Genomic DNA, 72,089 nt, shown 5'->3' on the forward strand with positions numbered 1-72,089 from the left:
TGGTCTACCCTAAGCTCTTCTAACCCCTTGAATGTGTAACAAATAACTTCTTCCAATTGGCACATTTAGCGGTCTTCTATGCATGTGTCCAAACCAATTTAGTCTATTCTCTCTCATTTATCACCTATTAGAGTTATTCCTAAGTTCCCACTGATGATTTCATTCCTAATCATCTTTTTTTAATTTTTCCATTCATCCATCTTAGCATTCACATTTTTGCCACACTAATTTTTTTGGACAAAACACTTTGCTCCATACAACATAACTGGCATTACTATTTTATAGAATTTTACTTTTAATCTAAGTGATATTTGCCTATCACATAAAAGTCCAAATTCACCTCTCCACTTTGCCCATCCTACTCTAATTCTTTGAGTGACATCCTATTTAATCTCTCCCTTATTATAAATTATTGAACCAAAGTATCGGAAATAGTTACATCAAGTTATCTTAGTCTCCAATCCCAAATTTATCTTGATTTACACTCCTATTATTACTAAATTTAGATGTCATATACTCTATTTTAGTCATACTTATTTTAAAACCCCTTGTTTCTAAGGCATTTGTCCATAAGCTTAATTTTTCATTTAATCCTCTATTAATCTCACCAAAATTCATTAAGCTTGGTTTGGAAACAAAACAAATATGTACACAATACAAGGTTTTGCACACTACATATTTGTATTTGTACTCCTTTCAAACTGAACCTTAGTAACAAAAATTATATTGGTTTCCTAGGGATTAAAGTATGCATGCATATTATAGTTCTATTTTTTTAATGTCTTCCAAGTTTTTCCAGGTAGTTCACATTTCACATAAACCATTAAATTATCTACTTCTCAAGCGTATACACCTTATTCATAATCATTTAAGACTTATATTTAGCGCTATAGATGTAATATTTGGAATTTATTTTGAGTTTTTCAAGTGCATCCATGTATATCTTAAATTTTCCATAATATCCATGCATGTCCTGATTTGTCTCCGATTGCATTTCTGATACCTTGAACTTTTGTTAAAACAAAACAATTTGTCGTAGCACCTACATACATGTTGAAAACAAATGCTAATGTAATTCCTTTGTCCAAATCTGTGCCTCTTCTGTATTTTCTGTTCTTTTATTCCCCTCCATTCTAAATTAGCTCAGAAACTAGTAATTACCATTAGAAATCAAACTATGAAGTTTGGAGGTTACTTGGTTCTCAGACCAAAACCGAGAGGAAATAGAGGATCATAAGACTGATCTCCCTTATTCAGCGGCAACTGATCCACCATTCTGGGCCATGACATGGGGAGAAGACCCTCAAAATCATAATCGCCAAAGATAACATCGGCCACTCCTCTTCCTTCACTACCTGGTAACCAGGCAGCAACCAAAGCCTCCATTCTCTCCAACAGCCATGGCTCAAGAACTAGGGGCCTTCCAGATATCAGAATCACTAATGTGGGAACTCTATCAGCAACTAAGTTTACCATGTCAATACCATTAAAGGGGATGGTGAGCTCTGAATTGTCACCCATGCTCTCCACATATGTTGCTTCTCCTACAATAACAATGGCAAAGGAGAAACCTTGACCCACAAATGTGGCTGGTGATGGACATTCCTCATAGATCACTTCTGTTTCATCTCCTACTGCTTCTTTAATGCCATCCAAGATGGTTGTTCCTATGACAGGATTTAATGTGTCATGATAAAATCCATTCAATAAAGGATTAAGGGTTACCCAAATAACATAGGCATTTCAAATTTGCAATTAAAATTTGTTTGAAAATATTCTGTTCCAATTTCTGGAATCTTCAACAATGATGTTAAGACCCGGATACTAGCAAAAATAAGTATTAAAACATACTATGAGAAACATCAATAAAAAACATTCTAGAAACTCCAGAATTGGCTCCTAAATTACTAGGATAAACTAAAGTTCCAATAGTATCCAAGTCTATGGTTAAAAACAGCTACGATTTATATAAAGGGACTAACCAAGATCTGACTCTCAAAGCTTTAGATCAATTTCAAATGGATTCCCACATCCATCTGATCATTAACTAAACCATGGTTTACGGAAATCTTTTTCAGATAGAAATATACCATTGAACTGAGGAACAAATAATATCCCCCTCATGCAAGTCAGCTTAGACTACCACATGAAACCTCTACCAATAGTGATTTTATTTACTTTTAATAAATAACTAACAGAACATTGATAAAGCTCATAGAACATACCAGTTGTAATTCTGCCACTACTCCCTTGCCAGGTGATTGTCCATCCCCCACACTGTAATCCAAGATCATCAGCATGTCTTCCTGCAACAAGAACCCTTTGTGCTTTTCTATCAAAAGGAAGAAGTGGCTTTGCTGGATCCTTTCCATTCTTTAACAGAACAAGTGACTTGCGTACTGCTTCCTGTGCTAATTTTCTATGCATCTGAAGATGGATAAGAAATGGAACTAGATATTAGTTCGTAAAACTACAAGTTAGACTACTAAAAATCACAAGTGATCGGGCAGAATGAAAAGCAGCAACTTCCTAAAAATGTCATATAAAGATATTATTGCAAAAAAACCAAATATTTCCATGCATATCTTGATTATTTGGGCAAAACTAGAATCAACTATATACAAGCTTGAAGCTTCTTTTAGCAATAATAACGCAAATAAAGTAGGCATTTCCAAAAATGCCAATGGAAACTACATTTCTTGGGAAATGTGATACTAACAGACGCATTATAAGAACTTGAAAATCATCCAGAAGTCGGCACACTCAAGTCAGCTACAGAAAAGGTTCCAATGCACGAAGAGTTGGATATGGTCCTGGCTATCCAGGATATCTCAAAGGATGGACTGTATACGGACCTAACCTTGAGCATTTTTTGTATGCAAGTGGCTGCTCTCAGACCATCCACATTCTTATGCTTGTCAGACTGAGACTTTCCCATCACACTAAGCAATGGTTCCTCATAAGGCTTTATTTGTTTGCAGTGCATATTCAAACCAGATGCAAAATTTGCACCTACTTTTAGATTTGCATGCATCTGTCTGTAACTGACTTTATACCCCTAGCTAATGCAAAATTTGTAGTCATTAATAATAAAAGTTTTCCATCCCAAAAACTGATACAACATTTACTCCCTCCCAAGCAAATAAATCAAAGTAAAACCTGAAACAAAAATAAACCTGAATTTGCACTCAGCCCATTTGTGCCCCCATACATTTGTACCAGTGTAAATTGAAATTTGCATAGCAAAGAAGAGGAACAAAGTACGGAAAGAAAAGGTACATGAAAAAAAATCAAAATCAAGTTTTCCTGACTGGGGGAAAGGATCAGATGGTTAGGTGGTTATCTAAGGATACCAGATACAGAAAACATGGTCGGCAATTTTGTGAAAACACAAGGTTCAAGATCCATGTAGTAAAATCTGGAAAGCATACCTTGCAACCTGAATTTGCACTCAGCCCATTTGTGCCCCGATACATTTGTACCAGTGCAAATTGAAATTTGCATAGAAAACAAGAGGAACAAAGTAAGGAAAGAAAAGGTACATAAAAAATAAAAAAAAATCATAAATCCAGTTTTCCTGATTGGGGGAAAGGATCAGATGGTTAGGTGGTTATCTAAGGATACCAGATACAGAAACATGGTTGGAAATTTTGTGAAAACACAAGGTTCAAGATCCAGGTAGTAAAATCTGGATAGCATACCTTGCAACCCACCGTATCTAGCAAAGATCTATCAGTAAATGGATGTTCAAATAGTCCAGCAACAAATTTTACTCTTAGGATTCGCTCCACTGCATCATCAATCCTACTCATAGGTATCTCCCCTGATTCCACGAGGTATACCAGAGCATCCATGAATTCATTGTATCTGAAAGGCACCATCACCTGAAAGTTTCTCAGCCATGAAAATGAGAATAATTGCTTCTAGGAATCTTTATTTATTATTTTTTTTTTAGATTCAGCGTTTGGATTTCAGTCACCACCATGTCCACTCCTGCATTTATTGAAGCTGAAATGCAGTAATGATAGTTTGATCCGTGAGGTTGAGAGAGTCGGTCAATTCCTTCCCAGTCAGATATCACAAAACCCTGCAGCAGATATTATGGTCCTTAAAGTTTCTTGTAGATTGACTGAAAAGTGGTAAAGTACTAGCACTACCAGAAGCAAAGTAGTAAAGCTTGGAGAATCTAAGAAAGAAAATGATACAAGAAGCTTGATGGTTTGTCGTAGGATTTTAGAAACTAAACAGTTCCTTGTCATTCTTGATAGATAAAACTAATAGTGAGGGCTAGCAAGTTGGAAAATTACCAATGTAGAACATATTGTTTACCTAATTCAACTGATTTACTTCTTGGGGTCAAGCCAGGTCATTTTCAGAGCATAAGGAAAAAAATCAAACTTTGGTTGAAGGAAGCAGTCAAGTTATTCTTCTTTTACCTTGAAACCAAGCTTCTCCTTCAAAATACATGTTAAGAGAAAATAGTCACCATGCAATTTTCTCCCATTCCAACTAGAATAGGATGCCATGATGGTAGAAACTCCCCGAGACAGGCACTCTAGGTAAGGTTCCATATGGTTCCTCTCCAGTTCATCAAATGACAAAATGGTATTCCCCTCATTTATCCCTCTGTCAGTACCACCATCTCCAATAAAATGCTTGGCACATGCTATAACATTTTTTCTGCAATAAAAAAATGGTCCAGACGAATTATTTCACTTGGATAAATACTTGACAATGACAAACATAGATATGGAGTACTGAGCACACAGCATTAAGCTTAACAAAACTGAAAGAGTAGCATTTTATACAGTATATCATTACTTCATATAATCAGTAAACCCCATCTAACCCTTAGGGTTTGGTGCACGAGGCATATTAAATATTCTAGTCATTTTGTACACTCTCTAGGGCCATATCTTCTGTAATAGAATAAGTTCCCCAATCCTTTTTAGATTCTTCAAGTTGCAGCACATGAATAATACTATATTACCCAGATATGGCAAGAATGGTTCTGGAAAAAAGTGTCAGGTCACAAAATTTACACTATAATTGAAGTGTTAGGGTTGTTTATCCTTAATTGGGTTTTGTGACAGGTTTAGGTTGAGGCCAATCCATGGAAAACCCAACCAGTTAGCACTGCAGCATTGAAACATTTGCACATCTAGCCTTGGATGAGTATAGGTGTATATAGATGTACTATTCCTAGGGCAGGTTGAGTCAGGTTACATATCCCATTTTATTTAGTTGGGTTGGATTCAAGGCCACGTTTGGATTGATCGAAGCCTCTGCCGAGCATTGGTTTTTTTTTATCAATATCAATGAATTTTATTAAGGATTGAGAAATTACATAGAAAATGAGCTAAAGAATCTTAACTCCCTAATGTACACCCAAACCATAAGAAACTTACAAAACAGCCCAAAAGATGGAGTTTATGTTCACCCCCTTGCCTAGCTAAACCATCTGCCAATGAATTTGCACTTCTCTTTTCCCATGTACAACGAACTTCAATGTCCTTAGTCATCCACTTGAATTTCCACTTTTCGTTGCTGTAATTCCAGAGCTTAGTTGTCCTCTTTAAGCCAATTCACCACAATTTCAGAATCACCTTCTATGATCAATTTTTTAATATGCATGTCCTTGACCCTTTGTACCCATTCAAGAGCTCCTAGTATCTCAGCCCTCAAAGAATCTCCCACCCCAATTGGACCAGAATACATAGCTAACAGATTCCCTTTTTCATCTCTTATCACACCCCCTATTCCAGAGGGCCCTAGATTACCCATATTGCTGCCATCAAAATTCAGTTTGGTAAAGCCGTGAGGTGGAGGTGTCCAGCAAGAACTTGAAGCCTTCTTAATTGAAGCTGGATCTGCAATCTCCTTCCAATTTCTTAGCATCTCATCAACCGAGAAATCTGTAAAAAATTCCAAGCTTCTCTTGCCGAGCATTGGTGATCTAAGTCTTTATCTTCTTTTCCCTTTTTTTTTTTCTTTTTACTCCACTTCTATATCGCATGATTTTTTCTTTAATGAAAAATACAAACAAGAAAGATATCTAGTTATGGCTTCTTGTTTTTTACCTTCCAGCAACATAAGGGTAGCCCTTTGGGTGTCCTTCAGGAGGAAGCCCCGGCAAGCCGACAACTACCAAAGTCATCTTCCTAACAACTTCAGTGTCTTCACTGAAACTCTCATAGCATCTTCCCCATCTTGGGTCTTTGCAGACCTGTCTCAACCAATGAAATCTGATGTTGGACAAAAACAAATTAACAAAAGTAACAATATGATTAAAAATAAACTTAAATGCTTGTACCAAATAACAATTATTTTTATTTTTATTTAATATGATGAATATATAACATTATAAATGTTCTCAAATTCTTTTGACAAAGTTCTATACATTTTCATTTTTGGTGTTCTATCTTTTTTTAAATATTTATATTCAATTATGACATCATGGGTTTCTTAGAAAAGTTGGATCATTGGCCCACCATCTAGATAAGAAAATAGCTTTGCTTTTGGATTAGTTTTAAATTAGGGAAAATTATAGTCAGAACCGGATATACATTTAAAAATAAGCTACAAGTTAGTCCAAAAATCAACAAAACTCTAACAAACCGGCTCTACATTTTAAACTATAATCGGAGGCTTATGTGGCTATTGCCAACATGGGACTCTTAATCCATGTTGGACACAACAAAAAGCTTATTGCCCTTTAATGCTGGGTGATTGGGAAAATAAGAAAGTGGTTTTTAGTTTCTCCTGCTCTCTCTCTCTCTCTCTCTCTCTCCCTCTCCCACTCTCTCACTCTCACAGTCGTCTCTCTCTACTCAATGATTGTGTGATTTGAAAATAAATAAAAAATGGTTTTCGGTTTCTATATTTACATTATCTCTATCAATTTCTCTCATTCTCTCTACCTATCATTCTCCCTCAATCTCTCTCAATCTATCGTTCTCCCTTAGTTTCTCTCACACTCCTCTTGCTCTTTTTTTTATTTTCTTACACGCTTATATAGTATTAATCAAACCATATAAAAGAACATGAGACTAACTTGGTATAATTCAAAAATCATTACACCAATTTGATAAAAGTTCACAAGAAACTCTTGGCTATGAAATTTACACCAACTTGATAGAAAATTATAACTTGATTGTACAAGTGGTTGGTCCCTTTAGTTCTTTTATACGGTCTGATTAATATTATAAAAGTTTGTAAGAAAAAAAAAAGAATGAGAGAGGTAGTGGCAGAAAGACTGAGAGAGAACGATAGAGATTGAGGGAGAAGGAGATATTAAACGAGAGGGAGAGTGAGAAAGAAGAATGAGAGAGATTGAGAGAGAGAGAGATTGGGAGAGAAACTGAGGTTTTGATTTGGCTAATACTAAAGCTAAGAGAATGGGAGATCAAGAGATGACTACGAGAGTGAGAAGAGGGAGGGAGATCAAGAGACAGAGGGAGCAGGAGAGAAACTAAAAACATATTTTCGATATAGGCTTTTATTTTGTGTCCAACATGGATTAAGAGTCCCATGTTGTCAACAGCTACAAAAGCCTCTTATGACATGGCGAGGGTTTTTATAATTTGAAATGTAGAGCCGGTTGTCAAAGTTTTGTTGGTTTCTGGATCAACCTACAACCTAATTTTAATTGTATAATCGGCTTTGACTATAACTTTCCCTTTAAATTATATATTTCATTTACATTATATAAATAATTTTTACGATCACACAGTCACACTTAATTTTTGTTTGTCTATGATATCATTTAACCCAAACCACTAACCCACCACCCAAAAAGAAAAATAGTTTGATTTGTAGGTTAACATTAAATTTTGTATTATATTTCAATCGTTTAAATTTTTTTCTTATGTATAATGCTTATTTTTGTTCAATATAATGAATGCATAATATTAGAGATGTACCAAATATTTTATTTTTTATAAAAATATAGCATTAGATATGTGCCCAAAATTTTCTCTATCTTTTTTTTGTTATTTTTGTGATTCTTTGTACTTTCTATTTTTAAAAATTTTATTATTTGGCTATGACATCATTTCATTTGTAGGTAGATTTTAAAATGGCATTCCATTTTCATCATTAATAAAAATACTTCTTACATTTCATACTTATTTATTTTAACAATTTTATTATTTAATTATGGAATTATTTATTAATCCATTTAACCCCAAATGATCGAATTGCTTGCCCACCATCGGGAAGGAAGGAAATGGTTTTCTTTTCAAATTGCGTTTCAAACTATTTATTTTTATACTATTAAAATTAATATTGTCGATTTAACTACAAGAATTTAATGATTTGAAAAATATATCTTAAATATAAGATTTAGTGAGAGAGAATAGGAAAATGTTTTTATTTCCAATTGGTTTTAAGTTTTACATTCAATTTCCATCATTAATAAAAACATTTCTTATTTATCATGCTTATTATTGTTTAATATGTTTGTTAATAATGTTCCCAATTTTTTTAATTTCTAATTTTTTTACGTTTTATCTTATTTTTTAACTTTATTATTTAATCGTGGTAACATGGATTAACCCATTTGACCCAAAATGGTCTAATTTCTTACCACCACCTAGACGAAAACTCTATCTTTTCTAGGTAGATTTTAAAAGTATAAGGTTTCATGTTATTGGAATTATTAATTTATTAAGTATGGATTTAATTAATAGAACTTAATGATGAGAAGAATAAAAAATAACTTAAATATAAGATTCATTGAACATGAATGCAGGTTAATAAATTTAATATTTGATTTATTGAGAGGGAATTGAATGCATTGAATGACATAAAATTACCTCTTTTCAACTCATTTAATATCAATAAACGATTACCCTATTTTCCCTTACTTTTTATCAATAAATTTAAATATAAAAGGGTAAATTTTGTCCTAAAAATTGCAGAAATGTTCTTGAGACCATTCATGCTTTATATATATATAGTAGGTCTTTTTACATTGGGATTTGTGGTAATATTAATAGAGAACTCATTTACTTGCAGAGTGTTGTGGAACATGTTTCAATTCTGCCTTGAGGATTATAAGACAATACTGATACTGCAATAGTCAGATCACAGGGCAGTTTTCCAGTTAATCTGAAGTTCAACATTCACCTACACTCCAGAACAATCTCTCCTCATTCCCACCTCCCACCCACCCCCCCAAATATAGACAACACGTGTGTGTGTGTGTGGTGTTCAAAACTTCTTCCATCAGGAGTTCACACCTTAATCCTATAACTTTAGATTTGATGAGATTAGTTATGGGAACAGAAAACATTCCAAATGATCTAATGTCTAAAAGGTGTCCAAAAATGGTAGAAATAATTCCACTAAGAGATGTTACCTTCTTTTTTTGGAAACTATAAAGTATGGAAATGCTTTTACCTATCAAAGAGAATAAAAAAAATAGGGGAAATCATTTTTGTGGAGATTTAGAATGGCAGCAGTCCTGGAGAATGCGGTGTGAAAGAAATGCTAGAATTTTGGAAATAAGAGGCAAGAGGTTTTCAACCATCATTAGAAGTATACCAGTAAGTGTGGCACATTGGGTCACTACAAAAGATGAATTCAGTGGTATCTCAATAATCTCCATTTTAAGGGCATGGAAGCAGGAAGTTTATTAAATTCAACCAACATTGCACATTTTACATAAGCAAGTGTCAGCTAGATAATTGAATGTCTCATTCAATAGGATGCCACTCTTGCTGATGCACTGGCAATAAATAGGAGCAGGCAGGGAAGAACTAGAATGAAGATTGCCTAGCCTGGGGCTAATCTAAGTCTAGCATAGCATTGTATCTTTTTTATCAGTAACAAAAACACATTTTATTAATTAAAGAGAAGAAGAAGAGTACAACACATGGGCAGCCTCGGCTACCCCCCTACAACTGAACCAAGGAACAAAACAAACAACTTTGCCTTCTTAACATTACAACTGGGCCCAAAAACACTGTTCTCTGTTACTCCTTAATAAAATCTCTTTTAATCAGGAGATTTCAAATTTTTAATTCAATGCAACTAGGGCAATGAGGAATAATTCTTTTTCACAAGATTATTTCAGAATTTCTGATTCTTTTCAAGGGAAATGAAGTAAAATTCTGCTAAGTATTAGCATTATTTTCAAGGGTTTTCTCTTGTGAAAATCACTATTTACCAGGATTTAGAAAATTCAGCAGCAGAACATTAACCTCCCTTGTATCCATCTCAAAATAGTTGTGCAAGAAGTACAAATATGATTTAGTTTAGCAATAGTGACAACCACTAAAATACTTTTCCTAGCCCCATTGTCACCCCTATAACCATAGCATTTGACAGAGGTAAGCAGACAGGGAAGAAGATAGATTTGGAGAAGATAATACAGAAATTCAAGTTGGTAAGAAATTGGATTTGCTTTTCTTAGGTGGTGAAAATTTTGCTAGAAAAATTTTTAGGGAGATAGAAAGAAGGGGAGTTATTGCTGATAAAATGTATTAAGTTCTCAATGATGTGGTAGTGGGTACATTTGGTTTTGGGGTTTTAAGGTGTACGTGAAGTGGTTTTTGTTTGTAGAGTTGGGTGTAATGTATTGTCCATGAGGGGTTGGGGTATGGATGTCAGTAAGTTAGTTAAGCAATAAGCCTTCTTTGACCCAACTGGCCAACCCTACTGGGTTAGGGTTGGGTCGGCCTTAATTGAGTTCGGTGTCCTATTTTATATGGTCAAGTTGGGTTTGGGTTGGGGCCATTGGGCAAAACTGATATCTAATCTGACCCATTGATATCTCTATTAGGGGGCACAGTTTTTGATGGGTTAATCAAGGAGGCGCATTGAGGTGTTGTAATTAACTCTGCTAGTATCTACCAAAAACAAACAATTAACTATGCTAGTGTAAGTTTGTCTTACAATGCCAGTCCCAAGCTCAACTAGAGGAACGTTGTGTCAGGTTGGCAGCCAGCATAAAACTTTTCCCAAATTCTTATGGTGGCTACAAATTATGGCATACAAAAGAAGTCAATTATAGAAATGACGTAACAATAATATAAGGATCTAAAAAGTGAAAAGTGTAAATGTTAAAAAAATGGAGAAGAATAATTTTAATTAAACTTTTTTCAGGTAATTAGATGAGGAATTAACATAATTAGCACTTATGCACCTCCAGTAGATTTAGAAGACAGTTTTGGAAAATTTTATAAGAATAATCCAAGTGATTCCAAATATAGAAAAAAAACTTTATAGGAAAAGATCAAAATGGGTATGTTGGGAAAATAAGTGCAAGATATGATATGGTAAATGGAGGATTTGAGATTGGAGAAACAAGAGATACAATTTTAGAATTTGCAACAGCTTATGATATAGCAATAATAAACACATGTTGAAAAGAATGATGAACATTTAGTAACATTTAAAAGTGGATAAAGAACAAGTCAAGTAGATTTTTTTCCCTTCCTAGGAGAACAAAACGAATGATGTGTAAGGATTGCAAAGTTATTCTAAAGGAAAGCTTAATCACACAACATAGACTACTGGTGGTAAAGGTGTGCATTAAGAAATTAAAAAGAAATAGGTAAAAAGTAGGTTTCTAAGAATTAAGTGGACAAACCTAAAAAGAGAGAAACTTGCACAATTTAGAGGCAGACTAATAGAAGAATGCAAAAGGAATTTAGATGGAAAGACTGATGATATGTTGCTTAAAATTGCCTAATTGTAAAACAAAAGGGAAATAACAAGGTGCTAAAGAAATTTGGTGGTGGAATGAAGAAATTCAAAATGTAATTAGAGTAAAACAAGCATGTTATAGAGATAAGAAAAAAAAGATACAAACATCGAAAACTTGGAAAAATATAAAAAAACATAAGTGAAGAAAATTTAAGGCATATAATTTTATCATAAATTAGATGCTAAAGAGGTATAAAATGAAATTTATATATTAGCAAAGATGAGTGAAAGAAAAGGTAAAGATTTAAACTAGTTAGGTGCATCAAGGAGGAAGGTTAAAGAGTCTTGGTAAAAATTATTAATTGAACATGTAAAAGGCACTAATGGAGGAGAGATTAGCAACACTAATAGTGTTAAAAATAATATGTACCTTTGTGAAATTAGAATTACTTTAGCGAAGGAAAAACTAAATAAGATGAAAAAGGTACAAGAGAGGTAGGCTTGTCATGGCTAACTAAATTATTTAATAAGATTATGAGAAAAAATAAAGATGTCTAATGTATGGAGAAACAGCACTATGGTGCATATAATCTATACTACTTTAAAAAACACAAATGGCCTCAAGAATATTTCTGGAATTTTCTAAGGACAAAATTTACCCCTCTATATTTAATTGATAAAAAAATGAGGGCAAATAGGGTAATCGGTTCTTGATATTAAATGAGTTGAAAAGAGGTAATTTAAAGATATTCAATGCATTCAATTCTCTCTCATTAAATTCAACATTTAAGTTATTAACTTGCATTCATATTCATTCAATCATATATTCAAGTCATTTTTGTTTTTCTCATCATTAAGTTCTATTAATTAAATTCATACTTAATAAATTAATAATTCCAATAACATAAAAGCTTATACTTTTAAAATCCACCTAGCAAAAATAGTGTTTTCATCTAAGTGGTGGTAAGAAATTAAATCATTTTGGGTCAAATGGGTTAATCCATGTTGCCATGATTAAATAATAAAATAAAAAAAATAGATAAAATGAAAAAAAATCGAAAATGGGAACATTTTTAACATACATATAAAACAATAATAAGTATGATAAATAAGAAATGTTTTTAATAAAGATGGAAATGGAATATAAAATTTAAAACCAATTGGAAATAAAAGTATTTTCCTATTCTCTCTCATTAAATCCTATATTTAAGATATATTTTTCTCATCATTAAATTCTTGTAATGTAAATCCTATATATAAGATATATTTTTCTCATCATTAAATTCTTCTAATTAAATCCACAATATTAATCTTAATAGTATAAAATAAATATTTTGAAAATTAATTTGAAAACAAAACCATTTTCTTCCCTCCTGATGGTGGGCAAGCAATTCAACCATTTGGTGTCAAATGGATTAATAAATAATACTATAATTAAATAATAAAAAAATTAAAATAATTAACTATGAAATGTAAGAAGTACTTTTATTAATGATGAAAATGCAATGCCAAATTCAAAACCTACGTAAAAATGAAATGATGTCATAGTCAAATAATAAAATTTTTAATAATAGAAAATACAAAGAATCACAAAAAATAAAAAAATATATAGAGAGAGAGAAAATTTTGGGCACATATCTAATGTTATATACTTCCAAAAATAAAATATTGTGTACTCTACTATTGTGCATTCATTATATTGAACAAAAATAAGTTTTATGCATAAGAAACAATTTTATCAATGATGGAACTATAATACAAAATTTAGTATCAACCTAGAAATCAAACAATTTTTATTTTTAAATGGTGGGTTAGTGGTTTGAGTCAAATGATACCACGGACAAACAAAAATTAAGTGAGATAAATAAAAAATATTTTATATAATGTAAATGAAATATATAATTTAAAGGGAAAATTATACTCAAAGTCGATTGTACATTTAAAGTTAGGTTGCAGGTTGGTCTAGAAACCAACAAAACTCTGATAACTGGCTCTACATTTCAAATTATAAAAACTCTCGCCATGTCATCGGAGGCTTATGTGGCTATTGCCAACATGGGACTCTTAGTCCATGTTGGACACAACAAAAAACCTATACCAAAAATAGGTTTTCAATTTCTCTTTCACTCCCTTTGTCTCTCGATCTCCCTCCCTTCTCTCTCACTCTCACAATCATTTCCCAATCTCCTGCTCCCACTCTCTTAGCTTCAGTCTATAGCCAAATCAAAACCTCTCCCCCTCTCTCTATTGTTCTCCCTCAATCTTTCTCATTCTTCTCCCTCACTCTCCCTCTTGGTCAATATCTCCTTCTCCCTCAATTCCTATCGTTCTCCAGTTTGTGTAAATTTCATAGCCAAGATTTTCTTATGAATCTTTATCAAATTGGTGTAATAAATTTTGAACCATACCAAGTCGGTCTCATGTTCTTTTATACGATCTAATTAATACCATATAAAAAAATGAGAGAGAGAGAGAGGGAGCATGAAAGAAACTGAGGGAGAATGATAGAAACTAAGGAAGAAGGAGAGATCGATCAAGAAAGAGAATAAGAGAGATTGAGGGAGAAAGATAGGTAGAGAGAGAGAATGAAAGAAATTGATATAGAGAACGTAAATACAGAAACCAAAAACCATTTTTATTTATTTTCAAATCACAGTCATTGAGTAGATAAAGATGACTATGAGTGAGAGAGTGAGGGAGATTGAGAGAGATATTAAAAACCTTTTTTTTATTTTCCAATCACCCAACATTAAAGGCAATTTCAATATAAGCTTTTTGGTGTGTCCAACATTGATTAAGAGTCCCATGTTGGCAATAGTCACATAAGCCTCCAATGACATGGCGAGGGTTTTTATAATTTGAAATGTATAGTCGGTTGTTAAAGTTTTGTTAGTTTATGGACCAACTTGTAGCCTAATTTTAAATGTACAACTAGTTCCGACTATAATTTCCATAATTTAAAACTAATCCAAAAGTAAGCTATTTTCTTATTTAGATGGCGGGTCAATGATCCAACTTTTCAAAGAAACCCATGATATCATAATTGAATAATAAATATTTAAGTTTATTTCTAATCATATTGTTACTTTTGTTAATTTTCAATTTCGATCTTAACTATGATATATCTAAAATTCAAGTAATTAATATGAAAAAAAAAATCACATGCAACGCATGTGCTTAATTACTAGTCAAAATAAAAGGCAATATACATCGTTGTAATAATCATCAAAGGATTAAACTCATGAGCCACATTATGAAGTTTTGGGAAAGTATAATTGAGCAAAGGTTGCAATATGAAACAAGTATATTAGATAACCAATTTGGGATTATGCCAAGGAGATCAACCATGGAAGTAATCTTTATTTTGAGATGATAGATAGAAAAGTTTAGGAGAAGAAGAGAGATTTTTACATGGTGTTTCTTGATAGAGAGCATATAATAGTGACCTTAGAGAGATAATATGGTGGGTTTTGGAAAAGAAAGGAGTTTAAAATAGGTAGGCAGACTTAATCAAAGATATGTATGAGAGGGCAACAACCAATGTTAGAACACCTATGGGAGAAACATCAAATTTTAAAGTTACGATGGGTCTTCACCAAGGCTTGGCACTTAGTTCTTATTTATTTGAACTAATCATAGGTGAATTGACTAAACATATTCAAGAGGAAGCCCCATGGTGCTTGTCGTAGGATTGGAGAGCAAGGGATGACTCAATGTGGCATTGTTTGGGAGGAGAGAAACTCACAGATCTTCTCAAAAAAGCAGAGAAGCTTGAGCTTGGAAGTTATATTGGAGGCCATCCATATTAGGGTGATACATTGGTTGAAAACTTTGGCATTGTTTGCAGAATGCTCAGTCAATGATATGCTAAGAAACTGGAAGGAGATTGCAGAATTAGCTTCAGGTAAGAAGGCATCAAACCCTTGTTGGATTCCTCCACCTCATGGCTTCATTAAACTGAATTTTGATGGCAGCAGTATGGGTAATCCAGGACCATCTGGAATAGGGAGAGCAATAAGAGATGAACAAGGGAATCTGTTAGCTATGTATTCTAGACCAATAGGAGAGGGAGATTCCTTGAGGGTTGAGATACTTACAGCTCTTGAAGGGGTACAAAGAGCCAAGGATATGCATTTTAATAAGATGATCGTAGAAGGAGACTCTGAAGTTGTGGTAAACTGGTTAAAAGAGGATAATTCTAGGATATGGAATTACAGCAATGAAAAGAGAAAATGTAAGTGGCTGACTAAGGATATTGAAATTCAGTATAAATGGGTAAAGAGAAGTGCAAACTCACTGGCAGATGGTCTAGCTAGGCAAGGGGTGAACAGAAACTCTATATTTTGGGTTGTATTGTAATTGTATTTTGGTGTTCAATAGTTGTACTCGGGAGATAAGATTGTTTAGCCCCCTTGCTTTGTAAATTTTCATAATCTTAATTCAATACAATTCACAGTTATTGATCAAAAAAAAAAAAAGAGATGACTCAATGTGACTTTTTTCATTACCTTGTTTGATAATTCATAACAAGGGAGAGATTTAAGAGGATGTCGCTTATAAAATTAAAGCAGGATGGGCAAAATGAAAGGGTGAATCTAGAACCTTATGCAATAGGAAATGCCACTTGGGTTAAAAGGAAATTCCTATATAACAGTTGCAAGACCAACAATACAGCATGGAGCAAAGTGTTGGGCAATCATGAAACAACACGTCTAAAAGATGAGTGGCAAAAACACATATACTGAAATGGGTGAATGGAAAAACTAGAAAGAATAGGAACAAAAATGAAGTCATTTGAAGAAACCTAGGAGTAGTTCCAATAGGAAAAAAAGTGACAAAAAGTAGACTAAGATGGCTTGGTGACGTACATAGGAGACCATCTACAACATCTGTAAGAAAGAATTTGCTGCAAGATGAACCTGTTTCTACATTTCTTGTTCCTTCTAGTTCTATTACTGGTTTTGATTGGGATTTAGGATTTAAAAGGGGTATAAGGGATTCAGAATTTAATAATGTCCTGAATTTTCTACATTTACTTGAGAGGTTTTCTTGGATCCGTCCAAATCTGATTGCTATTTTTGGACTCAACCCCCCCACTGGAAACTTTTCTTGTGCTTCTTTTCAAGGTCTTAACCCAACCATCCGAAAGTGTGGAGCTAGTTTTCCCTGTTAAGGAGGTTGGAATAGGCCTATACTTCCCAGAATAGGAGGTTTTTGTTAGGAAGTGCTCCTGCTGCTTATCCCCAAACCAGTGTCTTCTCTGTAAATCCAATGGAGAGTCTTACTATCACTTATTAATCTCTTTCTCCTTTGTATCTTCCATTTGGGATTGGTTTTTTTCTTTATTTGGGTGTAGATGTGTTGAAGTCATTTTTTTTATTCAAATAATTTGTAATAAGTGGGCTAGCTAATCTACTAGTCAAATCATTAAAATTATAAAAAAGTATCCCGTATGGGAGTTTCCCCTCCTAAGTGGGGAGTTCTCTCTCTTTAAGTGGGAGGGACAGGTGTTCTTCACCTAGGAGGGGGTGGTTACATAACCACCCCAGTCCCTATTTAAGCTCCTTAAGGGGAAGCTAGAAACACATACACAGAGGGACTCTTCGGAGAAAATTTTCACAAGAGATTCTTAAGAAAAGCAAAGATAAGGAGAGAAGAAAAGAGAAGTGCTCAAGGGAAGGCAAGGAAGGAAAAATCTCACTAATACAGGTAGAGAAAAGGAAAGCCCTCTCTGTGAATACTCCATATTTATGTCTTCTGCTATGTATCCTTCTTTCTCTCCCTTTTGTTATTACTTTTGAGGAAGGAAAAAGAGGGAAATAAACCATCTACAACCAGGTGCCTTTTACTTGGTTGATTATGGTCTCTCTTTCAAGACAAAGTTAGGGATTAAACCATCTACAGTCTAATTCTCGAAGACTGATTATGGTTCCCTTCAAATGAAAATGGAGAGTAAGGGGGAATGAACCATCTACAACCAGGTGTCTTTACTTGGTTGATTATGGTCCCTCTTTCAAGACAAAGTTAGGGAGTGAACCATCTACAATCTAAATCTCAAAGGCTGATTATGGTTCCCTTCAAATGAAAATGAAGAGCGGAGGGATGAAAATCGTCTACAATCAAATGTTCAATTTGATTGACTACGGTTCCATTTTTGTATGAAAAATTCCAAGGAGTAAGGCTGTCTACAATCAGAATTTCATCTGATTGACTACAACTTATTATGAAGAAAGGAGTGAGAAGGAAATTTTCTTTGTATTAAAGAAAAGAGAAATGTATTGTTGTATAGTTTCTCAATTGTATTTTCTTTTTCTTTCCTCTCATTCTTGTACACCTGATGTAAAAAAAAAAAAAAAAGCAAATGAAAAGTTCTTTTTAAGTATCCTATTGTTCTATTCATCCATTTCTCCATGTCAGAATCAAAAGGTGTTCTCTACTTTCTTGTGGGGATGTAATTAAGGGGAGCAATCCGTATGATTCCCTGAATGGGCCTTACCCAAAATAATAAAAACTCAATCACTTGATTGGTGAATTATGTCGCATGAGAGTTTATTAAAATTTTCACACCAACAAGGTGCAATTCTCCGCTAAATGTGCAAAGCTTGTTTGCCTCCACTTTTTTCAAATCGCCAAAGAAGGGGGGAAGATTGTTATGGAGATGTGGAAGAGTTGCATTAGTTTGGACCATTTGGGAGGAAAGGAATGCAAGGATTTTTTTCAAAAAAAAAAAAAGGAAAGAAGCAAAGAGGCTATTGTTGAAACCATCACTGTTAGGGTAGTGCAATGGGCAAAATCCTCGGAATTATTTGACGATTTTTCAGCATGTGGCATTATGAGAAAGCGGAGGGAGGTGGCATGTTCAGATAGAAATAAGCTTGTTATTAACCTTGGTTGGTCCCCACCAACCTGTGGATTCACTAAGCTGAACTTTGATGGGAATAGTGCAAGCAACCCAAGTCCCTTAGATATTAGTGGTGTTTTCAAGAATGAGGTGGACAACATCATTGGTCTATTCTCAAGGCCAATATGTGTTGGCAATTCTTTGAGGGCTGAGATGTTGGCTTTGATGGAAGGACTGCAAAGAGCAAAGGAGAAGAACATCAATAATTTGATTATAAAAGGAGATTCAAAACTGGTGGTGAATTGGCTACAAAAGGAAGAAGCCAAATTTTGGAGCTATAGCAATGAAAGGAAGAAATTTAAATGGTCGACACGAGGCATGGATGTGAGATTTAATTGGGTCAAAAGAATAGCTAATGGTTTTGCTGATGTCTTGGCAAAACAAGAGGTGGGGAGAAATCGGTTATTTTGGGCTCAATTGTAACTTTTCATTGAATTTGGGGAGAGTTAACAGATTTTATCTCTCCCTCTTTGTATTCTATTTTTCAGATTAACGAAATTTGAAGTTATTGGTAGAAAAAATATATATATGAAGGGGCAAGAAGGGCTAAGGGCAACCAATAAGGACATCACTTGAAGTAGTAAGAAATGATTTTAAATGCTCATAATTTAATAATGAATATGAGACTAAACAGAACAGAATAGTGAAACAGGACTCATGTAGACAAAACAAATAGTCCAAGTTTTTAGGATGAGTGTGGCCCAAACATCCATGCCATAAATGCCACACATTATTACAAGTAGAAGAAAAACTAGAAGTAGTAGACAACACACAAGAGTTTGATGAAGCTCTCACTTATTTTCAAATTCCAGGGCAAACAACCTTCCAAGCCTATTATGCCTCTTCCCTTTCAGCTCCCTAGTGTGCTAGTCTTGGATAAAACAGCTATCACAAGTAAATAGAGCATTACTGCCATTATCAACAAGTTGTCTAACAGAAATAAGACTAGTAGTCAACTTAGTCACAAAAAATGTTTTAGGGAGATGTAAGGGTGTAGATTCAAAAGTGGATAGAAATAAATCATCACAATCACATATAGGAAGAGAATCACCATTAGCAGTAATAATGTGGTTAATAGAGGTGTAGGGGTTAGAAGACTGACCAAAGGAAGCTCTAGTCATGTGGTTTGAGGCCCTAGAGTCAATAATCCACATGTGTAAAGGAGAAGAACACAAGCAGACTTACCAACCAGTCAGTCGATCCAGTTCAATAGCAGAAAAAGCAAAGGAAATAGCCAAGAACATAAGCTCACAAATCTTATCTTTAGTCAAATTTCCTTGTGAACCAATTTCGTGAGTTGATGAAGAGAAAGCAGTATCGGTTGGAGTTGGTTAAGCTGAGCCTTATGTTGTCCTTTATTGAGAGGCCTAGTTAGGCATTCCATTATAATGTGTCCCAGTTGTTTATAGTAGGTGCAGAAATTTTTCTTCTTGCAATGGGATGCCATATGCCCAAATTCCTTGTATTTATAGCTTTGCATCTTTGAAAAGTCCTTCTTCCCCTTCTGTTTGGTAGCCAAGAAAACAACATTTATTCCATGTTCTTTCTTCTAATCAAGAGCAGACTGAGTGAGGAGTCGGGTTTCCTCTCTTAATAACTCTCCAAGTATTATGTCAAGATCAGGTAAAGGCTTTCTACTAGGTGTGTTTGATCACACTGTTTCATAATCAGATCTGATGTGCATCAAAAAATGCATAATCTTTCTCTTACGAAGGCATTTCTTCGTAGTTTTCACACAACAATCTATAGAAATATCTACAAAATGAACCAATTCATATTTAGTCCAGAGATTTGCAAAGCCAGCATAATACTCTTGAATCCATTTCTCTCCTTGAGCATAGGAAAATATATCAACTTCAATCTAATATTGCCTAGACATGTTTAATTGTTGATAGACCTTTTCAAGGTATTCAAACATGTCATGGATTTGAGACCCCTCATTGGAATATTAACACCCATTGTGAAAAAACCAAAATCTAAGACACAACCTGTGCATTCTCAGTTTTCCATTGTTTCAGTCCTTTGACATCATAGCATTGGGTATGGAATGTAGAGCATCAATAATTCAATATAGCCTCACATACCCTTCCCTTCAACAAAATATTGGAAGTGAAACTTTCAAAGAGCATAGTTACTTCCATCAAACCTGACTGAGATGATTTCGTTATTTTCAAGACCCATATCGAATAAAATACAGAAAAAATAGTTGAAACAAGCAATATAAACTAAGAACTAATCCAAGAGAATCAAAAAAGAAGAGAAGAAATCTCTTACAGTCGAGTAAAGATGTCCAAAGCACAGCAAGATTGGGATCTGAAATCACAGTCCAAAAAAAAGACTAGTTGTTGTTGCCTAGAAGAGATCTATAGATCTCTTTCAATCCTTATCCAAACTTGATGCAACTTTCAGAATATGTAGAACAGGGCCAGGTGACACTTCTTTTCAAGTTTTATCACAAACGAAGGCCTTTCAAGAGAGATCCAATGAGATTTCTCTTGTTGGTTACACAAAACAGAGAAGACTGGTTCTTGGATTGATCAAAACAGTCCAGAACTAACTGCAGATGTTAAGAAACCTCAAACAGTCTGAAATAAAGTGGAGATGGATCAGAGAGCAACCTGCTCTTATACCATGCTAGTTTGTGAGAGAGAGAGAGAAGGCAGAGAGACAATCAAGAGACTTCAGATCTGTTAGGGTTGATCAATATGATCAAACCAACCCAAAAAATAGAATTTATATTATAAGTGAATGGATAGGATTGTCCTTACAAAAGAAATAAAGGTATAAAGCAGTACAAGACAGAACACCATTACACACGCCTACTAGTTTACAATAAAGAGAGTAAAATTATAGAACCACCCTCCATCTTGTAGAGAAGATAAAAGGTAGTTTTGTAATTCTATTGTATTTATGTTCTTCTTTCTTGTACTGTAATAGGTGTGTACATTAGTGTACAGCTATTTTATTTCTTTGTAAGGACAATCTTGTCCATTCAGTTAAGTTTAATATAAATACCTCTTTTTGGGTTGGTTCGATCATATTGATCAATCCTAACAGATATGAACTTGTGTCTCTTCTTGCTCTTTCAACTTCTCACGAACTGACACGGTATTAGAGCGGGCTGCTCTCTAATCCATTTATCTTCTTTCTTGATCAGTTTGAGAGCTGTCATTATTGCCAATTGGTTTTGGACTGTTTTGATCTTTCCAGGGACCATTTCTCTGTGTTTTGTGCATCTAGTAAGAGAGATTTCATTAGATCTCTTTCATATGGCATCAATTTGCAATAAAATTTGAAAGAAAGTGTCGTCTAGCCCTCATCACATTCTGAAATTTTTATTGAGATCCGAGAATATTTGAGAGAGATTATATATCTCTTCTGGGTGATAGCAACCAGACTTTCCTTTTTTTATGAATGAATGGTATTTTATTGAATAGAAATAGAAATAGTACAAGCATGAAGCACCCTAAGAGGAGGCACGAAGTGTTTCCTCCCCTTAAAGGTGGTTCCAAACCCAACTCTTTTCAGATTGCAGTTACAAATTAGCCAAAAACAGAGAATCCTTTGAATCCCCTTGTTTAGCTAAAGAATCTGCCAAAGCATTTGCCAATCTACTAACCCACTAAAAGCTATCTGGCATGGTTCTCATAAGCCATTTGACTTTTTTGATAATGTCCCTATATCCCCAAATAACAATTTCTGGGTCCGACATCCATCCCACTATCACCTTAGAGTCTCCTTCAACTATCAAATTAGTCACTCCAAGTTGGTTGGAAATTTGTAGTCCTTGTACCACAGCTAATATTTCAGCCCTTGTAGAGTCTCCATAACCCACTGGACCAAAGAATAAGGACAGAATGTTGCCATCCTTATTCCTCAAAATCCCTCCTATACCCGAAGGTCCTAGATTGCCTTGACTGCTCCCATCAAAATTCAACTTTACAACTCCTTCCAAAGGGGGTAACCAACTTGCTTGTATTCTATTTTTCTTGGATGATGTAGAGGCCATTGCTGCCCAACTCCATCGAAGGTCATCACTAGAGTAATCCGCAAAGAGATCAGTAGTTTTTAGCCAAAGGATTGCCCTTGTCAGTATACAATCCTTTATTTCAGCAATGCTTCTCTCCTCTTAGAAAATTCTGGCATTTCTTTCCCTCCCAAATGGTCCATAAAAGGGCTGCCCTGATACATTTCCACATTACTTTCCCTCTCTTTGTTGGCCAACTAAAAAAAGACGGATCAAAAAGCAAATTTACTTCAAGAGGTAGATTCCACCTATACCCAAACAGCATAAAAACCCAATTCCAAATATTTACTGTAGAAGAGCAAGAAATTAGTAGGTGATAATAGTCCTCATTTTGCACTTTACATAAAATGCACCAAATGAGGGACAAGCTTGAATAAAGTCTCTTTTTTTGTAGATTGTCCATAGTATTAATTTTACCATAATACACCTCCCAACAAAAACCAGTAATTTTAGGTGGAATTAGCCTTGACCAAACTTCTTTAACTATGAACAACAAAGGGAAAGGAGTAGAGCATTGGGACTTAAAGAAGGAAGAACAAGAGAAGGAGCCACTCGAGGTCAAAGAACCAAACTTACCTTTTCTAGACTGTGTTCTCAGTTTTCTCCTTGCCGTATTTTGGATAATCTCTTGTGACTGTAAGAGGTTTCTTCTCTCAGTTTCAGACTCTCTTGGGTTTGTTCACTACTTATTTTGCTCGCTTCAATCAGTTTTTGCTTTGTATTCTTTTTTTTATAATTAAAATAAATGCTTTGTATTCTTTTCGACATGGTTTTGGAAAGGAATGAAATTATTTCTGTCAAGTTCGATGGAAGCAACTTTGCCCTCTGGAAATTCCATTTTCACTATTTTGTTGAAGGGAAAGGTATGTGGGGTTATATTGATGGTTCCACTCCCATGCTTGATGCCGGTGATGTCAAAGGGCTGAAACAGTGGAAAAGTGAGAATGCTCAGATTACTTCATGGATACTTGGTTCTATCTCTATGGATGTCAGTATTCCAATGAGAGGACTCAAATCAGTCCATGACATGTTCAAGTGCCTTGAAAAGGTATATCAGCAATTGAATATGTCTACGCAATATCAATTTGAAATCGATATCTTGTCTTATGTTCAAGGGGAGAAGCGGATTCAGGAATACTATGTTGGGTTTGTGAATCTTTGGACTGAATATGAACTGGCTCATTTTGGGGATCTGTCTACAAACTGTTGTGTGAAAACTATGAAGAAACACCTCAGCAAGAGAAAGACTGCATTTTTTTATGCACCTCAAACCTGATTATGAGACTCTATGCTCTAGTATACCGAGTAGAGAGCCAATGCCTGATCTTGATGCAATTCTTGGAGAGTTGTTAAGGGAGGAAACTCGTCTCCATACCTTGTCTGCATTAGATCAGAAGAAGGAACATGGGATTGATGTAGTCTTTTTGGCTACAAAACAAAAAGGTAAGAAAGACTTCTCGAAGATGCAATGTTATTAATGCAAAGAATATGGTCATGTGGCATCCCACTGCAAGAAGAAAAATTTTTGCACCTACTACAAACAATAGGGACACATTATAGTGGAATGCCCAACCAAGCCTCCCAAGAAAGGACAATATAAGGCTTTTCATGCCTCGGCTGAACCAACTTCTACTGATACTGTCGTCTCCTCATCAGCACACAAACTAAATGCACAAAGAAATTGATTGAAGAAAAGATTCATGAGCTCATGTCTTTGGCTATTTCATCTGCTTTTTCTACTTTTTGACTGGTTGATAAGTCTGTTTATTTGTGTTCCTCTCCTTCTCACTTGTGGGTCATTGATTATGCGGCCTCAAATTACATGACTAGGGCCTCCTTTGGTCAATCTTCTAAACCTTACACCTCTGTCAACCATATTATTACTGCTAATGGTGATTCTCTACCTGTATGTGGTTGTGATGATTTATTTCTGTCCACTTCTGAGTCCAAACCCTTGCATCTTCCCAAAACCTTCCTTGTGCCTAAATTGACTATCAACCTTATTTCTGTTGGGCAATTTGTTGATGATGGTAATAATGTCTTATTTACTCGTGATTGTTGTTTTATCTAGGACCGGCACACTCATGCTAAAGGGGAGCTAAAGGGGAAAGGGCGTAGGCTTGGAAGATTGTTTGCTTTGGAATTTGAGAATAAGGAAGCTTCATCGGATTCTTGTTTACTATCTACTACCTCTAGTTGTTTATTTCCTCTTGTAATAATGTGTGGCACTTATGGCACAGACGTTTGGGTCACACTCATGCTAAGAACTTGGATTACTTATTTTCTTCTAATTGTTTGCCTATGACTACTACTTCATTTAAGAATGTTGATAAATCCCGTTTAACTTGCTGCAATAGTAAAAGTCGTGTTTTACCCCTCCATCTTCTACTGAACATGCTTCTACACCTTTTTTACCTTGTTCACAATGATGTGTGGTCGTCTCCAATTATTTTGCGCTTGGGTTATAAATATTTTGTGTTATTCATTGATGACTGTACTCAATACACATGGGTTTATTTTCTTTGAAAAAAATCAAAAGTTTTATCCATGTGTAAGAACTTTCATGCTATGGTAATGGCCCAGTTTAAAAGAACTATTAGCATTTTGAGGTCATATTCAGGGGGAGTGTACCATGATGGTGAAGATGGTGAGTTTCAAACATATCTCAAACAACATGGTATTTCATCCCAGAGATCTTGCCCAAGTACTCCTCAACAGAATGGAGTATCGAAGCGCAAGAATCGCCACATTGCTAGTATGGTGAGATTCTTGATACAAGACTTTCATGCTCCCCTTACCTTCTGGGTGGAGGCAACCTGAACTGTTGTTCACCTCATCAACATTCTTCCTACATCTATGCTTGGAAATTCTTCTCCCCATCAATCCTTATTTCATCGCCCACCAAACCTATCCATACTTCGTGTCTTTGGGTGTGTTTGTTTTGTCCATCTCCTTCCCCATGAACACACTAAGTTAACAATTCAATGCATTCATGGGATATAGTATGGAACACAAGGGATTTCTTTGTTATGATCCCAAAGTCCATAGATTGCGTATTTCTCGCAATGCCATCTTTCTTGAGAACCTTTCATTCTTTAAACATATTAGTTAATTTGCTTGCACCATCCATTTCTATTCTGCATAACTTTGGCTCTATAGGTGATTCTCCTCCTTCATCTCAGCCACTTCAGATTTATTCCAGGAAGCATCCAGTTCGCCCATCGCCTATTCCTCCTCCACTTCCAGCAACAGTAACTAGTCACTCCTCTCCATCTATTACCACTGTAAGATCATGTTCTCATCTTGAGGATTTACCTTCATCTATTCCTTTACGTCAATCATCTCGTATTTTCCGTCCAGTTGATCGCTATGGCTTCTTTTTTAGTCACAACTCCTTCTCAGCCGTTTTGTCATCCACGGATATTCCTAAGTCTTACAACCAAGCCATAGCAATTAAGCATTGGAAAGATGCTATGGATTCAGAGGTTCAAGCCTTATTGGAGAATGATACCTGGGAACTTGTCTCTCCTCCCCTAGATGCCTCCATCATTGGTAGCCGATGGGTTTACACCGTGAAACTCAAATCAGATGGTACTTTGGACAGATATAAAGCCCGTTTGGTTGCTCAAGGCTACAAGCAAGAGTATAGAATTGACTACAATGAAACTTTTGCTCCTGTGGCTAAAATGACAAAAGTTTGTTTGCTCCTAGCCATTACTGCTCTTAGACAATGGACAGTTCACCAGATGGATGTCAAGAATGCCTTCCTCCATGGACATTTACAAGAGACAATTTATATGAAACCACCTCCCAGCTACTGTGACAACCCTCTTTTGGTGTGTAAACTAAAAAGTCCTCTATATGGTCTTAAACAAGCTCCATGAGCTTGGTTTGACCGCTTCCATACAGTAGTGTTGGAGGTTGGCTTTCAGTAGAGTGCTTCAGATTACTCTCTATTTACTCTCAAGTGAGCTCAGGGGTTGACTCTTCTTTTAGTTTATGTTGATGATATCCTTATCACTGGAGATGATGTGGACGGTATTAACAACCCGAAGCTTCTGCTTAGTAACTCCTTCAAAATGAAAAATCTTGGGCCAGTGACCTACATTCTTGGGCTTGAAATTCAACGATATCATCAAGGTTATTTTGTCAACCAACAAAAATATGCCTCTAATTTGGTGACTCTTGCTTGCTTGACTAACTCCAAACAAGTTGATACCCCTTTGGAGCTTAACTGTAAGTTGAGTAAGGATGAGGGTGATCTTCTCCCTGATGCTACTCTATAGCGGCAGCTTGTAGGTAGTCTTATCTACCTAACCATGACTAGACCGGACATTTCCTATGCAGTCCAGATCGTGAGCCAGTTTGTATTTGCTCCACATTAGCCTCACTTTTTTGTAATTCTCCTGATTATTTGTTATGTCAAGGGCACTCTATCACATGGATTATTTTTCTCATCCTCCACTCAGCTCCAAGCTTATGCAAATGTCAAATGGGCATGTTGTCCCGATACTCATCGCTCAACTACTGGCTGGTGTATATTCCTTAGTGATTCCTTGGTTTCTTGGAAATGCAAGAAACAACAAACTGTTTCCAAGTCATCTACTAAAGCCGAGTATAGAGCCATGTCCTCAATATGTAGTGAAATAGTTTGGCATAAGGCTCTACTTCATGGCATGGACATTGATCACTCATTTGCTATTCCTCTGTTTGCTGACAATATGAGCGCAATCAAGATTGCATCCAATCCTGTATTTCATGAGCATTCTAAACATATTGAGGTGGATTATCACTTCATTCATGACCTCCACACGGGTCACATCTCTCTCCCACATGTTTCATCAAACCTACAGCTTGTAGATCTCTTCACCAAAGCTATGACCAAGGCCCGACATAATTTCCTTGTGGACAAATTGATGCTTATACCCCAACATCAATTTGAGGGGGAGCATAGAGAAGATAAATGGTAGTTTTGTAATTCCACTGTATTTTTATTCTTCTTTCTTGTATTGTAATAGGCGTGTACATTAGTGTACTTCTCTTTTATTTCTTTATAAGGACAATATTGTCCATTCACGTAAGTTTAATATAAATACATTTTTTTTTGTTTGTTCAATCATATTGATCAACTCTAACAGATCTGAACTTGTGTTTCTCTTTTTTCTCTTTCAACTTCTCACAAACTGACACATCTTCTCTACAATTTCTACTTGGTGAAGCAATGCATACATTGGGGGAAGGTTCGATCTAGTTTATTGTGCATTTTGGGGGTGTTTTCTTGTCACTTCTCATTTGTATTTCTCCTTTTCTAAATTTGGGAAAAAAATTAGTGTTATTAACAAAGTTTTAAAACATGCCAAATAGGGTCTATAGGTGTGCAAGCTAGGTACCTGAATTGAAAATTGTACATGGCATTGGGCCCAGGCCCTTTCAAATTTTAACAATTGTGTGACCTAAGCCCACCCAATGCTGGGAAAAAAATCATTGGCAATAAAAGTTTATCATGTTACTTGATTGTATTTAAATGGACGGTTGAAAATGTTTTTTCTTTTAAATCTCGAGTGAGATTGTTAAAAATCCTCTTACTTAGCTTTTTTCTATATGGACATTGTTTTCCAATAACACATCCAATAGTGGGTCATGATCATCAAAACATGGAGCAAGTGGCAAACTATGGCCTCTGGACCCATATCCACAATGGGTATCCCATGCCTAAGACACTACAAAATTAGAAAATAGGAACAGAGGTAAGCTAATGAATGAGGAAAATGGAGAGGGCTATTGCATTCAGCAATTTTTCTTGCATTTCCAAATAAAAGAAGAGTTGTTGGAACTTGGAAAGACATGTAATAGAGGGAGGACAGTTTTGGAAAGAAACTAGCTCCCATTGCACTAGTGGAAAATGGAGAAAGAACAGCTTTCTGGGTATTTTTGTTCTTCCTAAACAAGCACCCTCTAGGTCATTGTTAATACAACCTCTCATCTCATAATCATAACTTCATTGTAAAGAACATAAGGGAAGAATTATGAGATAAAACTAATTATACCTGATGATTTTCATATTCAGTTGAGGCTCACAGGAGATGTTAAATTGAGCCCTTTAAAAGCTCAACTCTAAGTTTCTTCATAATAATTAAATTATTTTCACATGCTCAGAGCAAATAGGAATGGGGGATAAAGACCAATGCACTGAGAAGCATATGACATAGAGAAGGATAAGAAACAAAAGAGAAAAAGAAAAACCGAATGGATATAGAGAAAATGGATGATCCATCCAACAAGGTATACACGACGAGAGGGAAATAACATTTCTAAAGAACAAAGAAGGAAAAAAAAAAAAAAAGAAAAAACAACTGAGTAAATATACAGTTTGAGTAAAACTTACAGCAACACATGGAGCAAACGTATATGGTATGCCCGTAGCTCTAACTTCCAGGGCAGTCGCAACCCCAATCCTTTGAACTAAATCTGCATCTCTATAGCTCATCCAAATAATTGGATATTGAGTGAGATAAGAAAGTGGAGACACACGATAGGTTTTGATGGTATTTGTAACTTGTGGATTAAGTTTTCATCATCTTTTCCAGTTGAAGCAAAGACGAGCAAGAAACTCATTGAATAGGTACCAAAATGCAGATAATTAGCTAAAAAATAACCTGGTTGCACCAAGGCCGATGTTGTGAGGGAAGATGGTAGCACCATATACATTATTGTGGCCATGAACTGCATCAGTAGCATAGAGAATCGGAATCCCAAGGCGCGACTGAATAGCTGCCTTCTGAAAGGAATCAACCATATCGGCCCAATCGGTAGCCGAGGCGCCATCGAATGGAGCACTGCCACCGCCACTGAGAACACTACCTGCAAATTGCATTCGTGAATTGAACGAGGAATGGCAGAACCTTTTGAACCCACAATAACAGAAAGAGAGGGAGTACCGATGCATAGGTCTCTAATGGCGGAAGAATTGACAACAGATCTCTCAATCTGGGTCATCTGACCGAGTTTCTCTCTCAACGTCATTCGAGAGAGAAGATCTCTAACCCTAACCTCCACGGGTTCATTACTGTTTCTGTAGATGCATTGGGGTTCCTCCGTTTTACTCATCTCAGCCTCTGTCTAGAGTATAGACTACACTACAGACTTCCCCAAGTTTTTGTCCTACTCATTGGATTTTCATCTCCTTTGCCCACTCAACTGCGCCCGTATATTGAATTTCGACGATGCGCGATACTCGGACGCCGGACGGACTGAGTTGGTCGCCTTGTTGAGTTGTTTGACCCAGGGTCCGTATTTCGATGCTCAAGCAAACGAGCTCGTAATTGTTTATAAGAAAAGCAAAAGAAAAATGGATTCCAGCCGGAGGTAGTTTTGCGCCCAAAAATGGATTCCATGTAAGCGGATAATGTCTATCCGTGATGTGGCATTGTAATCTTGGCATTGTAACCTTTCTGATCGTTGATTTGCCACCATGTCATATCATCCATTGATTTCCCACGCCCATGGCTATAAATAAGGGGTCCCATTCACACTATTCTAAGATTTCTGGCAAGAGAGAGACAAACGATTGGAGGGGAATTCTACTCAGAGGTCGTTAGTTCGATAAGCTAAATCCAGTAATGCGAGGTTAATTTCTATTTTCCAAAAAGCTGGTGAGTCTTTTTCCCTCTTTTAGTCATGTCTTCAAGTGAGTCATAAGGGGCCCTCTTATTTTGCTCGGGTTGAGGAAGGGACTTCAGCACGATATTGGCGAGGTTCCATATTGGGACCTCAACTTCTCAGCAAGAGTCGGAGTCCAACTCCTAGTTTGATCCCAACGAGCTAAGCGGGGAATAAATCGTTAGTTTAATGTTTTGTTCCGCATCCCAAATGAGTTCAACTATATTCTACTTGGCCCGGATTAGTTCCCTTGGAGCCAAAGTCGAGGCGAAGTCTGTGTCTTTGAGGAGGCGTTGATCGCTAACCTTTGATTTCCTCTACACCCCATTCATTGTCGAGGTGCTCTTTCTTTACAGTATTTCTTTGGAGAAACTCCACCTGAATGCCATCCAAACCCTCATCGGAACAATTTCTCTCAGCTACCATCTTATCTTCCCTCTAGACATAGATGTCTTCTCAGGCTGTGTAGTATAAAGAAGGTTCCTAACGAGCCCTACTATTTTTACTTGTCTTTCCGCCAAGGTTATAAGCTTTTGGGAGGTTTCCCCACAAAGGTGAGGGACTGGGAGAGTAAGTATTTCTTCCTTTCTCAAGAAGTCGACTAGCCTATAGACACCATTTGGCGACATAGGGCGAGAAACGTCTCTGAGATCAAGTTCAGTGACTAGTTGAGTGTTGAGGTCCAACACCTTGTACGTCAATAGTTAATGATAGATCAATTCTTAGTCGAGCCTATGCTCGTTCGAGCTACCCTAAGTCCCGTAGGTAGGTTGGCCTAATCGTCACTTGTCTTTTATATTGAAGGTTACCTTCTAGTTCGGCTAACTCACTTTTCTTTTGTGTATTTACTCAGAGATGGCGAGTACTACTTCCCTCCTGACAGCGGCCAAGAGGCCCTCAAAGAAGAAGAGGATGCCTAACTCCTCAGTTCGCTCGTCAATGGAGGGTTCATTGGTCGGTGCCGAAGAGAGTCTTGCTATGCGCATGCCCACGGTCGTCGACCTTGAAGGGGTCGGCAACCCCATGTCCATAGAGCCCGCTTAGGTCTCCACAAGTCCGACCACCCGATCCCCTTAGGTTGCCCTAGAAGAGTGCACTACCGGTCCCTCTCACTCTAACATACATCGTTTCATACCCAACATCAACATTTCAATTATAAACCATCTCATTGATCCGATAGTTGCTCTGCGAATAGGGAGGGGAATCCTTCTCCCTAAAGACTTCCAATACTATAGTGGGCTTGATCTTGCTGATGCCAACACAAGAATGACTCGGTGCATCCTACAAGTGTGTGATCTTTAATTTTGATGTCTGGTTATCTTTCTTTCTGAGCCTTATTGTTATTGTTTCTTTTTTGCAGGCAAACTCAATGGACCAAAAATCACTTTGCCTTATCCAAGTGTGAAAAGCAGGAGATGCAAGTGAACATAGAGACCCTACAAGTCCAACTAGAAGGAGCTCGCTTGAGCGCTGAGGCAACTCACCGTAGTGCAGAGGAGGACCGCCAACGCTTCTTCAAGCTCAATGCCGACATGTAGCATGAGTTGGAGCAACCCAAGGGGACCATTGCCACCCCGGCCGACGAAGTGCAGACCAAGGATCATCAACTGGAAGAGTGGTGAACTAAATCTACTAAAGATATTCCTCATGCCAAGGTTGCAGTAGTCAAGTGTTTCCGCTTGTTGCCTGAGTATGAACCAAAAAAGATCGATAATGTTCTTCTTTCTATGAAGAGGGAATTCAAGCTATGCTGCAGTCCCTACATACCAATTTCGATTCCAGTACTCTATCCATTAGGTCGATACCAGATGAGTTGCCCATGCAAGTCAACCAAGAGCCTCTAACTCTAGATAAGGAGGATGGTGAGGTCACAATGTGGTGGAGGACGAGGGGACGGATGGGGTTGACGATGATTTGTAGGGCAATGAAGAAGAGTAACTGCTAGTGGGGAGTCTTTGTTCATGTTCTTTGGAGAATTGTTGGCCTGAAGAATGCTTCTTTTTTAGAGCTTCCGTGCTCTATGATTCTTTCTTTGCCCATTGTTTTTTTTTCGAATGACTATGTATCATATTTCCTTTCTTTTTCTTTTTTTGAATGAATGGATCAATCTTTCTTGTATGTTTTGTGCCTTCTTTCCTGCCCTTTATTTTCCACCACTAGAAAATAGGTAAGTACTAAAACACGACCCGAGGTTGTCAGGGTGCACCTATGTCCAGGGGTACAAGTCGAGTGGGTTCGGTCGGGTTTATGGTTAACCTAGGCCCGAAACTAAAATTTGGGATTAAGGCCCGAGCTCGAGGTCAAGCCCGATTTTTCCAACCTGAGCCTAGCCCGCCCTGTAACTTGATGCACTTAGGTTGGGCTTGGGTTGGTCAATTAACCCACTCTAAAATTATAAATATATAAATGTATTTATGCAAATAAATACATATACATATATTTATGTATGTATGTAAATATGTATGCAAAATATCTATACAAATGTTATATATATATATATATATGTATGTATATAATTGATTTTGGCTCGGGCTACCTAAGTGCTAGGCCCGAACCTAGCCCAAAAAATAAAAAACCTTGACTTCTTGGGCCTAAGCCCAGCCCGAGGACCAAAAATCCAAGCCTAGCCTGTGTATAATTCCAAGTTGGGCTGTTTCGGGCTCAGGATGGGCCTGCCCAAGTCCCACCCATACCTATGTCTAGGTCTTGAAACAATTGGACTTGCGATTTTCGCTAAGTCAAAACGTTGTCGGACTACATATCTTCTTAGCTAAGTCAAAGTGTTGTTGAGCTGATGACATCTTCCAAGTTCGGCATAGGGGGCCTTAGAGCTGAAAGCAGTTTAGCTTTCCCTTATTCATTTAGATTTTTTACCATGTCGTTGTAGCGGGCAGCCTACACTTTGCTTTTGCAAGTGCAACTTGAAAACTCCAAACTCCTCAGAAGTAGTATCTCCTTAAGTTATCAATGTTCCACATACAGGATACCTACCTACCCTCCAATGTTTTGAGCTCATACATGCCTTCACTGATCACCTTGAGTACTTTGTAGGGGCATTCCCAGTTTGGACCTAGCTTTCCTACACTGGGCTCAGGTACCATAACCTTCCTGAGTACCAGGATGCCAACTCAAAATTGGCGTCTCTTAACTCGGGCATTGAAGTACCGATCTACCCATTGTTGGTATGCCATAGTTCGAATGTAGGCTAATTCACGAACCTCCTCCACTAAGTCAAGGTTAGTCCACAGCTCATCCTCGTTAACTTCCTCATTATACATCTCAAACTGCAAGGTCGACACTTCAATTTCGGTTGGATGACAACCTCCATCCTGTACGTAAGGTTGAAAGGAGTCTTGTCGGTTGCTATCTTGATAGTAGTTTGGTAGGCCCAGAGAACACTAGGCAACTCATCCACCCGCACACCCTTAACTTGGAAAAGCCGAGCTTTAAGTCCATGGAGGATTGCTCTGTTTGTCACTTAGGCATGAACATTTGCTTGGGGGTGGGCCGCCAAGGTGTAGTTCAGTTGGATTCCCATCTCGGCATGCCAAATATAGAACTTGATGTATTCGAACTGTTTTCCATTGTTTGATATCAACACAATGGGGAGTCTGAATTGGTAGACAATGTTCCTCCAAAAGAAATTATGGACATTGAGCTATGATAGATACCATCGACTCAACTTCCACCAACTTAGTAAAATAGTCAACCACTCAATCGCAACCACCAAGAACCTCCTCTACCGAGTCAACGGTAGGCTGGTGTGGTATGTTAGCATTTCACTAACACTTGTCACACTTCTGAACTAACTCCATTGCGTCCACCTTCATTATGGACCAGTAGTAGCATTCTCTTATAGCTTTCTGGGCCAACACTCTGGCCCCCAAGTGTCCTTTGTAGAAACCTTTGTGGATTTCACATAGCACCTGGTTCACTTCTTTTGGTCGCAAGTAGCGCAAGTAAGGGAGTGTGAACGACCTGCAATACAGTTGTTCGCCAATGATAACATAGTGATCTAATTGCCACTCTACCCTCCAAGTTGTGTTGCATTTCGCTGGTAGGCTCCTGTTGCACAAATAGTCAATGAGGGGGTCAACCCAGCTCGGTCCCGTAGCCAAAACAGGAGCGTCCTCTTCTACCACATTTTTTATGATAGGTTGTGGTAGGTCTTTAATGTAGACCATTCTCTTTGTGATGTCTATTGCACCAGCCAACTTCGAGACTGCATCAACCTTGGTGTTTTCGGACCTTGGGATAGGACCATAATGTTATGGGCTAAAAGTAAGGACGCAATTTACAGTTGCTAGCATCAGCGAGAAGGCCAACTTTTCGATATTCGGGTACCTCGTCTTGGCAGCATGCAGGACTTTATTTACATAGTAGACAGATCATTGCACCCTGTCCACCTTGCAAATTAAAGACGCATTGACTACCTCGTCACTTGCTAAGAGGTAGAGTTTTAGCTTGTCTCTAGGCTCCAACCTAGTAAGGGTGGTGAACTCAAGTACCTTATCAGCTCGTCAAATGCGAGATGTCACTCTTTATTTCACTCAAAACCTTGGTTCTTTTTTATGACTTTAAAGAATGGAAGGCACCACCCATACGACTTAGACATAATCCAGTTCAAGGTGGTTAGCTGGCCTATTAGCATTTGGACATCTTTAATTAACCAAGGGGGTCACATATCTAAGATGGCCTAGATTTTTTTTGTCTAGGTTGGCTTCGATGCCATGTCGGTTCACTATGTACCCAATGAACTTGCTAGATGTGACCTCGAAGATGCACTTGTTCAGGTTGAACTTCATGTTGTATTTTTTTTAAATATCAAAAATGCAATTTAGGTTAACAATTAGAGAATTTGAAAACTAGGTTTTCACAACCATATCATTAACATATGCTTCTATTTTATTTCCAATTAGATTAGAAAATACTTTAGTTACAAGGCATTGGTAGGTCACTCCAACGTTTTTTAAAGCAAAGGGCATAACTTTATAACAATCTAAGCCTATTTCAGTTACAAAGGCAATTTTTTCCTGGTCGACTGGATCCATCTAGATTTGGTTGTAGTCTGAGTAAGCATCCATGAAGGTTAACAACTCAAACCTTGAAGTCGCGTCTATCAAACAGTCTATACTAGGGAGTGGGAAGTTGTCCTTTGGGCAGGCTCTGTTGAGGTCAATGTAGTCGATGCACATGCGCCATTTGTCATTGACCTTCTTCACAAGCATTGGGTTTACAATTGACCTTCTTCACGAGCATTGGGTTTGCATTCTAGCTCGGGTATTGGACCACTCTAACGAAATCTATTATGAGGAGCTTCCCTACATCCTCGTTCATTATCCTCCACCATTCCCAGGCGAGTTTCCTTTTCCTCTATAGGACTAGTCTGACTAAAGGGTCAACATTTAGCCTATAAGTTATGATAGGGGGTCTATGTCGGGAATTTCTACTATCAACCATGTAAAAACATCTAAATTATTAATTAAAAAACTTACCAGTTCAAAGCACAATGGTTTTGTGAGGCGGGCTTTGATATGCACCATCTTCGCGGGGTCGATATTTGAGACCAACACCAGGACGATGTCATCCACAGGGTGAGCTCTCTTGTTGTCATTCTTTGGGGCAGCTCCAAGTCAACATCAGCAACCTGTTTTCTTTCTCTTTGAGTGTGGCCACATAACACTTCTATGACTCGAGTTGATCTCCTCAAACCAGTCCCACTCCGTAGTTTGTTAGGAATTTCATCCATTGATGATAGGTCGACACCATGGCTCTTAGCACATGCAAGATTGATTGGCCCAAGATGGCATTGTAGGGCGAGGGAGTCGTGACTACAAGGAAGCTGTGGTTGAAGTGCACCTGGTTTGGTAGCAAACCCGTTGTCACTAGCACTCTTATGCGGCATAGAGGCCGCACAACTTCTCTCCACTAATGACTAGGGGGACGTCAGACGATAATAGGTCATTCCTCTCCAGCTTCATCCACTTGAATGCCTCCAAGAAGACGATGTCCGCCGAACTACTGGAGTCAACTAGAATCCATTTTACCTAGAATTCGTTTATCACTAACTTGACCACGATGGCATCATCATGCAGATATTGGATCCCGCGAGCGTCATCCTTGGTGAAGTAGATCACTTCCTCCATATGAGGGCACTTAGGTGGGTTCTCATCCTCATGCACGAGCTCCCAGACTAAGTTCTTTCTTGTTGAGCTGTAGCATCCTGCCACAATGAACCCACCCATGATCATATTGATCACACCACGAATGGGCTGCTCTACTGGTGATGGGTCTCAGGGAGGTTGGTCCTTGTTTTGATCCCTGCTCAATTGTGTCACTTCTCTAGGCTGATCAACAGGTCGGTGGCGGGATTCCTACTTAATGAACTGCTTTAGGTAACCTCAACGAATCAACTCCTCGATCTTGTCCTTGAGATTACAACAGTTTTTTGTATCATAGTCGATGTCTTGGTGGAAGTGAGAATACTTGTTCGGGTTCATGTTGGATGGGTCTCCCCTCATCCTACGTGGCCATTTGACATACTCAGTTGTCTTTATTTGCATTAGGATTTCTCCCCTCTTTGTGTTTTAGAACAATGTAGTTATGGTTCTAGATAGGAAGGGTGCGAGAATGCCAAGTTGAGGACCTGCTACCTTTGTAAAGGGACATGCTCCTTCATGGAAACCTGCTATGCCGATTACGTGGGGACCTGTTGCATCTTGTTGACTTGCTCTTCTGTCGTTGCTTGCTGCTTCCAGACTCATCTTTCAATATCTTTTGCTTACCACTCAGCTTTAACCGAGACCCGAGTGCTTCTTTGGCCTTCCTGGTTAAGGAACTCCTCCATAAAGGCTAGAGGGTTCAACACAACCTCCCAGCGCAAGTCAGGATGTCGAATGTTGTTGACTACCATGGTGAGCTGTAGGGCCGGGTTGAGATTAGGGATTTGAAGCCACTCCAAGTTAAACCACTTGATGTAGTCTTGGAACTTCTCATCGGGTTGCTGGATGACATTCAATAAATAAGTCACCGACTTCAGGCACTACTTGCTCATTGCGAAGTGGGTGATGAAGAGGTCTGCAAACTGACTCCAACTCTTAATGGAGCCCGCGGCCCGCCCCGAGTACCACATCCAATCCGCATAAGATTCGAATCTGATGTGAGTATGACAATATCAGATTTCCAAAGATATTGGGCGCAAATGTAATGTAACTGACTTCGATCTGATTTCAGCCCTAACAAGAGATGGTCGTAGCTGCATTGCCTTGTGGGTAGTGGATCTGTATTCCATTAGAATGGCCATGTAACGTTGACAATTTCAAATATGATTGCTACTTTCTGTTCAGGGGCAAGATAACGCTACCCTGTCAAATATAGGCGACTAGGTAATATTGATACAAGCTCGTTTGGCCAGCCTTCATTTCCAACCGTGGCATCCACTTGATTATCAGGGTTTCTTTGTAAATGCAAACCGGCTATACTTTCTTTGGTTTTACCCATTTGTGCATTTAGGTTCCATTTTGCCTTTCTCTCTTCGACACCAAAGCAAAAGTGCAACTTTTGCGGGTTAGAATTGGGATTTTGTAAAAATTTCTATGGGCCCAACCCAAAGCTAGGGTCTGGAACAGTGTAAATTGTTAACTCGGGCTGGGCCAACCCGACATGCACCCTTACTTGTATTCATCCTAGTTTGCTTCGCTTGACGCCTGGATCAGAGATAAAGATGGTCCAGTAGATTGTAGTTGTATACAGGCAGTCATAGTGACCTAGTGGGTTTATTTTTTCTTGGATTAATGTAATAGCCATATTAGCAAAGCAAAATCACCAGATATATTTTTATAAAACAGTGGCACAGTGAAGGAAGAAGAGAATTTCCAACTTCACCCATCCGCATTCAACTTGAGGATTTGCACATTTTCTTACATGTACAGACTACAGAGCAACATTTTTTGTTCATTCATGAAGTTGACGTCAAAGATTACAACAAAGCATAGATAAAGAAAACAATAAAGAACTCTCCAAAATTGATCGGACATTATCTTGTAGATACCACAAATGGACGACGCCATACTCAACCACTGATGCAGTTCAGATAAAACCCGTTCAATAAACCTCCAAAAATTTGGAAAGAAGAAAAATGGGCTCACAAGGTACTTGCAGAAATTGATGCCTGTGGATAAATATGATCCAGAAACCAAGTCTTGCCGGTCTTGTCTGATGAAGCTATACTCGATCGCATAGTATTTTTTTTTCATCATCCCAACATACCATCAAATCAGAGTGCCCGACGAAAAATGATGGAACATACCATTGAATCAGATTTGCTGATGGATTCCCAGAAAGAGGAGATGGCTGGGGCAAGAATTTAAGGATACTTTCACCGAAAGAAATGCTTTCAAATTGGCTGGTGGATGATATTACAAGAAAGACCTTATGAACATGGCATGTTATAGATCCTGTTACCAGTACAAGAGATGGATATACAAAGTTCTATGTGTTTACCATGGAAGGGGGGACCAATGGAATAACACTTTCCGTGTAGTCTGTTCTTGGCCCGGCAAGAGAGTAGTATGCAAGTATTTGGGCCGGATGGTCAACTATCTCCTCTCTCTGTCCATCATTAATGTTGACCCTTCTTGCAGGAATTAACTCGATGTTCCAGAAGGGACGAGCCATGGCCAAGAGGTCACTACCTGTTGCAGATGCTCCATACCCTTGCACCCACAAGTATCTCAGAGAAGATAGTCGCATTACAGCTAGAGCTAGTGCACGTTCACTGAAGCAACAGCCCCTCACTTCAAGTTTCTGTAAGCTAGGACAGCCTCTTGAGAACTCCAGAAGCCCATCATCTGATTCTCCCACATATCCCAGAAGCATCCACCTCACATTCTGGCTGTACTGCCCTATATAACGGAGACCCACATCAGTCAAGCCCCTTGGTCGTAGATAAAGAGCAAACCTCCTAAGCTTCTCACAACCCCTCAACAGAGCTCGGACCCCGTTGTCAAGTGGCAAGTCTGCTATCCTTTCTTCACGGTCAAGCAAAACTAATCGGAAATCACAGAGATTTTTGCAAAAAGTCCCAATAGATTCCAAAGAAGCATTGGTTATGTCAGATACATAGACAGCCAGGTATTGCAGCTCAGTACAGCCTTGTGCCAGAGAAGATAATCCTCTTTGTGAAACTAGGCCTTGTTCATCCTCCATTTCCTGATCATCTGCACCTCTCTCAATTCTAAGCCTCTTTAATTTTTTACAATTCTGAGCAAGAACTTCTAGACCTCTATCTCCAATCACATTTCTTGCCTATTCATAAGATAAAAAACAGGAATAAATTAGCAGCCTAATTCCCAAACCATGATGGTAAAAATAATGAAAGAAGAATTGTTTTCAGATTCTACCTCCAAAGTTTCTAAATTGGGGCATCGTTGAATCAGTTGGCAATGGTCCTCTGTATCAAGCAAGGCATACAGGAGATCCAGTTTCTTGAGTAGTGATGCAAATGGAAATACTATAGGCATTTCATTCTTCCCCATGTAGCCAAGACCCAAGCGACATAGTCTTGAGGGGAATGGAACAACTGAGTACCTATCAGGTTGCTCATTGAAAGAACCCCCACCAAATTCCTCTAATGCAGATGCAGCACGGAAGAAACCAACTAGGTCCAATATCTCAGAGTCACTAATTTTAATTGAAACTAAAGACCGGCAATTCCTGGCTATCAGTTGAAGGTCTTGGACACTGATTTTCATGAGATCTGTCATATAGAAGTTCAAAACCTCAAGCACTGTGTTGTTTAGAGCAAGATCATGAAGCCACTCACCATCTTTCTCATCTATCATACTCTCTTCTAAAAACAATGTTCTTAGAGCACTGCAGAAGCATAGGTAGAGATAGAGGAAAAAGAGAAAAAAGTCACTTAATACCAATGATCATACATGTCTAAAACAACAATTCAACCATTAAAATGCATAAATAAAAACAACTTCAATATATACAATCCAGACAGTTGAAATTTTAGTGAAATTTCCCTGTCCAAATACTTACTTTACCTTGGCACAATGGGCTAATGCACACACACACACACACATGCATCAAAATATTTATGGATCCTCTTCCCCTGAAAATGTCTAAATCAGTATCATGCCCACTACCAGCAAAACTGATATTTCATATTGCAACACATGCATGATGGTCAAAACATATTCAAGATGATGCTACATGAAACCAAGAATTATGACCCAACAATGGATTGTTGAACTGTCATTGGACTAAAAATGAAATGGAAAATAAAACAATACATGATAAATCAAGAGCTGAACATTGCTCAAAAGAATTTATAGAAAGGTTTTAGAGTAATGATAGAAGGCAGCTCAGCTATCTCTGAAACCCCACTACTGACAAAGTACAGCCCATGAACAATATTATTGTCCTTCAACTTGTTTCTGTGAGTCCCGCCATGTCTCTAGCACATGGCAAAGGCAGTTAGCAGTTAGCACTGCTCTAGATGTCATCATCATCCTCTATGCCTCTAGCCAACTACATAGTGTCAGCTACATGAGCTTGTTCTGCCATTTTGTTTTGTTAAGTGCTTCAGCATCCATGTTCGTAAGACTTTGGTTAGAAGCTTAAATGCCAGCTGCCAACCTGGCACAACCTTCCTCGGTTCCTCCTTTATCCAGGCTCGGGACCGGGAGTACAAAACAAGCTCATATTGGCAGAGTTTAGGACTGCTCTAGATTTCAACCCACAAAGGGGGTGTCTGCCAATGTGTATGGTTTTGTTTTCGGAACAAAATTATATTGTTTTTGCTGATGTAGCAATTGTTTCTGTTAAAAAAAACAAAACCATAAACTTCAGCGAAAACATGCAAAATAGGGACAAAGCAAAGAATGACCAGAAGATTAATAAAGTGCATATTTCAGAAGATAAGCAAAATATTTTTTTTAATGGTAAGCCCACTCACTAAAACCTCGAAATTTGAAGATATACCAGAAAGGCTGGAAAGCCTATTGACCAATAGAAGCTATCTGTCTTGCCTTCTCACATGTGCAGGGTCTCTCCAACATCTACAGGTTCCAAAGCTACTACTGTTGCAAATCTGAGTAAAGTGAGTTAAAATAATCCTCCAAGTTTAAATTAAGTCATTGCGTTTTGAATGATAAGTAGGGTGTTAATTAAGAAAGATAAAACAAGTAAACATGAGAACTTCGTTCAAAGTCACCATTTAGTAGAAGAATATATTGAACGTTTCCCAGTCTTTTGTGATCTTGGGTTCTAATCTAAGGTTAGTTACTTCTAATGAGTAGATGGAATTGGAGGAGTGGGTTTAAATTTTTTTATCTTCGTATTAATCAACAAAAAGAGAAACAAGAAATTGATGGGTGAGAAGATTTGCTTCATTATTTGAAAGCTACTGAGCTCCTAAAAAGGATATGTAAAGAGAATCACTTTGAAATCTAAGAATTTTTCTTTCTTCCTTGTCTTGCTTCATTTCATGGTTCATGCATAGTGAAAAACTCGTCCAAAAAAAAAGTTCTATTGACAAATTTGGGCAAAAGCAGAGGAGTTGGACACAAGTAGATCTATAATGGCACTTTCCAGAAGTTTTTCTTTCTTCCTTGTCTTGCTTCATTTCATGGTTCATGCATAGTGAAAACTCGTCCAAAAAAAAAGTTCTATTGACAAATTTGTGCAAAAGCAGAGGAGTTGGAGACAAGTAGATCTATAATGGCACTTTCCAGAAGTTTTTCTGAAGTTCGTACATAAAAGGCAACATATCATATTGCCACATTGTTTCCTAGAGGGAAAAAAACATTTTAATTTGACTGTTAGCATACTTTTTTTTTTACTATTAGCATGCTTAACTTGTTTTAAAATGTATTAATTCATTGAACTGCACTTTTTTTTTTTTTTTGAGAAGAAGGCAAGCAATTTTTTTCCATCATACCCTGCTTTCTTTAGCAGAAAACTTTATCATGGCACTTCCCCTGAAGCTTTAGCACAAAGAAAAGAACTTAATTGCACTGCAAGAAGTTCCTGTGCTCCCTCAGAAAAATATACAGCTACTTTTTCCCAATAGAACTTCAGCTAAAATAATAGGACATTCAGGCAAAATTGCTCCTTGGGTGGAAGAAACAAGACTGCTTTCATTTCTTTTAAGTCAATGCCACCTTCCAACTTGGGAATGCACTCCATCCTCCTACTCGTAGCTAGTTTTTCCCAATACATCAATGTTTCCACTGACACCACCAGAGATCCACTTTTGCTATCATTCACCACCACTGATGCTACTTCCATCAACTGCCATATTGCTATAACCAAGCTCACCACCATAGCCAATCCTGGGGTTGCTTTTACAATAAACCACTATCTCAACAAGGTGATGAAGAGTTGAAGACACATCATATCTATGCAAAAATTGGAAAAGAAGGGAGACAATGGAGAGGAAAGCCATTTGAGTTGGGCATATGTCAGAATTTAGAGCAAGTTACTTCACCTGCTTCTAATTGGATTATATTTTTTTTGTTTCTTTGGGTTCTTCTTTTTTATTGGCTGGGTTAATCATAAGGTTGATGTATTCAGGCTGAATTTAACCATACATTTAATCCATAACAAGCATGTCTAAACAGGTTACAACTGAAACTGGCTAAGACCCAAACCCAGGGTTAGAGAGATACCAATTCAATTGAGTCGGTGACCAGTTAATATAACCATTGTTTAGAATACTGACACATGTAGCACATTAGTAATGCCAACACATAAATAAGAGAAGTGATACATTTAACATATTCACATAATTTATATATTGCAATTCCTTAGCACATAGTGCAATAAAACATTTTTCTTAAAAAAACAAAAATTGTCCGTCATAAGGTTGCAGGGTCACTATATTTTTTTCAGCATGTAAAAGGATGTAAAAGGATGATCACTTGTTTCAGGACTCCAGATCTGCTAAAAACAAGTGTAACCAGGCTAGCAACACCAAATCAGAAATAAGCATGACAGAGATTTGTACTACTACAAGATGTGTAGCAACTGATGTGTTTACTTCTTGATGTAACCGTTTCTGGTCACGTATCATTTTTTTGTGATGTATCAATTTTTTTTTTGGCTAAGTGCCTCGTCATTTGACCTACTCCCAGGAGAGGATGGTGGAGCTCCCTGGTGGTGAGCTACTTGGTGACGAACTCCTTGGTGGTGAGCTACCTGGTGACGAGCTCCCTAGTGGTGTGGTGAGCTACCTGGTGACGAGCTCCCTAGTGGTGTGGTGAGCTACCTGGTGACGAGCTCCCTAGTGGTGAGCTGCCTGGTGATGTGCTCCCTGATGGCTAACTGCCTGGGGGAGAGCTATGCCGAGCTCCCTGATGGCGAACTGCCCAGGGGAGAGCTATGTTGAGCTCCCTGGTGGTGAGCTACCTTGGTGGACTCGTCATTTGACCTGCTCCTAGGCGGCCTGTAACTCAGAGGATGGTGGAGCTCCCTGGTGTAGCGCAACCCAACTGCCCTCTGCATGAGGTGACCTCCTCTCCTTTGTAGGCGGCGGGAGCAGAGGAACCTGTGAGAACTGAACCAGGGGGCCCGGGGGTATTTACCTGGCGGGGATTCTCCGATGCCTAAGTTAGCACTCTGATTGTCGAGAGCTTGAAGATGATATTAGAGGAATGAGAGAGCTAGAGAGCAGGGATTACCTCCATTTTTTCCTTCTCCCCCTTGCCTTTGGGGGGTTGGAGTCCTTATATAGTGTTGTCCTGTCAAATCAGGCATGACCACCTTTGTCAAGTCAGGCATAACCGCCTCTGTCTCTCTGCCGCAATCGTCGCTGTTAGAGCTGAGGCGGCGGGTGCAGGCGACTGTTGCAGAGTACGGCTCTGCCAGGCAAGGCGCCACCTGGCGAGAGACGTGGGTGTAGGTCTCCAGATCTGTCAGGTACGATTGTCAGGCAGGAGATCTTGCTGCGATATGCAGAGCTCCTTGGGCTATGCCGAGCTACTTGTGCTATGCCCGGGGGAGCTATGCCGAGCTCCTTGGGCTATGCCGAGCTGCTTGTGGCGAGCTCTACCGAGTTGCCTGGCTCCTTGGTGGCGAGCTCCTTGGAGAGCTGCCTAGTGTTAGATAGTCTTGTATGCCCTTAGCTTCAATCGGATTTGATGTACTTTTGTTATTTAGTGGAAATAAATTAAAGTGCATGTTTGATTCATATTGTTTGGTATAATTCTGTGTAAGACCCTAAAACTGGACACTTATAGAAACTTGTGTTAGTTTTAAATGTTCACAGCCATTGGATAAGTCTGGGGAGATTTATCCTGCCAAGGCTGATACTGATGTGCCACCAAGTGTTGGGATGGCTTGTTTCGGCCATCAGGGTAAGACCCAAGGCACATGCAGTATGGGATTGCTTGAACCCTTGAATCGGACCAGATTTCCAGTATTGCCCTAGACCTTGGAGACAGATGGGCAAAACTGGAAAGTTACACCTGACCCCTAGACTCGATTATGACACATCACTAGGTGTCGGATCGGGTTGTCTTTGATGTGTCAATTAGTGAGATCCTTAGTGGGGGTCAAAACCTTGACATGTTGGGGCAGTCTGAGAATTCATCTGAGTGAGTGGTCATAGTGACAGGATCAGTCCCTTTGTCGGGCAATGGTAATGATCGGGAATGCACTCTCTCTGATGAAAACCAAACTGCCGGCAGTTGATTTCAATCGTTGGAATTTTGTTTTGCAAAAATAAGATATATATATATATGTATATGTACGGTTTCAAAAGATTTGCAAAAGGTTTTAATTCCCGGGATCCATGTGAGTAGAGAGTGCGGCACTGTTCCTTGCAGCTGAGAGAGAGGTCTTCTCTTGTCGGGCAGTGCTTGATCGTTAAGGGCTGAGAGGTTAAGTGTAAGACCATTTATGATAATACCTAATGGGCTAATCTTGCACCTGCCCACAGTCCCTGGGTTTTTATAAGATGGCTTGGCCCAGAGACCACTTAATGTAAGTGTTGGGCCCATAGGGTCCATGTGATGGGCTCAAGGGGGTCACTGAGTCTTTCAGTGAATTCGGCTGGGCCTTGTAATAAAGGTTGGGCCGAACCCATGTGGCTGGTGTGTAGATCAATGCTTGGGTCCCACGCCATACAAAGAAGCCCAACTGGGCAGCAGGTTGGAAACTAGTTAAACACTGAACACTTAATGGGCCAAAAGCCCATTTCGAACTGGGCTGATATGATCACCAGTTCATAGGGCGAATCTGAGATTAGTGTTAGTAAAAGGATTGGGTCTTTGACCTTATCCACTCTAAGAGACCAAATTCAAATTAGATTTGAATCTGGTAACCTCCTGATAAGATCAGGAGTTAACTAACTTAATCTGCAGATAGGATTAAGATTAACCTCTATCAAAATACTGATTTGGATTGGGATAACTCCCAAAATATTGGGAGGTTTCTTAATCAAGAAGAAAGAGGAGAAAACCCTAGCAGAAATATCAGATTTCGAACTAAGGGGTTTGAGTAAGCAAGAAACACATCCTGCAATCAGAGATTTGATCTCTCACAGACTCCAGAGAGAAGACAGTTCTGCCCTCTTCGTCCCTGGACTTCTCCTCCTTCAGCCGCCGCCACTACCTATTGGAAGATTGGATCTTTGCATCAACAGAAAGTCAAGAAAGCAGTTCTTGACAATAGTCTTGCAAGATAGACAAAAGGATTCGGTGTTCAAGGTTTCCAGAGGGTTCTTGTGAAGAATCCAGTGTGTAGGACGCACCCTGCTAGTTCCGTTCCATCCACAGCTGTGTCATCTTCAGCAGGAGCGGATCTTGGTTACTTCTTTGGGCGTGAACACCAACTTTGGGAGATATTATTTCTCCAGATCATGTATAATCCTTCCTGTTTCCTTTTGGTTCAGATCTGGTTTGCTTATGGTTCAAGTAGGATCCTTGAATAAAGTATTCGAAATTTAGGGAATATGATTCCCAGTTGGAAGAAGGTAGGAATTTTTTTTTGAAATTCGCCCCCATTCCGCACCCTTCTTGGCGTCCATTAGATGGATCCTACCATTCTTTCAGTGGTATCAGAGCCATAAGTTCGAATCTTTAACCAAAAGAAAATCAGATCTGACCCTGCGCAGATGAACAGAAAATGTTCTGCCAATATCTGCGCAGATTGCTTTCTTTGTTTTTTTTTCAAGAAATGGTTTCTTGTTGAGGGCGTTTGATCTGAAATTAATTTTGTTAAATCCAAAAATTTATTTAGAATTGTTCTTTATTTATTTTTGATTTATGGACTGTTCGAACCTGGAGATCACAATGCAGATTTGGCGCAGATAGTTTGCGCACCCTTTTTCTTCCTTTTATTATTATTCGGTCTATAAATAATTTTTTTTTTATTTTTCTAGACTGAATGTATAGGATTTGATCAAGAATGTAATTAATTAATAGAAATGGGATTTCTGTTTTTTATTAAAGAAGAAGGAAGAAGATGGCGGCGTTGGAGATTTGCAGATGGAGAAATCGCATACTGCGATTTACAGTTTATGAAACTGTAACTTTTGTGATAAACCTTTGTTTTGCAGGTGGTACGAACAATCCATATTTTTGATTTGTGATTGTCTAAAATAAAAAATTATTAATTTCAGATCTCTCTTGAATTAATTCTTGAATTGGAAATCAGTTTTGGATCATTTCGGACTAGATTGGACCAAAATTGTTTGGACCGAATCTGAGATTCGAAGGGGGCTGTTTTTCAGTCCATATTTCTCACACTGATTATTCCAAATCTAATGTTCAATTACAGGGATTAATTCGGCCCACCTGTAAAGCCCAGTTTTAAAAGGTTAAAACTGCAAAAGCCCATTGTTGTGAGAAAAGCTGTATGGGCCGAACTGCTAACTGCAATTCAGCCCATACACCTAGTAAACATTAATTGTTAATGCTTTAAGTTTTATATGGGTCATTCGATGGCTTTACAACAGTTAATTGATCGGATCAATTCTTCCTTTACATGTGATGTTTGGATGTATGATGTGCTGCGACCATGGGCCATAAGCACTTGGCCCATGTTAATTCATTAGTGGCTCTTGCGCACACCATGGTTGAATGCACATCATTGCCATGGTGTCCCTTAAGGTCATTGGATGACCCCTCTCCACTTGGTGGGCCCCACAACCCTGAAAAGGGATGCGTACGGAACCCCTAGCCGATTGAGGCCCACCAGAAATCTGGCTTTATGAAAGTCAGTGGGAGCCACTTTGGTTTGACCTAAATTAGAACTAGGGCGTAATTTTGTTCCCTCCAGCAAATGAGTGCGTGTGACAGGGAGATCCATTTGATGGACTCTCTAAAGGCCTTCCGTCATCAGCACAATGATGGGTTCATCAGTAATGAGGAAACGCACCATAAAATTGGGTTATCCATTTGTTGTTGGATCTGTTAGAGTGTTTCATTAGATGATAGGGGCGTCATAGACCGATGTAGGAGGGGCTTCACCAGAAAATGGGAACTCTCTCACGGTACCTTGGCGTAACCTGAATATGATGGGTGTGCACTCACTGGACAGAAAGGTTTACCTGAAAACGGTTCTGAACCTTGTCTGACAGAGGCCAAAAGGAAACCCATCTGATGAGTGGATATGATCTGTCACAGAAAGGTGGTGGGGTTATGCAGCTGAAACAGTTGGCTTCACGCACCCTATGTGATTTCCCACATTTCCAGAGACATTTCGTCGTCTCCGTCACTGAGAAGGGAGGGAAAATCTCAGAGATGAATAAATGAGAATGGAACATAGATTAAAAGCCATATCTATGTAGGTAACATGAATCAAACTAAGGTTGTGGACTAACGTTTTGGCAAACGATCAATTTGCAAAGCTTCTAGATGATAACAAGCTTAAGGGCCCAAATTATGCCGACTGGTATAGAAATCTTATGCTGGTCCTAACTTCTAAAAAGTTAGATAATGTGGTGAAAAATCCTGCCCCGGAACGTCCGGGTGATAGGGCTTCTGAGGCCCATAGGAAGGACTACCAAGATTGGGAGGATAAGAACTCCCTAGCCCGCTGCTTTGTCATTGCCTCATTAGACAACTCAATACAGAGGCAGTTCGATCAGATCGAACTAGCCAATGACATATTGGACAGTCTAAGAACAATGTATGAAGAGCAGAACCGTTCTACTCGACAGAAGGTCCTAAAATTGTTCATAACCGCACAGATGTCCAAGGGGCAGAAAGTTCATGACCATTGTCTTCGGATGATGGGATACATTAACGAACTCGAAGCCCTTGGATCCGGGCTAGATCTTGGCATGCAAGTGGATGTCATCCTGAATTCTTTGCCCTCTTCCTTCAATGCGTTCACTATGAACTACAATATGAATAAGCTGAATATCAGCGTCCAGGAACTCAACAATATGTTGCAGAGGGCCGATGATCTTTTAAAGAAGGATGAGCCTGTGGTTATGCTTGCTGAAGCTAACAAATCGGGCAAGAAAAAGAGAAAGGCAAAGAAGCCCATGAAGAAAGCTGCCAAACCCAAGAAGCAGAAGAAAAGCAAGGCATCTGATGTCCGTCACTTCTGCAAACAGACCGACCACTGGAAGAGGAACTGTCCTGCCTACCTGGAATCTAAGAAAGGAAACATCGAAACTTGTGTCATAGAAACTAATATGTTAGTCACTTCTGTGTCCTGGTGTGTTGACTCTGGGGCTTCAACTCATGCGTGTAACTCACTGCAGGGGTTCAAAGTTAGCAGAAGATTGAGTGATGGCGAGGTGACACTATTCTTGGGAACGACTGCAAGTGTTGCAGCTGCGGCGATAGGAACCGTAGAATTAGTTTTTAGAGGAGTCCTTGTACTTAAAGATTGTCTTTATGTACAGAACTAGAGAAGAAATTTAATTTCTATTTCTAAACTGTGCTGATGGATATACTGTTTATTTTAGTAATATGATTACTGTTAAACGGAATAATAAATTCATCGCATGCGGGGAACTGGAGAATGGTCTCTATGTTCTACATCCTTCTCTAGAAACTAACCTAACCGAAACTACGTCGGTCAAAAATCCCAAGAAAATGAATCGTGATACAGTTAATCCCACGTGCCTCTGGCATTACCGACTTGGCCATATCGGTATTGACCGAATCACAAGACTGGTAAAGGATGGTCCTTTGGATTTTCTAACCGTAGAAAATCTTCCCACTTGTGAGCCTTGCCTTCAAGGTAAGATGACTAAGCGGCCATTTGACGGTAAGCCTGAAAGATCTGAAGGCACACTTGACCTAATACATATTGATGTATGTGGTCCCCTGAGTGTTAGGACACGGAATCAACACGTGTACTTCATCACCTTTACAGATGATTTTTCATGATATGGTTACGTGTACCTAATGAGACAAGTCTGAATCCTTTGAAAAGTTCAAAGAGTTCAGATAGGAAGTCGAGAAACAGTTAGGGAGAAAAGTTAAGGCCCTTTGATCGGATCGAGGTGGCGAGTATCTCTCTAACGAATTCAGGGACTACTTAAAGGACAATGGGATAGTGTCACAACTAGCTCCTCCTGCTACACCACAACTCAACGGTGTTTCAGAGAGGAGAAATAGGACCTTGTTGGACATGGTCCGATCACTTCTCGTACACTCAGAATTACCCACATCCTTTTGGGGATATGCATTAGAGAATGCTATCTACGTGCTGAATCGGGTTCCAACCAAATCAGTTCCGAAAGCTCCATATGAACTATGGACCGGAAGGAAGCCAAGTGTAAGACACTTGAAGATTTGGGGTTGTCCTGCACACGCTAAAAGAACAAGTGTGGACAAGTTGGAATCCAAAACCAGTTGTTGCCTATTTATAGGCTACCCAAAGGATTCAGTGGGTTATCTATTCTATGACCCAAGTGAGCAGAAAGTGTTATGCAGTCGAAACACCCAATTCTTAGAATCCGAATACATCATGGACACTCACCGTCAGGAAATAGTTCTTGATGAGGAGAGCTCAGGAGCAGTGGGAGATGTCCCACAAGATCCAGGTAGTGACCAACCTAGAAGGTCCACCCGGGTATCCAGACCACCAGTCCGATATGGTTATGACCAGGATTCCTACCTGGTGGAAGCCTTGACTAGTGAGGAGGATCCCGTGACTTACGCGGAAGCTATGTTAGACATAGATTCCCAAAAGTGGGTGGAGGCCATGAGAGCTGAGATGGACTCGATGGAGACCAATGGAGTCTGGACTCTAGTAGATCCGCCCTCCAGGGTAAAAGCAATTGGTTGCAAATGGATCTACAAGAGGAAGAAGGGCCCCGATGGTAGGATTGAGACCTACAAAGCTCGCTTGGTGGCGAGAGGGTATACTCAGAAAGAAGGCATCGATTATGAGGAAACCTTTTCGCCCGTGGCCATGCTTAAATCCATTAGGATCCTGCTAGCTGTAGCAGCATACCATAACTACGAGATTTGGCAAATGGATGTCAAAACCGCGTTCCTGAATGGAGATCTTAGTGAAGATATCTACATGCAGCAGCCGCAAGGCTTCATTGCTGCTAGTCAGGAACATATGGTATGTAAACTTAATAGATCCATATATGGACTTAAGCAGGCTTCTAGGAGTTGGAACATCCGTTTTGATTCTGCCATCAAAACGTTTGACTTTGAGCAGAACCTGGATGAGCCCTGTGTTTACAAGAAGTCTAGTGGGGATAAGATTACTTTTTTCGTATTGTACGTGGACGATATCCTACTCATTGGGAATGATGTAGGAATGTTGACTTTGGTCAAGGTATGGCTGTCACAGCAGTTCTCCATGAAAGATCTTGGAGAAGCTTCATATATATTGGGTCTTCGACTCTATAGAGATAGATCGAAGCGGATAATTGGATTATCCCAGGCTGCTTACATTGACAAAATTGTCAAAAAGTACAGCATGGAAAACTCCAAGAAAGGAAATGTTCCTTTCAGACATGGAGTAACTCTCTCCAAGAAGATGTCTCCCAAGACTTCTGAGGAGATTGAGGGCATGAGAGACATTCCCTATGCCTCAGCCGTAGGGAGCATCATGTATGCAATGCTGTGCACTCGCCCAGACATAGCTCAGGCGGTGAGTGTGGTAAGCAGATTCCAGGCTAACCCAGGGCAGGAGCATTGGACTGCTGTGAAGAACATACTTAAATACCTTCGAAGGACAAAAGAGTTTTGTCTGGTATTCGATGGTAGTTCACTACAAGTTCTGGGGTATACAGATGCCGATTTCCAGTCGGATCCAGATGATAGAAAGTCTACGTCTGGATAAGTTTTCACGATAGGATCGTGTATTGTTTCCTGAATGTCAGCAAATAGAGGTCCTGAGTAGCAAATTAATAGTCCACAACCCAAGCCGAGCGCATTGCCGTAAGTGAGGTTGCCTTATGAATGAAGGTGTTCATTCCTGAATTTGGAATTCAGTACATCACCCATTCCACTGTTGTATGACAACACTAGACCTACAGGAGGATGATATTAAGAGGTAGCATCAGCGGACAATGTGGTAGACCCATTGACTAAGCCACTGACACAGAAGGTGTTTGAGAAACACGTGGAAAGTATGGGACTACGGCTTGTACCAGATTGGACCTAAGTGCAAGTGGGAGCTGTTAGACAGTCTTGTATGCCCTTAGCTTCAATTGGATTTGATGTACTTTTGTTATTTAGTGGAAATAAATTGAAGTGCATGTTTGATTCATATTGTTTTGTGAGCTATCGAGCTCCTTGGCGAGCTCCTTGGTGAGCTACCGAGCTCGTGGGGTATGCATGCCGAGTTTATCGGTGAGCGTCTTATGGGTTGCCAGGTCGGGTCGTGTGCCAGGCTGATCCAGGTCAGCTAGGTCGGCCAAGTCGGATCATGTGCCGGGCTGATCCAGGTCAGCTAGGTCGGCCAGATCGGATCATGTGCCAGGCTGATGCAGGTCGGCCAAGTCGCGCGGGCCGTGTGCAGGCCGCACCAGGCTAAGCCAGGCTGGCCAGGCCGGTGCCCGGGTGGGACACCAACTTGGTAAGTTGTTGTCTGGGTGTCGCCTAGTTGTCACGAGGTGCCACGTGTCACCTGAGGCATATGCCTCTAGCACAACTCATGAAAAAAGCGTACGAGGTGTACGCCTCTTGCACCTGAGGCATATGCCTCATAAGTGTCAGCACCTCTGGCATATATGCCTTAGGTCATTTTGGGAGTGCCTCACCTGGAAGCGTTTTGGGAGCACCTCTGGCATACACCTCACACGCCTTTTAAAACACTGGTATAAACTAAAACCACCTCTACATGGGGGAAGTTAGAGATTGAGAACTAGAAATTCATCAGCCCAACACAATGAAGGTAGTCTAGCATAACCAATCAGATTGGGATCCATGACACATCAAATCAAAACTTACAGAATGACAACTTTATGCAAAAAGGTTATGGTCTCCAGGCCACCCCAGACAAGACCCTGGTAGCTGGAACCAGCATAAGAAAATGGCCTTTTAATAAACATAACATAAAGGAAGGGCTATTGCTTGGTTTGATGGTTGACATGTGGGGAAAAAAAAAAAGCAATCTGACACAATGACACTAAAAGGGCAGATGCTTTGTGTGGAAATGCCAAAGGTTAGGTTCGTAAACAATTCACCACCCCCAAGTCCTTGAATAGCTAGGACCAACATATGAGTGGGTCTGCATGTTTGTGCATGTTCTTACTAATTTAGCTATTAAGTTGCTAACCCAACCAACCCAATTTTATAATAGAGCTAGGTTAGGGTTACAGTAAATAGCTACTCAGGGGTCATAGGTAGACATGTTCATGGGTCGGGTGGCCCGACGGCCCAGCCCGGCCCCCAGACACGCTTGGACATGTTTTTTAGCCCGCGGGTTTGATCTCAAGCCTAAAATCCAGGCTTGATTATTTTTTGGGCTGGGCTCGGGATTTGTCAAAAAGGTCGATCCGACCCAAATTTTGTATATAATAAAAATATATAATTTCTAAACCCTAACCCGACTAACCCTTTCCCTCTTTTCATTGATCTCACTTCTCACTCTCAGAGTCTCAGTCTAAGATCAACAAACCAATGGTAGCTAGCAAGTAGCAACCACCGACGCCACCAACGAACTAGCAATCTCCGACAAGTCGGCGTCGAGCATAAGCTAACAGCAGCAGGAGACAACCTTTTTTTTTACTTTACCTTCTCCGGCGAACTCAAGTAGTAGCGAGCTAGCAACCAAATCCTCTTGTCTCTTGTTGTTTTTATCATTCTCTAGCGGCAACAAACTAGGCTAACAGTGGCAATTGGCGAGTAACTGGGTCCTCGAAGTCCAAACTTAGTTTTTCTTTTTTGAGTTTTTGTTGTTAGGTTGAGCTTTGGGCTCAAGCCCGAGCTTCGGACATTTTATGATGGTCGGGCTTGGGCCTGAAAAGATTCTGTTAATGAAGAGTGAAATCCTGGCCCAGCCCATGAACAGATCTAGTCATAGGCAACCCTTACCTAAAGCAGTTACATGAAGCATTTTGATAAGGAGTCATTTCTTGGTGCAATGGTAAAATCACAGGCAGACAAACATGATAAAATGGGTTCAAGTCTACAACACCTAATTTGTCACAAAGAAAAAGGCCAAAGTTTACATTCAAAGCCAGTCTACCCCTACCAAGACCCTAATAGCCAAGGCAATCATCAGATGACCCTTTTTAGATTATCAAATGCTGGACTAACTCATTAAAAGTAAGAAGATAGTCATGTAGTATGATTGACATGATGTAACATAGCTATCCAAGGGAAATTTGTTTACCACTGCATACTTGACCCACAAGAAGATCCTAACAATGTTGAGGATACTAGACTACTCAAAATTTAGAGCCTTTAAAACACAAAATTTGATGCATGTCCATGCTTAGAATTGACCAATTAGAAGTCAAATCTGTGCTTATTTCAAGGTCCTTTCCTTACAGCCTTTTCCTGTAAAAGAGGTTTGGGGCAAACCCATCCCACCAAGAATTGGAGCTTTCAGTTAGGAAGTTTTTCATGAGAAAATTAGCATGCGACTTGATACAAAAAAGGAGACCTGCTTATTGCCTTTCTCCTCATGGGTGTGCTCTTTGCAACACAAATGGTGAAACCTGCTATCACTTACTAATCTCATATGCACTTGTTACTTATATTTGGCATTGGTTCTTCGCTTTGTATGGGTACAAGTGGATATTAAGCCTATTTGCTAGCACAACTTTTGTATGGCCAAAGAAAATGGGTAGAATTATGTAGAGAAGCGTAAGGGCTACAGTTGCTTGGGCAATGTGAGACAAGGGAAATGCAAGAACATTTAAGACGAAAGAAAGAAGCAAGGAGCTCTAATTAAATGCATAACCATTAGGATAGCTCAATGGATAAAATCTTTTTTTTTTATCAGCAACACAAAATTGATTCATTAGATTAAAAATAGAGATACAACAAAGAGTTGTGGGCACAAAACAAATCCCAAACAGATACTATTCGTTATTTACAGAATTGCCGAAAACATAGGTTGTCTTTGAGTTCCTTGCTTTGCAAGACCATCAGCCAAACTGTTTGCATATCTCCTAAATTCCTAATCCACCCTATTTGGATCATCATATCTTTAGAAATCTGCTTGAATCTCCTGAATTCATTCCTTAACTTCCATATGATTCCTTCCCCCTTTTTCAGCCAGCCCACAACTACTTTTGAATCACCTTCAATAATCAGCTTAGTAATCCCCATTTCTTTAGCTTTCTCTACTCCATAGACTGCTGCCAATAATTCTTATCTCACCACATCGGCTCAATGGATAAAATCTTTGGTTTTAAAAAAGAAAAAAGAGAGATAGGGAAAGATATGAGACACCTTATCTTCTAAAGAAAGTCTGTACATATATATGTACTTCCCTTTGGTTCATTACTAATCAAATTTGAGAGCTATTGATCAAAAAAAGAAAAAAGAAAACCACCTTCTAGAGAGACCACCTCTACCAAATTAGACAGAGAAAAGGAATTAAGAGGAGTGTTGAAACTTAACATGAGAACTATGCACTCTGTTCTTGACATTCTTGTTTCATCCATGATGCTCTGACCACCCAAACCCTACATGTCCAACTCTCACTTCAAAGAAATCAATGAAATCCATTATATTAGATACCACGAAGGAAAATTCAAGAAAGAAAAGGTAAAAAAGGAGATCCAATAATTCCAAACTATCTGCCAACATATTCAGTCTTGTCATTGGATACAACTTTAGTTTAAATTCTATACTCAACAACATATCCAGTCTTGTCCTTGCTGTATCTGGGTAAAATAGCTTCAGATCCAATATTATCCTAAAAGAAAACTCTATTTCCAAATGTTTAGACAATGAACAAATTACATCAGCATGCATATCCAATGCACAAAGATTTCAATACACGCATAAACAACAGTGGGGGAGAGCTCATGTCCAACAACTTGGCTCCATTTCAAACAGGTTCTCTCTTCTTTAGTTTGAAGATGCTAAATTTCTCCTTCGTTTCTTACAATTTTGGTGGCATTTGGTTTATGGTTCTAAAAAGGGTGGTGTGGTTCTAGAACCATATGATAAGTGAGCATTGGTTGTATGGTTCATGTGCACATGTACTTTCACTATCTACTTTTCATTGTACGGTCATAATCAAATAGAGAATATTGACTGGAGCTATGTTGGTGTGTGAGGCACACCATAGAACTGCCGTGTCATGCTTACATCAGTGAACCGTGTTTCCTAGTGAAAAATCTATAAAAAAAAATTGTGTTCAAATTTCAAAAAGAAGAAAGAGGCCATTTTGCTGATTCAGGAACCATGGGTTGCTAGTTCCAAAACCAGCAATATCATACAGAACGTTGGTTGTGTTCGTGAACCAATTGAAACATGAACACAACCAGGAACTTACCACCCCTGTCATACTAATTACAAGTGCAGGTATTCATCCCTAAATATCTTCCCTATCCATTAATTGAACCTCCAGATCATTATCCTTGACTATCATCCGTCGGAAATGAAGCGACTTTAGACATTGAAAATCCCTTGCGATTTCATTAATCCATGGACCGGCATATCCTCCCCAATCCTCCGGTATGAGATTAAACATTGCAGCCCGAGGTTTCCCCTTCAGTTTCAGTGACTCAAGACACCTAAACCTTCGTGCTAGACGATCAGGAGTGCATGTGTAACACAACGCAATAATGACATGCTTCCGCGTCCGGGAATCAGCTTCATACCATCTACGACAAACTAGAGAAACAGCATTTCGGTCGCGAGGATCATGGATAAATTCCATGACACGGTCTAGAGCCAGATCTGATATGCCAAGGCTCATTACCCTATCCAAGTTTCGATTCGCCATGTGTAAAATCCTAGAGACGAAAAGGTCGAACAATGCAAAATTCGGAGCTCCGGCAGTTGAACAACGGGGAACTTTGAATGGAAAATATCAAAAGAAGAAGGGATTTCTCAACAAAAGGGTCTCTCGATCTGCGAAAAAATGATTAAATGGTGTTTCTACGAAAAATTCAACTCCTACAAAACCCCTATGCCACAACTAGCAGGAAAGGGAAAAGGGAAAAAGAAAAGAATATGAAAAACCTTTATGACAACCACAAATCAATCAGCAAATGCAAAACCGCACCGCTACGAACAAATCTGTCCAAGTACCTAAAATCTAGACACGACATCGGCGAGCCGATGAATGGCTTCACTCTTCAACTACTAGAGAAAAAAGTTAAGAGCAGGCTTCCTTCAAAAATAAAAAACGGAAAAAAAAAACACGAAATCAATCCATAAAACATACGCGTAATCCACAAGCTATTCTTCGATCTGCTTAGAAGCAGAAGAAGAAGATATTCTAACAGGGAAATCAACAGGGTCGTCCGTTAAAATTGAATTAACAGACCTTCCAAGTTCGAAGCCAGTCTAAAAGCTGAAACCAACCTAGAGTAAACTTCGGAAGTAGAGAAGCTGATTAGATCCGAGAATCTGTTGTTAACGCGAGAAGGGGAAACTAGTCTCCAACTCTCCGTATTCTTCAAACGCAGCCTCTTTAACGAGGGAGCTGCTGGACCGCTGCTGCTGCAAGGAGGCAGACCCCGCAGCTCTGCCATCTATGGAACCGGCCATCCATCAATGGCGTCACGGAACTCAAAACCCCGACCGAGATTAAGAAACCAATGGTGAAAGATCGTCAGATTAATTTATCAGACAACAAAAGTTAGCAACAGTTCTCTGTAAAACCGGATCAGTCCTTGATCAGTGTGAGAGAGAAGCGGAAACAAAAAATAAAATATAAAATATAAGAATAGTAAAAACAAAAAAAATAAAAAAATAAAAAAGAAAGAGTCTGGATTCTTTCCATAGTCGGCTCCACTGTCCTTTCACTTCTTCTACTCAGTTTGATACAAATGCAACAGCGTAAATACATAAAAATAATACAAAATAAGATTGGTAGGTTCTCTAGAGACCTGGGATCAAATTCCCTGCCACCAGGGGTTGGGGGGTTCAGGGGATGGATGTAGCTCGGTGAAGCGAAAAAAAAAATACAAAATAAGGTTTTACACTAAATATTTGCATTTGTACTCCGTCCAAATTCAGCCTTAGGCAAAATCAACAACATTTCACTTGATCACTTGTTTAATTGCATGTTTTAAAGGAAACTCGGGTGGCTTCCATCATTCGTGTGGACATTTTCGTAGATGCACCACTGCGGTAGTGCACTAGAGCAGCGACAATTCGGTTAAATGCTGTTTTTGTCTTGTCTCGGGTCGGAAGGGCCATCCGGTTTGAATCGGATCTTCTCGTCATCGCTATTTACAGTTGCATCAAGTTGCAGTCGTGCATTAGGAATATTTAATATTTAAATACCGCGTATATTCCCGATGTACGGCTGTAAATGCTTGTCCTGCGATTTATAGATCGCGTTGGCGCTCCACACAGGTGTATGTATTTTAACCGAAAAAATCTAAATTTTAAAAATCGATATAATAAGATGGTAAATTGAATCGAAACTGAAATATGTGAAAACCGATCAAATCGAATTAAATTTTTTTTCTGTTATTTCGAATATTTCGGTTAAAACCGAAATTAATTAATTTTTATTATTTCGGTTCATTTCACCAATACTTGATAAGAGGCGGATTTTGTGAATTTGTTTAGGTTATTTCTGACTCTATTTTTCTTAAACTGAAAATTAATAAGAATAAGAGCCAGGAGGATCAGAGGAAGATGCAAGATGGTCCTGCCAAGACCAAGAGCACTGGAGGAAGCTGCAAGACACAGTCACATTTCAGGGTTTCAGCCACTCAGCCTCTCAGGTCTCACACAGAAGTAGAGCAGATGCAAGCCGCAGCCGATCAACTGCAACACTCGGCAGTCAATAGGACAGGAGGATTGACCAATTGAGAAAGACACACTCACCCAACAACAGGCCAACTTATTCGTATTCCAAATTTCCAATAACCAATACAATCTACAGGGATTAAAGACTAGAGAGACTGATTGGGGAAGATGCGGACCTCAATTGTTTTGTACTCTCTAGTTCCATCTAGTGAAAATGAAGTAATGATCCAATGAGCATAATATATTAATATAATATTATAAATTATAATATAAATAATATAAAAAATTATATAGTTATACAATTAAATTGGCTTTTTAATTAATTGATTTATCAACTATGATAATTGAAACCGAAACTAAAGTATAAAATAACCAAATAACAAAATCGAACGTGACCAAAACTCGATTAGACCAACTTGATTTAAACTGAAACTAAAATTTTGGCTCGATTTTTCGGTTTTAAACGAATTATGCTCACCCCTACTCCACATACATGCATTAGGAGAGATCACGACGAGGAGTCTAGATCACCTGTTCCAACCCCAACCAACATGATCTAGCAATGCACATTTCATATATTTATGGTAGATCCCAATTTCATGGTGAGATGTGTGGTGTCAGATTATGTTAGTAGGGGGTTGGAATGTGTTTTGTTGGCAGGAGATCTCAATTCCACTAGGGATGCCCCACATGTACCTCTCAACATCCATTGAGAACATCCCCCAATAACAAATACGGGAGATGTTCCCAATGCATGGTGAGATGTTCATGTCGGATGCGCTCTGTTGAGCACATATGTGAACAGTGAACTCTGGGATTTAAAGACTATTACCTTACTTTCAAATTCTAATGTTATACGTGTCTTATTGGAAAGCTTTTTACGTTTGAATTTTCTTCCCACATGTCAATCAATTGAAACCTCGAAAGTTGAAAGACACTTGTGTCCTAAATTTATGGGGTATTCTGTAGTGTGGATGAGAAATTTGTGGGTATGAGCTAGTCCACACAATACCTTACTTGATTGACACCCACACCACAGTACACAGCTGTTCTAAGCTGGTCCAGTCCACACCCACAATGGCGTTTTGCAGGTGTGGTGTGGATTAATCATCACCATACTTTTTGATTCCATGCAGCTCATATACATTTTATAGTCCTGGTCCAGCTAAAAGATCGTCATTCGACTTAGAGTTATCGATGATAAACATTAATAGAGAAGTAACAAAAAATACAGAAGATGAAGAAGAATGCCCTTATTTGATAATTTTCAAAAAAGATAGATTATTTCGATTATTATATAAAAATATTATTTTTATTAATATTAAGAGCAAAAAATTGCCCTTAACAGCTAAAAACCCTTTATTTATTCTAACTGCAAGTAGGCGAATGGGTCACATATTAATAGACTCAATTTTCTACGTAACGCTGACGCATTTTGGTGAACACGATCGATGCATTGCAAATTTGAAATTAGTGTTGTGAATGGATCGGGTCTGGATAGATCCAGTCCAGGATCGATAACTATATAATTTGGCTAAAAAAATAGAAAAAGAAAAAGAAATTTGTCAAACCGAGTGCTTTGACTTGGCTCATAGAGTTTAAAGAGCTTTTGGATTATCATAAGACTTTTACCCCCTGTAATCAAATCACTTATAACAATTTGATTTGTTCATTATTAAAGAAGCAGCGTTTTCAAGCTTTAGAAGAGCCTTTCCCCACCTAAAATAAATGCAAAATTAATGATGGCCATATAAAAGAGTAATTTCAAGCAAGATAAGTATTTTCTTATGCAACTGAACAAACCTTGAACCCAACTAATTGTTTTTAGTTGCATGAGTATTATTTTGTAGTTCTTCCTATTGCTTAGCTTTATTGTTCAAATTGTTCAAGAGGTTTTTCCATTGTTCATTTTCATCGGAAAATTTACATAAAACCCTATAATTAATAAATACACACATATATATATATATATATATATATATATATATATATATATATATATCCTTTTAGAAATAAATAAATAAAATAGTGTTTTTTGTTTAAATATGTGTAGAAGTTTTTCCATTATTGCCGCAAAAAATAGGTTAAAATAATTGTTGGCCCGTGTAGGAAAGCTATTGAAGCTACAAAAATCTTGACATGACATTTGGTTCATGCGTTTTATACCTTTATAAAGTACGAAAAACAACACTGCATGCTTTGGTCTCATGTAAAGAGATGGTTACGTACTTATGTAACTAACATATGTTACTTTTTATTACCGAAGACAGTCATGTGTGTTTTAAGGCCCTGATTAAATTGTTGTTAAAAAAGTACTTATATTAATAACTATTTAAGGTTGTTTGGTGATTTACTTGTTAAATCACTTATTGTATTTTTAAGCATTTATTGGGTTATGATGTTTAATAAGCTACTTTCCCCATAAGTGTTTATATTGATACATGTAACAAATTTAGCCCTCACTTCACTCATATTTATATATATATATATAATACTTTTTACATATTATACTATACATTTTAATGAAAAAATGACACATCATATGACAATTGAGAGTCCACGTGGACCCACACGTAAATCACCATATGGACCAAATTAATAATAATAATAATAATAATAATAATAATAATAATAATAATAATAATAATGACAACAACAACAACAACAACAAGAAGTCAATTGATAAATATTAATAATAATAATAACAATAGTAATAATAATAATTTAACAAATATTGAATAGTATTTGTTGTTGGTGGCTGGACGGTGAGATTTTCGTCGTTAAACTCTTCCAAAGTACAAAATTGCGAACACAACAAACATGGGAGTTTCAAGTTTTAAAAAACAAAAAAAAAAAGATTTAATGAGAAGAAAAACTTCACAAAATTGAAGAAAATGGCAAAACGACAAGTTTGCCATCCATTTTTTCCTCATTGCCAATCGTCACTGGTGGACTTGTAACTGGGTGCACCGCTACCTGGTTTGCTATGTTCGAATGAGATGAGATTGAGGTAAAATCCTCATGTTGGGGTATTTTGGGTATTAAAAGAAAATACTAGGGACTCATTTGTCCCATTGTAATGGAGAAATACTTCTTCAAGAGGTGCTGAAAAAAAAAAGCCAACTTCAAGTCACTTTTTCAAGTACTTCTTTTAACAAAAAGTACTTATTCCCCAATTTTTTACCAAACACATAAAAGCACTTAATAACCACTTCAAGTCACTTTTTCAAGTATTTCTTTTAACAAAAAGTACTTTTTCCCAATTTTTTACCAAACACATAAAAACACTTAATAACCACTTATTGTGTGGTCCCAACTCTTAAAAGAAGTACTTCTTAATTGTCAATGTTATGTGACTAACACATGGCAACTAGACCTGTTCACAAGTCGGGCTTCAGGTCTAACTTTACATTTCATTAAAGCCCGAGCTCATTCAAATTTTGCAAAAGCCAAGCCCGACCCCAACCCATAAACAGGTCTAGTGGCAGCTATGCTCTAGGTATAAGTGTCATAGTTACGTGGCTGCTATGTGTCGCCATTATTCATATGTTATTAACACAAGTTATTACTATATGATTGTCATGTGTCACTATTATATATTTTATCAGCATATGCCACTGATATACATGTGGCTACCAAGGGTGAGCATGGGGTGGTTTGGTTCAGTTCCAAGGCATGCATAACTTAAAGCGGCCCTAAGAATTATCAATAACATAAGGACATTTAGAATTATTGATAATTCAATATTACTCACTAATATAATTGAATGGAAGTTAGTTTAATCGAGTAATTTACATTTTGTAAATATTAGTTTTATTGATTTTTATTACTTATTAATTTTTATATACATTCATACATTATATTGAAGAAAAATTATTTAAGCACTTAAGTGGCTTAATGGAAAAGTGAGGTGATAACTTTTATAATTAATAACACAAGTGCTTGTTTTATTAATTTGATTACTACATGGAAATATTTATGGATTCATTTGATTACTACATGGAAGCCGTGTGTGTTTTAGGTCACACAAGTGGGCCGACGACTACATAAGTTCAGTAAGGGGGAGGGAAGCGAAGCTTAGCGAGCTTTAGTTGGCCGACCACTACCATTGTTATGTAACTGCCACGTATCACGTAAATCCATTAGTTAAGGTGTAGTATTATTATATGATTGTTATGGCAATCAGGTATTATACATATTGACATATGGCAATCACGTGTCACATAAACATATTTACCATTATACTTTTTTCAAATGCATTTTAATGTATAGGTACCAAAAATATGTATTTTGTACTTTGATGCTTTTAGAAGTACAAAGTATAAAGTTTATCCAAACAATGCTTTAGGTTTTTTAAGAACAAAGTATTGATACTAACAATATACAAAATATGAGTATTGTTAGTTTTCAAACTTCAATATTTCCTTCATTATGCTTTTCAGAGTACAAATAGGGTGTAAACGTTGGTTCAATGCATGCAAATATGCATTCTGGTTTGGTTGTGTTGGTGTTTGGTAAAAAAGCATTTGTTTATTGACAATTAAAGAAAACATAATTTCTAAGGCATGTTTATACCTAAAATAAGAGGTATATTTATGTTGAAAAAAAGCAAATTTGCATTCAAAGTGGTTAATGTTAGAAAAGGTATATTACTATATCGAGATTCTTGTTTTCATCCATTACAACTAAAAGTCATTTGATAAAAAAGTAAATTTATCAATATAAAACTAACCCAACTTTGCATTTGTATGGACTAGAATGTGATTTATATATTTGCATTTGCACTCTATTTACATCATTTCCAAATATAATCTTAATATTTTCACTATATATATATATAGGGCTTCTATTATTTAAACCTATAGATACCCCTTGATTCCTAGTATTTAATGTTTAGATGACCTCGAAAATTGATACTTACATATTATATGATAGGTTGTGATACATATCCATACGTTGAACACTTGAACCTTTATTGGGATTAAAAAACAACAACATTGCTTAAAAAGTCTCATATGGTCAATTTGAACGAGTGATACAAAACATGATCCAAAAATAGTCATTGCAATAAAGCACCAAAAGACAAAATAAGTAGGTAAAGGCCAATGATAAGAATTAAGGCTGCATTTGGCATTTCTTATTTTAAGGATTTATCTTCTTTTTGTTGTTAAAAATTTAGTGTTCGTAGGGGCATTTTAACTATAAAAAGGAGATAAGTCCTTAAAATAAGGAATTCCAAATGCAGCTTAAGTTGGTATTAAGATTAAGGATGTCGGTGGACCGGATTTCTGTTGGGCCTGTCCAAATCAAAATCAATTTGAACGGATTGAACACTCCAATATGACATATTGAATTGGACTAATCCAAACCTAATGGTACCAGGTATTTATTGGATCGTATTGCACCTAGTCCATTTGTACTAGATATATTGGACTGGGTCATGTCGAACCAATATCAGATCCATTGGCACAAGATAAGAGTAGGGGTGTTAATAGAATGGGTATGGGTTGGACTCATTCTAAATTAAATTCAATTTAAACAAGTTCGACAATCCAATAAGACATATTGAATTGGACAAGTCCAAACTTAATGGTCCAAAATATTTGTTAGATTAAATTGAAACTGGTTCATTTGTAATGAATTCACATTTGACCAAATCGGGCTGAACAAATATCTGGTCAATTGGCAATCCTAAGGAAATTGGGGTATTTAGAGATAATCGAAGCAATTTGGGTTAATTGTACAAACCTATTGTTGAAAGGTTACACTATTGCACGAGTTACCACTTAACTGGGTTAAACCTACTTATAACACAATTGGTTTATAAAAGCCCATAAACCCGGTTAGCCTGACATCAGACCCTAACCGAGTTGAGCTATTCCTACTCAAGGTGACTTACCATTGGCTTTGTATTAGAATATCCTAGAAGGGTGATTACGAGTCAAAGAGGAAAATAGTATAAATGGGGGCTCCATGCCCAATGGTGATTCAAGACCGAGATGGGTAAAAAATAGCATATTGGATTTGAATGAAGGTATATTTGAATCTAATCCAATATTGTTTATGTCGGACCCGATCAGAAGATCCTATTAGGTTTGATAGGATTCGATTAATCCTATTAGATATTCAGATCGGATTAGATTCAACTTGTTCTCTTTAAAAATTAATAAATTATTAAAAGAAAAAAATAAAAAAAATACAAGTAATTTTTATTTTTTGTTATCATATATACATGTTTCTTTATAAAAAATAAATAATATAACAAATTTATAAAAATAAAATATAAATAATATATTTATAAATAAACAAATGACATATAAATATATATATATATATATATAACACATCGGATTGGATCTTCTCTCTCCTCTCATTTAACTTAATAACATTAAAATGTTATTTAATGTTAAGTTTTCAAGCATGCATCAACCAAAAAGTGCAAAATTAGGTTATTAAGCTAAATTACAACACATCGGCTACTAATTGTAAAATATGTCGGGTGATGCCTGAGTTGGTCTATGACGTCACGTATTAGTCTCCATGGTCGGACACCTTGGACCACATTGGACCACATCATCACGTTAGCACTACCCAATGCAGCCGCACTGTATGTGGATGGACCAAGGAGATGAGTTTCATGCAGAAAAGGAAATGTATTCTGCTGAGTAAATGGGAGCCCTCTAATGACTTCGACGGATAGCCTCACCCCGATAATCCTATGCGCCTAACCAATTACAACATGGATCTTTGGTTATATATAAGCATCTTCCCCTCAAAGTAAAAGATTTTTGACTCACAATTCACTTCAGCACCCATTGCATTCCCTTGATCCAAACTAACTTGCTCTCTTCAGTTTGTTTTGACTGATCTCTCTCATTATTATTGACTTGAGCATCGCAACACCATCTAAGAAAACAACTCTTTGAATCTCTCTCATTGTGCTTATAAATCACCTTAATGCATACCTTCATCCTTTCATCTTCGCCTCGTTCAACTAATAGGATCATCTGATTGGGCCAACTTAGATTGAACAACATTGATATGCATATGTCAAAAGGGAAATAAAAAGCAAAGCTTTATCATCACATATAAATCCCGATCTGTGCGTTTGACAGCAATCCCAAGTGGCAAACTGAATGACATATTGCTTTGTAATGAGTTATTAAGGAAGTTGTGAGCCCCTTAATGCTTGAAATTGAAGTTGAGTGATCACCATGCACTTGAATATTTTATTTTTATTGTTAATTATTCTATCCACTAAAAGACAAAAGCGATAAATCTTTCAATTCAGTCATTTCAACGATTATCAAATGAGCTCCCAAAGGAAATTTGAGATGGTTTAGATGAGAAGAGGACCAACAACAAGTTGATCATCGCCCTATGAGTAGAGCTGTGAATGCGTAGGGTCTTGTTCAGGATAGGGTGTCCAGTTTCGTTTTGATTATTAATCAGGACTATAAACGAGACTAAAAACTGAATCAATTATTAAATCAGGACAATCGGGTCAGACCTAATTGTAATTGACATATATAATTACGACAATAATAATTTAGAATTTAATTTCAATAGTATAACCTTAATAAAATCGACAATAAAATATTAAATTATTTTATATTGATAAAATATGTGATTATTTAAACCATGATTATCTTAAATATTGTTTATGAAATTTACCCTATATAAAATATAACAAAAGCTACGAAAAAACATACTTTTATACAATATACTTGGTTAAAAATAAGAACCAGTTTCAACCCAATTATTAATCAGGACAAAACTATAAAACTAAAATCAACATAATCAATGAGGTCTATTTGGTGGTATTGGGTAGACTTGGCCCATTGACAATTCTATTTGTAAGGATGAGATAGCACCAACCTGGTCACATTAGATTCTTCCTCAATTTATAGTTACCACCTAGAGGTGTAAATTGGGCTATGCCGTTCGTGGCCTGACACGACTTTGGATCAGTCCGGCATGGCCCGACACGATGGCACACGGGCTGTGTTAGGTCCAACACGATTGTATGAGCCGTGTTAGGCTTTGGGTTTTAGGTTTGCAGGTCGAGCCGGCACGACACGATCGAGTAGGTCGTGCCGCCCATGGCCCACGTGTCGGCACAACCCAGCACGACCCATATAATATAAATATATATTATATATTTATATAATATATAATATATTTATATAAATTATAATTATATAATAATATATAGTATATAATATATTAATAAAATAAATATTTGTTTTCAATTTTATTATACTAATTTTTTTTTGTATATTTAGGCAATTGTATACATCAAAATTCATATAAAATTAAAATATTAAGTTTTTTTTTTCAAAATTTTTTAAATAAAGAGCTCTGGCCTGGTCCACGACCTGGCCTAACCCAAGGCTTGGCCCATAGACCAGCCTGGCCCATGGCATGGCATGAGCCTACACGGGCTTGGGTCGTGGGCCATGCCGGGCTGACCCTCAAGTTATCCTAGGGGAGGGCGGCACGACACTACCCATGACCTGTTTTACACCTCTATCACCACCTTAGTGGAGGGCTAGGGTCCAAATCAATACAAATTATAATTGTGTAAGAGGATAAAAAGAGATCAGCTTCAGTCAGTGCAAGACTTGTTCGAACACCGTCTAAACAACCTTGCATTGGGAACATCTCCATACTTTTGTGTTTTATTTTATGGGGAGATACTCGCAATGCAAGGCTATACAGGTTACTGGATGTGCCATACACTGGTTGAGTCTAGTTTCATATAATGAGGGATGACATCAACCTCAAAACATAAGAGAAACAAAAAAATTGACAGAAAAATCTTAGCAAAAATTATAAATTTCCTTAAAAATTTCTTCCATTTTCATGTTTTTCTTTTATTTTATGTTAAACCAAGTACAATCTAAGGCCATGTTTGGGAGTGCTTAAAATAATTGCTTATTTGGGCCATTAAGCACTTATTGGTATTTGGGAAATAAGCCTAAAATAAGTGCTTATTTTAAAAATAAGGGTTTACTTTTTAGGGATTATAATTAATAAGGGAAACTTTTGGGCCCTAATATTAATAAAAATAATCATTTTAATATAGTTTCTATAATATGTTAACTTTTTAAAAATATATCAAATAAGGGCAAAAACATTATTCATCTTCTTCCTCCTCCAAACCATTTCTGCCCTAGCCATGCGAACCTTAATGACCATCATCCACCAGTGACGTCGCCGCCTCCAGCAACGCCAATCCGCCACCCACCTTGGCCTTAGTCTCGGCCTTCACCCACCAACGCCAACGTTGCCCACCTCCGTCCGCTTCAATGACCAAGAAGATGAAGATCTCGAGACATGCCTCTACTACACCAACCTTGAAATATGGTTCAAAGAGACTCCACATCAATAGTTTGACGAAGAAGAAGGTTGCGGGGTTAGGGCAGAGGTCGATTTAGAGATCTACATCTTTTTGGTCATCGAAGCGGACGGAGGTGGGTGGCATTGGCATTGGTGGGTGGATGCAGAGGTGGAGGTGAGCAATGGATTGGCGTCGCCAGAGGTGTGCGGTGGCACTAGTTATTGTAACATGTGATGCCATCTGGGATCTGAAATGTTGATCCTCCGATGGTCGTCCTGTAAGCCCATCTTCTTAGCCACCACCTTTCTATCTCACTCCAACTCAATCTTTAGCTGTGGCATGAGGCAGCAAAAGCATTGCAAACTCTCGTCCATGGCGTGATGAACCTTCCACCATTTGGTGTGTGCGGCATCACCGGAAGAGACGTGTTGGTGACCAATGTTCCAATTGCAATCGTAGTCCCTATAACAATGCGAAGGCTTCAGCCCAAGGAAATGTATGGTATAGAGCTTGCGCAGGTCAGTGCCAAATAGTAGGTGCAACTCGACAACCTAATTGCCATGATACCATAATTGAATATGAGTGCATCATTGCTCGTCGTGGACATCTGGGGGAAGTGGAACAAGACGTTCAAGTTTCTCCATTTTGTTAAATTTTTAATACTCTATTGCGAGGAACAACTGTTAAGTAGAAAAATATGCATGAACTGATCTGATTGCAAATGCTACTTACAAGTGGTTTGCATGCTTGAAAGTACTTACAAGTGGCAATGGTTTTTCTTTTTCAATCAAGTGGGGAAGTAGTTTCAACTTTCAACCAAGGTGGAACCTGCTATGGTTTTCAATGGTATTCTAATGTAAAATTTATGTCAATGTTTTACTCTTGTAAATAATAAGCATGATTAGATGTTATTAGATAGAGCACATAGTTGTGAATATAAGAGAGGCTACATTATTTCATTGGTCATTTTTATTGGGAGGGGTTTAGGAATCAATACTAATGCCAAAGCAACATGATTGTGCTCCAATTAGCATTGCTTTGTATTAGAGGGAACTTACAAATATCAAAACAGGGTATGTACTACAATTGGGTTAGATCTTGTATTGCAATTGAACCTTAGATCCTTAGAGATATGGAAAACTATGCCTTCATGTAAAAAAGCTGAAAATCTTTTATATTTGGTTGTAATGAATTTAGTTCTGTTTGGGTTCTAGAAACTTAAGTCTTGACAGTAAATCACTTTTGACATAATCTGTATCTGTTTTAAGGTAGTTCACAGGAGCATAGAAATAAAGGAAAACAACCAAGAAACTCCTCATCTAGTAAAATCTCATCGATCCAAGCTCAAAACTTAGTTCCATTAATCTGGATTGGTAGATATTACGCTGATAAACCACTAAGAAGGCAAGAACTCTGTTAATGGTGATTCCATGCTACCCATAAAGAGTAGTCTCCAGTGAGCGGTGGAAACATTCCGAAAGCTTGCAGCGGATGAAAGATGGTAACTTGGCTCGCAAAGACAGTGTTCTCCTACAGTGATCTCTGGACTGGCTTTTGCCGCGAACGAACGACGGTGGATCGATTACAATGGCTGTATGATATGATGTTGCAGCGGACGAGGTGAGGGGGAGAGAGAGAGAGAAGGGAGAAGGAAAATGGAGAAATTTGAAAAATGTGATTTCGAAAGGACGATTAAACCAAAATTGATAAATTTTTAGAATCCAGAGTACCGTTAAAGCTCGTTCAAATCAGGTCCCCACAACAACGTTCCACAGCATATACTCGTCCGCCGTGTATTGCCTAGCACCAGACCTCAGAGTCGACTTTAATGGTTTAGACGTTTCCCATCAAAATCACATCGAGACTCACATGGAATGCCAAGTGTGTTGAGCTTTTAATGATATTTTGTCATCATGAATGATCCGACCATCCAGTTAGAATGCACAGCCGACTTAAAAAAATAAAAAGATAAAAAAAAAAAATGAAAACAGCAAAAAATTGTTATCTGGATTGACATTTCGACCATCCGGGTCAGTAGATTATTGACCAAATCAATGGTTTTTGATAAAAAAAATGGTTTTAAGGTGAAACAGAACTGGTTTTATTGACCAAATCAATGATTTTCTAGTCTAATCTGATTTTTAAAATCATGCCTTTAAGTGATTATTATAAAATACATATTTAAAAATAAATCAATTTTAGAAAAGAAATTGTAAGAATTTGAAGTAGCAATTCATATAAAGACAAAACTTAAAAAATAAACATTTTTGTCAAAACTAATTAAATGTGTATTACTAAAGAAATTAACTATATGAGTATTTTAGACATTTTCATATTTCATTAAGAAAAGGATCTAGTTGCAAATTGCAACCATGGCACTATCCATTATGATAGAAAGTTGAGGGGAGGTGATTGGATTATCAAACTTTAGTGAAGATTTTAGCAACAAACAAAAACTTATATGGAGATTTCAGCAATTTACGCAAAAAAAAAAAATAATAATAATTAAGGGGATAATGGTTGACATCATTTCCTCCAAGGACACAAATTATTCGGCCGTGTCCCACGAAAGACACGAATGTAAACCGTGGCCCACATTGACGATGGATGGGTGGAGTATTGGGCCTACATTTTCTGTTTGCTTGTTCCGGAGCATAACGGTATAGAAATAATGGAATGCAGAATCCGTACGTGGAGACAGCAACGGCATTTATTCTGGTTTCTGAAGGGTTATGTTTATTTCGCTAGAAAACAAATGGAAACTATTTTATTTCAAGGGAAAACAGAGAATGGGTTTTGTTTGGTATTAGAAAAACTCAGTCAACATTCCAACAGTAGTTTCTTAGCATCTGTAGAGGGATCAAATCAAACCATCATCAAATATTAAAAAGCCAAAACCTTTGATATTTTGCATATCAATTGTTGTTTCAAGGATGCCTCTAGTTTTTATTTTACATCTTTTTGCCTCAAATATTAAGAAAATGAATAGAAATTCTCTTAGTTTGTATCCCAACCAACTAGATGTTCCTATAAACTAAACTGCTTAATTTTTTTTTCACAAATAACTTATGAAATTAGCTCAGAAATAGGTCCAATTGATAGCATCTAACACCACGCATGTGCTTTGGGGTGTAGGAAGTTTCAAGTTTATCTAAAAGGATTGGTATTATCCTTCCCCAGTTTTCCTTTTCTCAGCTTTTTGCTAAGAACCCAATTCAGCCTAAATGAAAAGGAGAGAGATAGAGATTGAAAAGGAAGGTGAATTAGGCCTTTCTTGCTGCTGATTGCGACTGAAGAAGGAGGAGAATGGGACAGAAAAATGTAGGGTAGAGACATATATAGTAGGGGTTTTTTCTTTGGAATGAGTTGGTTCGTGAATATTCTTGGCCATTCCAATGGTGTAATCACCAACTTGACAGCAATAAACAAGATCTGACCAAGCTCTACTTAAGCAAGAGCCCAGATAACAGGACTTGATCTCTCAACTCTGTCACTGAATTGGTGATCCAGATCAAAATCCCAAATCATCAAATTCCTAAATTCACAGCAATAAGGTGGTGGCTGATGTGGACTGATATGGATACATAAGCAATCACATGGTTCCCCTCTTTAATGGATTATTTGAATTAATTGGCAGCATAATTAGTGAGCTTTCCTAATCCACTCAATTAATTAAGAGTTTGGCTGTTTATGTATGTATGTATGCATTAATGCATATATAATACACACATTCAAACAGGTCAGTAAAGCTTGTTTGGTTGCGTCAATATTTCATAAACAAATCAAATAAAGAACCTAAGCTAGCTAGTTCTGTGAGAGATCTAACATAGAAAATGGTGGGATGGGATGTCAGAAACCTAGGAAACGTTTCTTGTTGGGAACAAAATCCCCACACGTAAGACAAACTACAGCAGTACTACATGTTATTCAGGACCTCAAACAATATCCCAAAAACTAAAAAAGAATCCTGCCTCTGACCCAAATCAAAGTGATTGTTGTAGAACAAATCTGGGCAAAGCTTTGCCTGTGGTTCCCAGTTTCATCTGCCTTTGAGAGATTCCAAAAGACATGCTAGCTCTTGGTCTAGTTGTAAGAATATGCCAGAACGTGCTCTGTTTTCAGGTTTCTGAGGTCTTCACTCCAGTCTTCACCATACTGTGCAACCCCTCT

General features: G+C 38.0%; 1 protein-coding gene and 1 pseudogene across 7 annotated transcripts; both read right to left on the bottom strand.

The window, feature by feature from the left end:
* Window positions 1-880: 880 nt before the first annotated feature.
* Window positions 881-29,960, bottom strand: LOC148868899 (uncharacterized). 6 transcript variants are annotated; one of them, XM_088972038.1, is made up of 9 exons: window positions 29,519-29,919; window positions 29,237-29,441; window positions 28,966-29,056; window positions 6,081-6,226; window positions 4,437-4,680; window positions 3,983-4,087; window positions 3,702-3,884; window positions 2,226-2,427; window positions 881-1,667 (listed from the first exon to the last, which is right to left on the bottom strand). In XM_088972038.1, the coding sequence occupies exons 1-9, from the start codon at window positions 29,685-29,687 to the stop codon at window positions 1,192-1,194; spliced, it is 1,821 nt and encodes a 606-aa protein (XP_088828164.1). In that variant the 5' UTR covers window positions 29,688-29,919; the 3' UTR covers window positions 881-1,191. The 6 variants fall into 6 exon arrangements, with proteins under 6 accessions (XP_088828164.1, XP_088828165.1, XP_088828167.1 ...); XM_088972039.1 differs by having other exon boundaries at window positions 3,714-3,884; window positions 29,519-29,890; XM_088972041.1 differs by having other exon boundaries at window positions 29,237-29,428; window positions 29,519-29,657.
* Window positions 29,961-38,110: 8,150 nt separating this feature from the next.
* On the bottom strand, window positions 38,111-56,723 carry LOC148868900 (coronatine-insensitive protein 1 pseudogene; annotated as a pseudogene). Its single transcript, XR_016107254.1, has 3 exons — window positions 56,208-56,723; window positions 39,641-40,165; window positions 38,111-39,545 (listed from the first exon to the last, which is right to left on the bottom strand). The product of XR_016107254.1 is annotated as a coronatine-insensitive protein 1 pseudogene (transcript).
* Window positions 56,724-72,089: the final 15,366 nt, after the last annotated feature.

This window comes from Nelumbo lutea, chromosome 2 (genome assembly GCF_056320005.1).
Source record: "Nelumbo lutea isolate HS-2025 chromosome 2, American lotus-T2T, whole genome shotgun sequence".
NCBI lineage: Eukaryota > Viridiplantae > Streptophyta > Magnoliopsida > Proteales > Nelumbonaceae > Nelumbo > Nelumbo lutea.

What these genes read in the sequence shown, in the direction of transcription:
- LOC148868899 (XM_088972038.1), bottom strand. Translation starts at nt 29,687, where the DNA reads ATGAGTAAAACGGAGGAACCCCAATGCATCTACAGAAACAGTAATGAA. An exon ending in TACCCTTATGTTGCTGGAAG is followed by an intron (nt 4,681 to 6,080) that starts GTAAAAAACAAG and finishes TTTTTATTGCAG; the next exon opens with AAAAAATGTTATAGCATGTG. An exon ending in TAAATGCAGGAGTGGACATG is followed by an intron (nt 3,885 to 3,982) that starts GTGGTGACTGAA and finishes AGAAACTTTCAG; the next exon opens with GTGATGGTGCCTTTCAGATA.